Source organism: Solanum verrucosum, unplaced genomic scaffold (genome assembly GCF_900185275.1).
Source record: "Solanum verrucosum unplaced genomic scaffold, falcon-dt-bn FXZP01000229.1, whole genome shotgun sequence".
NCBI classification, from domain to species: Eukaryota; Viridiplantae; Streptophyta; class Magnoliopsida; order Solanales; family Solanaceae; genus Solanum; species Solanum verrucosum.
Window position 1 is genome coordinate 348,049 of NW_026020011.1, and position 72,089 is coordinate 420,137.

At 34.7% G+C, this 72,089-nt stretch overlaps 3 protein-coding genes and 3 pseudogenes across 3 annotated transcripts; 3 read left to right on the plus strand and 3 right to left on the minus strand.

Moving 5' to 3' along the window:
* The first annotated feature begins 938 nt into the window (after window positions 1-938).
* LOC125820292 (ABC transporter B family member 15-like) lies at window positions 939-7,925 on the plus strand (annotated as a pseudogene).
* On the plus strand, window positions 6,754-13,700 carry LOC125820239 (ABC transporter B family member 15-like; annotated as a pseudogene).
* Window positions 13,701-26,726: 13,026 nt separating this feature from the next.
* On the plus strand, window positions 26,727-33,115 carry LOC125820293 (ABC transporter B family member 15-like). Its single transcript, XM_049499736.1, has 7 exons — window positions 26,727-26,894; window positions 26,972-27,026; window positions 27,159-27,304; window positions 27,574-28,037; window positions 29,407-29,938; window positions 30,468-31,271; window positions 31,742-33,115. The coding sequence occupies exons 1-7, from the start codon at window positions 26,727-26,729 to the stop codon at window positions 33,113-33,115; spliced, it is 3,543 nt and encodes a 1,180-aa protein (XP_049355693.1).
* An 8,048-nt stretch (window positions 33,116-41,163) lies between these two features.
* Window positions 41,164-43,086, minus strand: LOC125820270 (uncharacterized). Its single transcript, XM_049499704.1, has 4 exons — window positions 43,040-43,086; window positions 41,973-42,286; window positions 41,622-41,851; window positions 41,164-41,442 (listed from the first exon to the last, which is right to left on the minus strand). The coding sequence occupies exons 2-4, from the start codon at window positions 42,274-42,276 to the stop codon at window positions 41,164-41,166; spliced, it is 813 nt and encodes a 270-aa protein (XP_049355661.1). The 5' UTR covers window positions 42,277-42,286; window positions 43,040-43,086.
* A 2,525-nt stretch (window positions 43,087-45,611) lies between these two features.
* LOC125820271 (uncharacterized) lies at window positions 45,612-47,238 on the minus strand. The gene is made up of 3 exons (XM_049499705.1): window positions 46,911-47,238; window positions 46,605-46,837; window positions 45,612-45,890 (listed from the first exon to the last, which is right to left on the minus strand). Exons 1-3 carry the CDS (start codon window positions 47,212-47,214, stop codon window positions 45,612-45,614), a joined length of 816 nt encoding a protein of 271 aa, XP_049355662.1. The 5' UTR covers window positions 47,215-47,238.
* A 21,940-nt stretch (window positions 47,239-69,178) lies between these two features.
* The window catches only part of LOC125820253 (protein PELPK1-like), a 4,317-nt pseudogene continuing 1,406 nt past the window's right edge, over window positions 69,179-72,089 (minus strand).

The window sequence follows — 72,089 nt, forward strand, 5'->3', positions numbered from 1 at the left end:
AAAACTAACCTTTGAACTCAATCACGATTCTTGATGACTTAGAAGAATGAAATCGACCCACAGATGCACGATTCAAATCGACCCACACATGCACAACTGAAATCGAACACTAAGTACTAAAATCCAACATAGAAAATCAATTATAAGTATGTAAATCGAATTTCTAAAATTAATTTTTTGAAGATAATGCTCTTTCCCTTGTTCCTTTCTTTTCCTTTTTGGTAGAGTTAACTTGAAAGTGATAGTTTTACTTTTGGGAAAGTTGAAAAAGTGATAGCTTTTTTGAATTTTTGGGAAGTGTAAAAGTTATTTAGAACTGATAGCTTATACTTTTTAGAAAGTTGAAAAAGTGGGCCCAGCGCGTGTTGAACAACTCTTTCAGCCTATCTGATTTATATTGCCACGTAGGTCAAAAAGTGGTAAAAAATTAATAAAAAAATAAGTTCGGGGGGGTAATAGGACCTTAATAAAGGTTAGGTGTGTCTCTGGGATTTCGGGAATAGGCTGGGGGGTACTTATGCATTTTCCCTTATGTATTTATAACTCACAATAATTTGGAGAGAACTTGTGAACAAAAAGGTGGCACGTGTGTACAGTTGTATGGAATTATTTACAAGTATATATCATTTTTAATTAAGTTTGACTAGCCCCATTTATTATCTAAATAGAAATATTGGTGCAAGTACCATGTAATAAAGTATATGTGTGACCTTATAATTTTTCCCAAATATTTTATGATCTTGGACGATGTCATTCATATACAATTTTCCCGATTTCAATTTATATGATCGTAGCTTAAATTAATATGAAATGTAAAAAATTAATGGTTACTATTTGTTTTTTTTTCTTCTCCAAGTTGGTCACATGACATTATACATATTAGTCTTTATAATAGCATATATAACAACAAATTAGAATCTTAGGGTCGTAAGTGAAAAATGATTACGACAATTTTCATGCATGCTGATCATGGAGTCAATATCTTGTTGATGACTCTAGGTTTTCTTTGAGCGGTTGGCGATGGAGCTTCCTTTCCGGTCATGCTAATAGCCATCGCCAAGCTCATGAACATTATTGGTGGTTTGAATACTTCAAATGTCTTTAACTTTAGGCACAACATTAACAACAACAACAACAACAACAACATACCCAGTGAAATCCCACTAGGTGGGGTCTGGGGAGGGTAGAGTGTACGCAGACCTTGCCACTACCTCGTGCAAGGTAGAGAGGCTGTTTCCGAAAGACCCTCAGCTCAGGTACATCAAATCCAAGTAAAAGGCGAGGAAAACAGTGTATATACATACCATCCAATACGAAAGATAGTATACAATCAACAAAGGAAGACAGTAACATCAATAAACAATGATAGAAGTGAAACGCATTAAACAACATAAGGCTATCGATATCACAGACAAGAACTGCAAGTGCACGACTAGGACTACTACACACGCTAACAACCCCTACCCTTGCAAGGAGAGATAACACGCTAGCCCTACTAACCTTCAACCTTAATACGCGACCTCCACTCCTTCCTATCTAGAGTCATGTCTTCGGTAATGTGAAGCTGAGCCAAGTCTTGTCTAATCACCTCTCTCCAATACTTCTTAGGCCTACCTCTACCCCTCCGCGTACCCTCTACAACCAGCCCCTCACACCTCCTCACTAGGGCGTCTGCGCACCGTCTCTTCACATGACCAAACCATCTCAGTCTCGCTTCCCTCAGCTTGTCCACCACAGAGGCCACTCCCACCTTCTCCCGGATAACTTCATTCCTAATCTTATCACTCCTAGTGTGCCCACACATCCATCTCAACATCCTCATCTCCGCAACCTGTATTTTCTGAACATGTGAGTTCTTGACTGGCCAACACTCCGCTCCATACAACAAGGCCGGTCTAACTACCACTCTGTAGAACTTACCTTTAAGTCTAGGTGGAATTTTCTTATCACACAAGACTCCAGAGGCAAGCCTCCATTTCATCCAAGCAACCCCAATGCGATGTGTGACATCATCATCGATGTCGCCACTTCCTTGTATTACAGACCCAAAATACTTAAAACTTTCTTTCTTAGGAATGCTCTGTGTGGCAAGTCTCACTTCTACATCTGCCTCATCCAACGTATCACTGAATTTGCACCCCAAATATTTTGTTTTGGTCCTACTCAACTTAAACCCTTTGGACTCAAGCGTTTGTCTCCACACCTCCAACCTCGCATTAACTCTGTCCCGCGTCTCATCAATCAATACTATGTCATCCGCAAATAACATACACCATGGGACCTCCTCCTGAATAGACCGCGTCAACTCATCCATCACCAAAGTAAATAGAAAAGGGCTAAGGACTGATCCTTGGTGCAACCCCATCTCAACTGGGAAATGTTTCGAGTCACCTCCAACCGTTCTAACCCGAGTCTTGGCTCCACCGTACATGTCCTTTATCGCCCTAATATAAATCATCGGGACACCTTTAGCCTCCAAGCACCTCCAGAGGACATTCCTCGGTACTTTGTCATAGGCTTTTTCAAGGTCAATGAACACCATATGTAGGTCTCTCTTCCTTTCTCTATATTTTTCTACCAGTCTTCGCGTAAGATGAATGGCTTCGGTCGTCGACCGTCCCGGCATGAATCCAAACTGATTCTCAGAAATGGACACCCCTCTTCTCACCCTCATCTCCACCACTCTCTCCCAAATCTTCATAGTATGGCTTAGCAATTTGATACCCCTGTAGTTGTTACAGTTCTGGATATCACCCTTGTTTTTATACAACGGAACCATTGTACTCCACCTCCATTCATCAGGCATCTTTGCTGTCTTAAAAATAACATTAAACAACCCAGTCAACCACTCTACACCTGCCTTGTCCGTGCTCTTCCAAAAATCCACCGGAATCTCATCGGGTCCGGTCGCTCTTCCCCTGCTCATCCTACTAATAGCACGTATAACCTCCTCGCTCCTAAAACACCTGCAGTACCCAAAGTCCCGAAGTCTTTCCGAGTGTGCCAAATCACCCAACACAATGTCTCCGCCCCTTTCTTCATTTAGAAGTTTGTGAAAGTATCTTCGCCATCTTTGCTTAATGGAGGTCTCATCCACCAATACCTTGCCTTCCTCATCCTTGATACACTTTACTTGGTCCAAGTCGCGCGCCTTCCTCTCTCTTGCTTTTGCGAGCCTATACAATTTCTAATCCCCACCTTTGTCCCCCAGCTCGACATACAAGCGCTCGAAAGCTGCCGTCTTAGCCTTCGTAACTGCTAACTTAGCTTCTGTCTTCGTTGTCTTATAGACTTTCTTAATCGACCGGTTCTCTTCCTCGTCTATACATTCCACCAACTTTGTGTATGCAGCCTTCTTCGCTTCCACTTTGCCTTGGACTTCCCCATTCCACCACCAATCTCCTTTACGACCTCCAAATTTACCCCTTGATACCCCTAACACCTTTGAAGTAACTTCCCTAATGCAACTAGCTGCTTTATTCCACATGGTGTCCGCATCCCCGCTACCACTCCAAGCCCCCATCCCACTCAACTTCTCACCCATCTCCCGAGAAAGGTCAGGGGTCAAGCCACCCCATTTAATCCTCGGTCGATCAGATACAATCTTCTTCCTCTTATCCCTCTTAATTTCCAGGTCCATCACCAAAAGTTTGTGTTGGGTAGTAACATTTTCACTTGGGATAACCTTGCAGTCCTTAACGAGGCCTCTATCACCCTTCCTAAGGAGTAGGTAGTCTATCTGAGTCTTAGCTACCGAGCTACGAAAGGTAACCATGTGGTTCTCCTTCTTCGGAAAGCATGAGTTAGCAATCACCAACTCAAAAGCCTTAGCAAAATCCAGAAGCGCAGTTCCACCCCCATTTCTCTCCCCAAAACCAAAGCCTCCATGAACATCATCAAAGCCATTAGAAGTTGCCCCGATATGGCCATTAAAATCTCCACCAATGAAAATTTTCTCGGTTATAGGTATACCTCTAACTACCTCATCCAAATCCTCATAAAAGAGCTTTTTGGCCTCCTCGCCCAATCCCACTTGAGGTGCGTAAGCACTAATAACACTCAAAGTACATCCTCCAATGACTAGCTTAATCAACATCAACCTATCACTGATCCTCCTAACCTCCACCACTTGCTCCCTCAAATCCCCGTCTACTAAAATACCCACTCCATTTCTATCCCTAGAGCCTCCTGAGTACCACAACTTAAACCCGTTGACATCCCGAGCCTTGGAACCTACCCATCTAGTCTCTTGGACACAAGCTATATTAATCTTTCTCCTCTTGAGAATTTTCACTAACTCTAAGGACTTCCCCGTTAGCGAACCTATGTTCCAAGATCCTACCCTCAATTTATGGGAACCCGTAACCCACTTACCACTATTCTCCCTCGTCCTCGGCCTCAACCGAAGACATGACTCAAAACCACCATCAGGTACCAAATCCACTTGAAAACTACTGAATCTAATGTAAAATCTACACAGGAATACACTTCAAACAGAAAAAAAATTCTGCAACAGGTGTATACTCTAAAAGACCAGATAGCAACAACTAAACTAAAAGATCAAGTATAGTGTATTCTCCAAAAGACACGATAGCACAACTATATTATACGCTGAAGCACTGATCGGAACTATAAAAGAAACAAGCAAGAACTGATCTGAAATATATGAGATGGAGCCCTGATATGAGCTAAAATGCTAATCAGAACCAGCCACAAAAGTTTAAACAATCCAAATAATCAGAAGTATTGCACAATGCACAATCAGGTACCTTAAAAATCTACTCCTATGCTCTTCAAATTATTGAAAGTAGGGTGTGATTACCTACCAAGCAAGACTAAATTACTTAACAAGAGGGTTTCAATGAAGAAAACAATGTAGATAGAACCTGGTCGGTGGAGATGGAGGGCTTCGGTGGTCTTAGGGCTTTTTCCGGCCAGATCTGGTTGGTCTCACCTGTGAATGCCTTGCCTGCACCGGAGTTGGCTGTTCGCAGCAGCGAGTAGCTGGAGGTCCTGTTTGTTGATTTCGTACTCACTGGAACAACGAAGAACAGAGAAAGAAGCTCGCCGGTCGGAGCTGGTCCTCGCGATGCTTCTGGCCGGCGCAGCCTTCGCTTATTGGCGCGAAGAACGTATCGGCGGCGGCGCCCGGTTTCCAACTGGTTTTCGCGGCTGCTCGCTGACCGTCGTTGGTCGGCGCTTCGCATGAGGGATCGTTGAAGAAGAAGAGGAACGTTGGTGCAGTAGAAAGAGAGAGAGAGAGAGAAGATTTGATTGAGTGTAAAATTTATCGAAAGCTTCTAGGCACAACATTAACGAGGTAAGTAAACAGTGAGACTTGAACGCACACCTATGGTGGTGCAAATTACTTTTGAAGTATATGGAGCGATTAATCCTCAGAGTTTTTGTTATTTGCAGAATGTTATGTTATTGATTTACCTTGCTTGTGCAAAATGGATCGCGTGTTTCTTAGGTTTGTCTAATCAATCTATCTCTTCCTAGTATAAATTCGATGTTAATTTTAATTTGTACGTTCTATCGTAAGGATATCTATTATTTTTTTTTATATTATGAATTTGTGATTATTATTTTGTTAGAGGGTTTTTGTTGGACAAGAACAGCAGAGAGACAAGCTTCAAGGCTAAGGATAAGATACTTGAAAGCAGTTTTAAGACAAGATGTGGGCTACTTTGATTTACATGTTGCAAACACAGCAAATGTCATTGCTAGTGTTTCTGGTGACAGTTTAGTCATTCAAGATTGCATTAGTGAAAAGGTTAGTTTAATTTTGTTTTGTTTTTCATTTATTTGTCGTCGTATATTCTTAGATTTTTGTAGTTAGCACAAAGTTTCACTCAGACACTTTAACTAAAGACATATACTACAATTTAGACACGGGTTCGATTGTGTGATTTTGATACTTTTTGTTCATGACTTGACAAGTTTACGTGGTTAACATACCAAATAGGTGTATGAAAAACCCAAAGATTACAAAAAAAAAGTGTGTTTTGTTTTAAATTCTTTTTAATCTTGGATAGTGGTGAGATTCGATCTTAGGACCTCTGTCTGCTCTAATATCATATTGAAGTGTGTGATCATCTTATCTAAAAGCTTAAGCTGTTAGAGAGATCGCACTTTTATTATTTAATTATATTTTCAACATGTCTTTCTTATTTTTTGGCCAGATTTAAAATTGTGGTTGTAGTGGTGACATCCCCTAGCTGGAGATTGTTTTGAAGGGGAGGGAGAGATTGGGGTTAAGAAAATAAAATAAAAAATAATAAAAAAAAATATATATATATATACACTTCTTAGAACTTTTTTGCTTTTAACTATTATTTCGGAATCTAAATGTCACGTGTCTTCATTTAATTTATACTTTGACATGTCATTGGCGAGTGTTTTACACATTCTTTACATATTTGATTGAGCCTGCGGAAATTGTTGAAATGACACAATCAAACCCTACTACAATTGTTTAAACTATACAAATCTTAGTTAAGGTGTCTAAGTTAAACTCCGTGCCAACTTTAGGTGTCTGGATACAACCTTACCCTTGTGAAAGTTTTGGTCTCCTATTGAACAATATTCACCTCAACAATCTTTATGAATCTAAATATATCATTTTGCTAATTTTTCTTACTAATGGGATTCAACTGAACCCCTTGCGTCCACCTAACTTTTGTCCCCAAAGTCTCATATTAATATATGACAATGTTTTATAATATTGGAAATAGGTACCACTTTTCTAATGCTCATAACTTCATATGTCAATTGCCTCAGGGTTATTACACCAAGGTATGTTAGGACAACGCCTCTTCTTTTTTTTCTTTTACCCTAAGTATTTAGACACATGGGGTGTGTTTGGTATGAAGGATAATGTTTTTTTATATAGAAAATTAGGCAACGTGCCATTTAACTTGACTTCAGTTGTCATCTATTCATCCAACTTTGAGTGTGTACAAGTAAACATTTAAACTTTTATAAAGTTGATCAAGTAAATACTCACGTCCTACAAATCAGTTCGAGTGTATCTCATGCGAAATGCCATGTAGGACGCGTGTATCCACTTGTTCAACTTTATACAAGTTTAAGTGTCTACTAGTGTGCACACCCAAAGTTGGAAAGCACCAGTTGAGTCAAGTTAAATGACATGTTTATGTATTATGCCTTTTTTAAAAAGTAAATATTGTTGAATATGTTGGGGGTAAATTAAAAATCCTTTAGTCGACTTCCTGGATTGAGCAGTCGACTCACCTGCAAGTTAGTATCACAGTATAAAATAAAGATAATGACGGGAAGTAAATTGACACGGGATATTTTATACTGGTTCGGAACACCGGTGTGGTGCCTACGTCCAGTCCCCTTGGGTTTCAAGGGTTTCCTTAAGAGCAGTTGTGAACTTGAGAAGTTACAAAGAGTTCCAACTAAGTTCCCTGCCTGATATGCAAATCAGATCTTCTATTTGACACAACCTCTACCTGTATAATCTACACTCAAATCTTTTTTTTTCTTTTCTTTTTTAGTTGTATACTCTCGAGAATACAATGTTTTTATGAAAGATAACAGAAGACAATCATACAAGTTCAAGTGAAGTGCGTGTTTCACACCTAAGTCTCAGGAGGTTTATATATGCGTAGACTTGTGCTCTTGTAAGGAAAAACCCAAGGGTGTTTGTCTCAATCAAGGATATTGAGGGATTCCTTGATTGAGGTGATTTGCTGATCCATGTCCATATTAGATATGTGCATGGTAAATCGTTTTTCTTCCTTCTTGGCTTGACTAGCTTGATTCTATTCTTGGCTGGATAGCTGATCTCGAATCTTGGCTTGATTTGACTTTCTTCCTTCTCTTGGTAGCTTGATTCTATTCTTGGTTTGATTGCTGATCTCTTGATTTTGTCCTGTCAATCAAGATATGCTTGATTGAGCTGCTGCTAGATTGGAGCCATCTGGTATTGATTCTGAATCCCTTTGATTAAGTCTTTCCTTTCTATCATTGCTGTAGAGATCAGAACATATCTCTTTCCATCTTGGTGTTGTCTGCTTGGATCATTTCCTTTTTGATTCCTTTGCAATTAATCTGCTTGGATCATTTGCTTTGATTTCGTTGCCTGCGAGAATTGTGAGTAATGTGTTAAGTGTCGTTTATCAAAATCAACTAACTCTAAGGAGTTAACAATCCTTCCTAGGACATCACTAAATTAATACTTAAATTAGTTTATGCACTATCGGCGTAAAAAAAAATATTTATATGATCAAGCCACTTTTGGAAAAAATAATAATTTGGAAGAACATGTATGCAGGTGGGGGAGAGAGGTATACAAATGTCTGGGGGGCAGAAACAGAGAATAGCCATAGCAAGAGCTATTATCAAGTCACCAAGAATACTCCTCCTAGATGAGGCAACCAGTGCACTTGACACTGCATCAGAAAGAGTGGTGCAAGAAGCTCTAGACAATGCCTCCATTGGCCGCACCACAATCATCGTAGCACACCACCTTTCCACTATCCGTAACGCTGACCTTATCACCTTGGTTCAAAATGGTCAGGTCAAGGAAATTGGCTCACACAATGAGCTAATTAAAAATCAAGAAAACAGACTATACGCTTCCTTAGTCTGTCTACAACAAACTGAAAAACCTGCTGGAGCGACTATTGTTTCTGCACAACAATCTGCAAATCGTGATGATTCAAAACATACAAGTATCCTTAGCTTCTTGATTGAAGCAAAATCGACCGTGAAAAATGCTGCAGTTCCGAGTACTTCAGGGGAAGGATCATTTAAAAGGCTTTTGGCTATGAATTTGCCAGAATGGAAGCAAGCAACTTTAGGATGTATTGGAGCAATGTTAGTTGGTGGAGTTCAACCAGTATATTCTTTTGTAATGGGGGCAATGATATCAGTGTATTTCTCGCCTAGTCATGACGAGATTAAGAAAAAGACTAAGATATATACTCTGGCTTTCCTGGGGATGACATTTATTACCCTTGTTCTCAATGTACTTCAGCTTTATAACTTCGCGGTCATGGGAGAGCGATTGACTAAAAGGGTCAGAGAGAGGATGTTATCCAAGATTCTTACTTTCGAAGTTGGATGGTATGACAAGGAACAGAATTCCACTGCTGCGATATGCTCTAAACTTGCCGATGAAGCCAGTGTGGTATGATTTCTACTCTTTTAGATTCATTTTAAACGATGGTGTTTGGCTAATCAGATTGTTTCAGAACGAGAGACATTTATCTCGGACTTGTGGTCTTAGACTTTCATGACATTTATGTGACTCTAAGATCATTTCATTGACTATTAATGAAAAAACAAAGGGAAAAGAGCCTCATATACTCTTCAAATTTGCGATTTAGAGTTGATATATATCCTCGTTATAAAAGTGGTCCACATATACCTTTACTATTGCACAAATGGGTATATGTGAGCCACTTTTATAATGAGGGATATATCATCACTAAATCAAAAAGTTGAGGGTTATATCAGACCCTTTTCCCAAACAAAAATTGAAGTTGATAGAGTTACCACCTATATAAAGTGTCGTTCTTTTTTACGAAACTAAGTGTGAAATAAGTAATGACAACATGTTTTGTTTTTATAATTGGCAGGTGAGGTCTTTGGTTGGGGATAGGATGTCATTATTCATTCAGACAATTGCGGGGATGACCATAGCTTGCATGGTTGGCCTAGTAATCGCGTGGAGAATGTCATTGGTTTTGTTCACGGTTCAACCTGTCATCATTCTATGCCTCTATTGCAAGCGGGTGTTATTGAAAAGCATGTCGGAAAAATCCATCAAGGCTCAAGAAGAAAGCAGCAAGTTAGCAGCTGAAGCAGTTACTAATCTACGAACTGTAACTGCCTTCTCCTCCCAAGCCCGAATTCTTCAAATGCTAAAGGAAGCCCAAGAAGGTCCTCTACGTGAAAGTATACGACAGTCATGGTTCGCAGGAATCGTACTTGGCACTACCAACAGTCTCCAGTCATGTACATGGGCTCTATTTTTCTGGTATGGTGGCTATCTCATGGCAGAAGGCAATATTGGAGCTCAGGCCCTATTCCAAACCTTTGTGCTTTTAAGTAGCAATGGGCTTGTCATCGCGGATTTAGGAACAATGACTAAGGATCTCGCCAGAGGTACGGATGCTGTTAGCTCAGTCTTTGCAACATTGGATCGATATTCCTTAATCGAGCCAGAGGATTCAGATGGTTACAAGCCAAAGAAAATAACAGGCCATATCGAGATGTGTGAGGTGGATTTCGCGTACCCTGCCAGGCCTAATGTGATCATCTTCAAGGGGTTCTCAATAACAATCGATGCAGGAAAATCAACAGCATTGGTAGGACAAAGTGGTTCGGGGAAGTCCACGATAATTGGTTTAATAGAAAGATTCTACGACCCGTTAAGTGGTGTAATAAATATAGACGGACGTGACATAAGATCATACCACTTGAAGTCATTGAGGAAGCACATAGCACTTGTAAGCCAAGAACCAACATTATTTTCTGGAACCATAAGGGAAAACATAGCATATGGAGTACTAGCATCAGAAGAAGTGGATGAATCAGAGATAATTGAAGCCGCGAAGGCAGCAAATGTCCATAGTTTCGTCTCAGCATTAAAAGACGGATATGACACATGGTGTGGGGATAGGGGACTGCAGTGATCAGGAGGCCAAAAACAGAGAACCACAATAGCTCGTGCAATATTAAAAAATCCAGGGGTATTATTATTAGACGAGGCAACGAGTGCATTGGACAGTCAATCGGAGAAATTAGTACAAGATGCACTTGAACGAAATGATGGTTAGGCGGACGAGCGTGGTTGTGGCACATAGGCTATGCACTATACAAAATTGTGATGCAATTGTTGTGTTAGACAAAGGCAAAGTTGTGGAGAAGGGGACTCACTCTTCTTTGTTAGATAATAGGCCTTGTGGAGTTTACTACTCTCTGGTTAGATCAGTTAATCATCATCCTTAATTACACTACTAGAAACAAATATTCTTCCAACTGCGAATCAGTGGGAAATTTATGCTATAGAATATGATTTTTTCATTCATTTCCCACCAAATTAGCTCATTAGGAAATGAATTCTCACTGAAATAGTGGGAAACTTCCTAATTTTTCTGTATGAAAACATTATTATTTTTTTCTCACTAACTCAATCAACATATCTGTCGAAATAGTCATTGAACATTTTTTCAGGAGAAAATAGTGATTTTTTAGCCATGTTAGTTCTTCACTATATATGACTAAAACTTGGGGAGTTTCTCAAACTGATAACCATCACTATGAGACTCATGATGGTACAACGTCTTGCCCATGTTGCCAAAGTCATCCAATACTTTGTCAGGGTAAAGGACGAACTTAACTTATCAGCCTCCACGAAGATCGTCCTGAGTAGGATCTGCATCAAGAAGATAACAGAAGTAGGGGTGAGTACACCACATGTACCCAGTAGGTTAAACTGACTGAGTATAAGCAACTAATCAGACTTAAGAAATAAACTATGAAACACTTCCACCTGCATATATAAAACACTTTCGCCTATTTATTTAGTAATGTTGTGAACAAGGTAAACACATAAGGTTATAGTTAATATTCATATCAATAGATAAGCAAGTTACACAACACAACAAAATTGGTCAATGCAAAGCAATGAGATGATGAAATGATGTCGTGGAATTAAGGTCGTCGCACAACCTGTTGTATACTTGCCGAGGTTTAGCTTCTAGACAGAGACCCATGGGGGACTCGCAGTCCATATACCAATCTCAATATCTCATCAACTTGCCACCTAGCTCGTGGTCAAGGATAAATGTAAGGTGTCTCATTTTCTTTCTCAAAAATAGTATTTCTCTAATTTCTCATATTCCCGTGAACAGTTATATGTTGAATGAGAATGAATGCATCACAACATATACCACCCTAAGGCATTGTATTTGTAACACCCCCAAAAAAAATTTGAGCTAAGACTTGAACCATCCTTCGTAGTGAGTAAGTTTTTACCAAGGAATTTAAAATTTTCGTAAGTGTTAAGGTCACTAGATGTAGCACATTGTGTTCCAAAAAAAACTAGAGAGAATTCATTCAAGTCATTCCTGGGTTCCTTTAAGTTTTGGGTCAACTTCAAACGACCATAACGTTTAGCACATGATGAGTTAGGAGACCCATAAGATATCAAATGAAAGATCTATAAGTCCTCTTTCCAACGCCACCGAGTTTGCTAAATTGCAAGCTCGTATGAGGGAGATATACTCGTTTGAAATCAGGCTGCCCAGTTAAGAAAAGTTAGCCGAAAATATGAGAGGTATATTGGTCTTTTCCTTACCCAATCAGATTTAATTCTTTACGCTTAGGGTTTTAGAAGAGAGTTCAAGAAGAGAAAAGAGGGAAGGTTCAAGGTGTTCGTCGAGATTCTTGAGTTTTCTTGCGGAGTTTCGTCAAAGGGTTGATCCCTAAGAGGTATGTAAGTTCTCATAGTGTTGGGTTCATTCACCCACACGCCAATCATGTTATTTTCAGCGAAGTTTCGTTCTTGAAATTGAAGAGTTTGAGTTCTTGATAAGTATTCTTGAAGTTTCATTATAATCTTATTTTGTTGGGATTTTGATGAATTCTTGAGATGAAAGTTAGTGATTTGAGGGTTTTTTATTTGGTAGATTAGTGTGTACTTAGTTTAGGTATTCAAATCTAAGTGATTGGAGAAGAAACCGTTCGATTCTAGGAGAGTTAAGATCGGAAAACGAGAAAGAAAAGTCGTCGAGGTTTTTGGGTTGGGACCTGGCGCCCTGCGCCAGCCAGTGCACCCCAACCACACCTCTGTAGGTAGATGGCTGGCGCCCTACGCCACTCAGTGCGCCAGGGTCGCTTGTCCCCACCCCTTCTCCGTCATTTTTCCTGTGTGAGGTCTTTAAAAGGGTTCCTTCAATCCCTATTGATTCTAAACACTCTAAACTACTTCTAAACATGTAGAAATCATTCATAACATGAATCAAAACTTTTAACTCATAATTCAAATTCTAGAGTTAAGAGTTAAGTCTTGAAAGTTCTTTCAAACATTTTGAGAAAGTCCCTTTGAGTCTTTTTAAGGAGTCTTCTACAACTTCTAATAACTTGTTTCAAGACTCGAGCAAGTGAGTGTGAGAATGAGGAGAATATATTCATGAGCCTACATTATCATCACGAGATCTTTCATATCATGAACCATAACTCTTGAATTCATAATTCAAATTCAAGATAGAGTTAAGATTGGAGTCCAAGAAAATATTTGAGTTCAATTGTGAATCCTTTGAGATCAACTATCGATTTGAGCTAAGCTTTGAGCAAGTAAGTATGAGAATGAGAAGAGTCATATACACGTGTTCCATATTGTTAAGTAGACTCTCGAGTCGAGTCGTTCATGCCCATAATTCCGCATGAACTTCATAATTTGAGCATCTTTGAGACGAGTAGTATCTTCAAGTTCTAAGTCTTGAGTATTGAGTTCCTAACCCTTTTGATATTATATTCCTAATCATGGAACTATTACACGTTACCCATGAAGTCTTTGAGTTGAGTTGTTCATTCCTATAATTCCGCATGAACCCTCTGAGTCGAGCATTTTGAGATGAGTAGTATCATTAAGTCCTTGTGTTCTTAAACTGAGATTTGAGAAAGTAAAGATGAGTTTGGAGAAAAGAGTTTTCTAAAACATGATTAGTATGTCAATTGAGTAGGTCATCAATGTATGAGCAGTATGGTATCTAGATATATCATTAATATTTATGCAATATGACTTCCTGAGTCATCATGAATGATCATATTAAAATATGATTTTTGATATATTTTTGGGAAAGAGTTTTCAAGCATGAGTTGAGTAAGAGTAAAGCTGAGTTCATTTTCTTTAAAATGTTATATGGGAACTAAGTATTCCCAAAGAGTAAATGTTTTCACATTTAAGATGTGAGGAAACACCGATTTCCAAAAGAGTTTTCATGAACAGTTTTAGTACCATCTCTTTTAAGAGAAAGATCTTTTGAGTAATAATCTCAAACCACATAACAAGTTATGTTTTTAAACATATGAGCTAGTTACATTTTGGGAGTAGTATTGAGCACCAATATGGGGACGAGTTTAGATAACTCAAGTCTCCATATACCATGTAGTCAACGTGGGTAGAAAGGGTCATACTTTTTAGATGATTCCTTAATGGTTTTTAGCATAGACTAGTGGATCCACTTAGTAGTAGGTTCTATACCCCGGCAAAGTATAAGACGGCTCTGGCAGCGTGGGTTAGACGTTGTATCATCAGATAGCTCATAGTGATGGTTGTCGGTTAGAGAAACTCCCACAAAGTTATATTGTATTTTTATATACAAACTGAGTTATTATTGTATTCTTCAATATATTGAGTTGCTATCTATTGTTTTAAAAGCTTTCCATATATCACATCTTTTATTGTTGTTTTATCTTGAGTTGAGTGTTATGCCGTAATTTTACTAACCTTTAGAAAAATCACTCTTTGAAATGTTCTAAGTATAAAACAATTTAAGAAAAATACTTAGAAAAGAGTCGCCACTTAATTTTTTAAAGAAATTAAGAAAACTTATAATTTTCAAAGATTTAAACAGAAAAAATCATTTGAAAATACCAAAGAGGGTTCGGGGTTCAATTTACACTTCGAGAAGGGTTTAAGCATTCGAAGTGCCCGCTAACATACGGTTGACCTGCGACATGACTAAAATATGTTTTGACTAATTTTTTAGGAATATGATTTAACATAAAATATATAATAATTTACAATATTCGATTAACTTTGAGAAAATAATTAAATAAATGAACCATTTTATTCTATCTTTTTAGAGGAAGAGACCTAAAATGAAACATTTGAATTAAGGTGCGAGTGGATAGAATTTTAACAAAGCTAGATTAATTAGAAATTATTTGACTCATTTTTTAAAATAATAGTTTAAACCAAATTAGTTAATTTAAACATGAAAACCATTTTTAATTAATTGGAGAATAAAAGTTTTGACTAACCTTTTTAAAGTTTATTTGAGAAAAATACTTTAACTTAAAACAATTTTTTTTAAAAAAAGAATATGATTAAGTGAAAAATCACCAAAGGACATTTTCCCTTTTTTTTTTTAACAAAATAAAATCAACTTACTTAAAGTGATAAAATTTGACCAACTACTTGCTTGATGAAATAAATCGACACAAAAAGAAATGTTTTGAAAATGAACCAACACAAAGAAAATAACTCATCCTTTGGGGAATCTAATTAAGTTAGTTAACCATTTTAAAGTTAGAGTTAAACAACAAACAATAAATAATCACAATTAAATAATTAAATAATAAGGGAGAAAATGAATTTGGGCCTCCTTTTGGGCCAATTTTGCTGAAATTTTTGGGGTTTAATCCTAAACCCATTTTTGTATACATTTGATGTATATCAATGTATACCGAATGTATATGTACTCGTTTTTCTTGTATATCAGACTGTTTACCAAATGTATACAACCTAATTCAGCTTCCAAACACCTGTTTCAATTTTTGGCCTTATATTTCTGCATTTATACCTGTACATCATGTATACGGAATGTATACAGGCTGTATATCAGCCCTTTGCAGCTTTCCAAGACTTGTTTCAGTTTTCCAGCCTTGTACAGCCCTATTCGGATCACCCGGCTGACTCAAAATAACTCAACGATATGCAAAGGAGATGGATTTGAGTCCAAAATGGACTCCACGACAAGATCACATGAGACATAAACAAAGAATAAAGTTAATACTCATAGTAGTGAGTCAAAATAAAACAAGCTATAGAAGCCACAACAAACAATAATCAGACATATTCAACAAAGGAGAAGGAAAACAAAGTTCTCTAAATTTTGGACAAAACTAAAACAAATATTTTCTCCACAGTGAAAGAAAATAAGAACAGGTGGCGCCTGGATTTCCGTTTTTCATTCAGCTTAAGATACACGGAGAGTACTTAGAAGTTCTAAACATATGATCTACATGCATCTTGTAAACTATTAAAAGATTGCTTGTCATCAAGTATTATTTAAACAATCATAAAAGAAAATAAAGCAATCTACTGGGAACTAGCAAACATCCAAACAAGAAAACATAAAAGATAATGTTGCCATTGACACTAACCCAAAACTACATTCCATTAAGTCTAAAATTAGCCCCAAGACAGCTAGCTTAAATGATCAATTTATCTACTCAATCTTAACTTAATTTAAACTATGACAAACTCGAAATAAATCAACTCAACGTGCAAGGAAACAAATACTATACAACTAACACTATTACGAATAATATTTTAGAGCTGCAAACAACTAACATATGAACTATGTTACTTAGTCGAATATAGATGGAGCAAACACTATGAAAAAGAGATGAGGCAGCTCATACAGTTTTACTAGCTAGAATAATGAGAAGAAGAAATAGCTCATACATCAGATTATGAAAACCAAAATCACCTATAGAGAAATGGTCTCTGAACAACCATTTTCAACAGCCAACCAAACAAGATTAACAGTGAACTAAGAGGACCTTGACCAAGGAGAAACAAACTCGAGACCGAACGGAATCATTAAGACTTCAAGGAAACAAAGATCAAGCAAACAACATGAATATCAAACAAGTCATACCACCGACTTGTCGTCAACACGCTCAGAATTCTAACATCTGAATGATTTCCAATGATCAAGAAATGAACAATCGTCACATCAGTTGAGCAACAAGATCACAACATCAAGCCATGAACTAAGAGATTCTTGGCCCATGACAAAGAAATCTAAAATCGGAAAAGGGATGTTACCTTCTTCGGAGCAGCGAGACTAGGACAACGAGCTTAACCACCAAGAACTTCCACCAATGTAAGCAGATTTCGATGAGCTCCGGAAAATAAAACAACTTCGAATTCGAATAGAAGAGACTCAAACACTCTGTTTTTTTTTTACTTTCTTTCAGGCTGTTCTCTCTGTATTTTTTGTATCTGTAAACTATATCCTCTCCATTTTTTAATATTTTTTTCAATGAAAACTCAGGAGACCATTTATAGAGGGGTGAAAGGGCAGATTTAAAGGGGGGAAACGGATTGAAAAGATTGGATGATTTCCAAATTCGAAATTCAAAAATCTCTTCTCAAGAGATAAGGTTGCCAGATTTCCACGATTTGGTGGGATTTTCGTGTGAAGAAGACGATATAGGGGTCGTAGGGTATGGCTGCTTTTCCGGATTGGCTGGGATTCACTATGCTAGAGTACTGTTGTTCGTTCTGGGTTTCTTCGCGTTTCAAGGGGAAGAAGACGCGGGTGGGGTCGGGTTTTGGTATTGTATGCGTACTGTTGTACGCTGTTGTTGTACTGTTGTTTGTGTATTGATTGAATTAGGTTTCTTGGGCTGGGTTATTGGCGGAAAAGGAAATGGGCCGAAAATAGGGAGTGTTGGGCTGGCTGATGCTGGAAAAAAAAAGGCCCAAAGTTGGCTTGAAATATTTAAAGTAAATGGTAAGGAAATTAATAAAAAGGCTAAAGGATTGCAAACTTAGCCTACTTAAATTGAGAAGTTAGTCAAATTGAATTTAATTAGCAAATTCGACATAAAACTTAAATAAGATGAATATTTTAATTAATTAACGAGCTTCTTAATCTTAACAAAATAAAATAATCAACTTAATAAAAAAAACTAATTATTTCAATATATATATATATATATATATATATATATATATATATATATGTGTGTGTGTGTGTGTGTGTGTGAACTATTATATAACTAAATAATTAACCAAATATTTAAAATATAAAATCTTTTTGAGACGATTTTCGAATATTCATAAAATATACTAATTATATACATAATTATGTGAAAGATATATATTATCTAAAAATTATAAAAAAGTGACAAGACTATTTAAAATAACTTGCGAACTATATTATTATTGTTATTATTTATTTATTTTAAATTTTATAAAACTAATTATTTAAAATCGTTTGAAATTGAAGAAGCTCGATGATTAATCTATAATGTGGAGGTCCAAAATTGGGTGTCAACATTGAGTATCTTGAGTTGAGTACCTTTGAGTCGAGTATCATATCTTTGAGTTGAGTATCTAATCTTTGAGTTGAGTATCTTATTCTTGAGTTGAGTTTAGTTTAGTGAGTTGAGAAGAGGTAAGTATGTGAGAAGAGGTAAGTATGTTTCCTTTTTATCTAGTTCAAGCTTATATTTATGCTTTAGAATTTCCATTACATGCTCGTACATTCCATGTACTGAGCCATTTGGCCTGCATCGTTTCATTATACAAATACATATATTTAAGATCATCAACAGGCATTTCGTTGAGGTCATGGGATATTTCATTCAGTTTCGGTGAGCCTTCTTATATTTTGGAGGACTTTCCCTTTATCTTATAGTTAGAAATTTTGAGATGTCGTGCGTCTTGTCCTGATATCTTTCTATAATAGTAGTGGCTTCATAGATGGACAGAGTTGAATAGTTTTCTGTATTTTACTTTCTTTTTAGTATTGTTCAGACTTTCTTAAAGTTCACTATTGGAGTTCAATGACTTTAATTCAGTTTTAAGCTTGTGTATGATTGAGTTAGTCTTCCGCTTGTAGCCAGCCAGGATGAGGGTTCGCATGGGGACCAACAATGGTTCTTGAGTATCGGCCACGTCCAGAGTGTATGCTCAGGTCGTGACAAACATAGTTAATTCACCAAGAATTTGAATATCATAAAGTTCTCAAACTCAATAAGTCATGAAACACTAAGAGGAAAGCAAACCCAAAATATGAAGGAGGTGGAGGGATAGTATTGTGTTGGATTGATCATTGATATCATTGTCTATAGGTCAAATATGAACTCTACACTAATAGTAAATTTTAACACAAATAAAGCAATTGACCTTATAATTTTTCCCAAATACTTTTTTGATTTTCGACCATGTATTTCATTCTTATATATTTTCTCCATTTAAAAAAGAATGGCCTAGTTTAACTTGACACAACATTTAAAAAAATAAAGAACATTTCTCAATCTTGTGGTCTTAAATTAAAGTTATGACAAATGTATCAAAATGTTCTTTAATCTTGTGGTCTTAAACATGTCACGTGGAAAATTGAAATTACAATGTTGCCAAAAAAAAAGGAAATAGGTCATTCTTTTTCAAACAGATAAAAAAAGAAAGCAGTCATTCTTTTTTTAAATGAAGGGAGTACAATTTTCTCAATTTCAATTTATATGACATAATTTGAATTAATATGGAATGTAAATAATAAATTATGATCTAAAATATGACATAATATCTATGTGATTATAACCTTTTTTCATTAAGAACAAAATGAAAAATATTAAGCTAAATATTTACTAAGAAATATGTTATTCTATTTTAGAACGAACTGAAAAGATTAATGGTTCTAATTAGAGGTATCAAATGGGAGGGTCGAGTTGAAATTAGAGATATTAAATTGGGTTGAAACAAAAATTGAGTTGGGTTATGACCAGCTCAATTTCACCCGCTTAATCTCAATTATTTATTATATTGCTATTTAACTTTTTATAACCACAATTTAAATTTTAACTCAAGAAAATAAAATAAAAAATTACAAATAGATAGAAAAATCCTAGAAGATATAAAAATATATCGTAATTCATACCTTCAATATAGGAACATACATTAAATCAATGCAAATAAAGAGTCTTAAACAAGTTGAAATTAGAGATTAAATTGATCTCAATTGAGGATTCTTTTTAAATGGGTTAAAACTTGAAAGAGTTGAGATTGAACTAAATTCAAATTAGGGAAAATTACACCAGGTGACAACCCATAACATTTGTTTACCACTTTTCTGGCCCAATGTTGCTCCCAATTGCACATGCAAGTGTACGTGGTCGCGCAAGTAATATAGTTCCTTTTAGAAACGAGTTATCGTACCCAAGGACTTACGATCAATTTATATTCACTATCTTAATTCCACAACTCACAAAAGTATCTTTAAAAAAGTTTAGAGATTATTTATTACTACTATGACTAAAATAAGAAATATAGTAACTAATGCGAACGACTTCAGATTGATGTTAAGCAAGTAAGAGACAATTCCAAGGCTGCAACATGCATTGGATTTCATGTATCGTATCTCACGTAATGAACTAATTTAGGTTATGAAGTTACTGGTTTACAGGGTTGATGATATGATCATGGTCTCCTGACCTCTAATCGCCTACTCCAATTAGTTGTCTAACTACATAGAGCAGGGATAGACAGTCTTAATTAGCGAGCATTTATATTTCATCCTATTTCATAACCAAGCTAGGTGTTCGTCCGAAAGTCACTCCTAAACACAAATCAACTCAATTTAATGGATCAAGATCAAGCTTTATATATTCTTTGGTCTATCTACCTTAGCGTCTCCCGAGTTTAAGAGTAGACAAGAAATTTATTTCTATGGTGATCAAGCATGAAATATCAAAACAAGAACACAGAAGTAATTTAAAAGCGATAACCATGAATTAATTCAAAACCATTGACACTCAACAATCATTCGTAGCTACAGCCCGAAAACAAGGTCGTTTAGCCACTCATAATCTTTAAAAACCGCAAAAGACTATTGTTCATGCGATTTTCAAAATAAAGAAAGAGTTAGAGAATTGAAATCTAATACAAAACTTTAATCCTTGCTCTTGCACAAAAAAAAAAGTCGAACCCCTAACAAAATAACCCTAGGGTCCTATTTATAGAGTTTAGGAAAAGTATTTCCAAATCTGATCTAAAAAGGAGTCCTGATTAGATAAACTTTTACTGGACACGTCAGACACAGGTTGGGGCACAACGCCAAACAGTGCGCCATCTACAACCTTCAGTAGTTCATGCGTTGGCAGGCTGCGCCAGACAGTGCACCTGAGAAGCGCTACAGAAGTTTTCACCATGGCGCCTCACGCCATGCAGTGCGCCTCAGGAGGTCGCAGTAGTTGTGGCCTTGGTATCTCGCGCCAGGCAATGCGCCACACTGCACTTCCTCGATCCATCTTCATGCTCCTTTTACTCCTCCTTTGCTTATTGACTTCATTGACCGTGAAAGTTCCTGCACCACCTTATCACATGTTTTAGTGCACAATCATAGCAAGTTAGACAAAACAGAGTCCATAGTCTTAAGATTATTCTTAATTTCAAACCTATGCATGCATTTATCGAAAATTTCAGCATATAAATAAGCCTAAGATCACCATCCCACACTTGAACCTTTGTTCTTCCTCGAACAATCCTTTAACCATCAACTCATTTTCGCTTCCTATGGACTTATCAACCCGCCTTAAAATCAATCAAACACATTTAATCATGCTTTTGTAGCTCACATTGTATGCAACACTTAACATTTTAAATTTCCATCATAGTATGCCAATCATCAACACATAAGCTCAAAGAATGACTCGTTTACCATATTCTTGGGATAATGAAACCATATGCAAACACACCAAGTACGACATACCCAAACATATGTCATGAATGCTCTCACCAGTTTGTATTTGGTATAGTCTTTCACTCCTACAATCAACACGATTGCACGTTGTAGTTTAGAACAAGGCCTATTTTTCAAACATTTCACTCACTCTCAAAAATGAAGTTCTCACCCATCATCACATGCCATACGCTTGTCCTTGGTGTATTTTCATTTTCACAAAGTATTTCTCATGGAATTAAGAGGACTTCTATTTGGTTGTAATGTCGGCTTAAGGTAGGGAAGGAAATATTTAGGATATAGTTGGTGACTACACCTCCCTAATGCACCTGTTATTGTTTTCCAAACATACATCTTTACTAGCCTTTCTTTTCCTCTAGTACACACTTCATGAATATTTTCCCTTTTTTATTTCAAGCTTTGGCCTTTCTTCTGCTTTTTTTTATTTGTCTTTACACTAGCCACCCTCAACTTACGTTTGTAGGCTCAGTTGAGGTGCACAATGTCCACTAGGGACTAGGGCCAATGTTTAAGCACTTTCTGACATAGCCACCCTCAACTTAGTCTCTTAGTCAGTTCAATGGGACTATCCTCAGGAAAAGTACCCAAAGCAAAAGTCGAGGAACTCAAATAGAAAAGACTCAATGAAGCAGTAAAATATATACAAATAGAATCATCTCTTACCCCATATTTAAAGATAACATTGTCCTCAGTGCGCACAACACAAAGTACAGATTTAGAGATACTCTTTTAGGCCTCTAAGCCTAGTCGTCATCATCACGACCATCCGTCACATCAATGGCACAATCGAATGCCATCAAAGAAGTATCATTCTCCTCAACATCAGCATTGTCGTCCTCCTCATCCATCGCCTTTTCGGCGGTAGCCTAATCATCATCAATCAGCTCCTGAAATGTCGGATCCATCCTGCACATATAAGTTGCACTATATGTTAACGAGAAGCGCTCGGCTTAACTCTTTATCTCTTCATCAGTAACAGGGCGACCCCTGATCCAAAGCTGCAACTCTGCCAAGCCAAACATTCTAGCCATCCAACTGTCATCCCGCACTTTCCTCTTCAGTGCTGATAAGACAAGTCCATGTGACATATCTTGAGCCTTTGTGCGCATCACATCCAACAGATTGCATACGAGGTACGGGGCCCTAGCTATAGTCATATCAAAACTCTCTTCCTCGATTCCCTCCACCCGGAGAAATCGGATCATCAAACTACCATATCAAAACCTCCACCGCTTATTGTTACGAAACTTCATCATATTCTACCGCAGCACAGCCCCCCACATTTATTGGAATACCTTTCATAAGCATGTACACCAGAACCACCCACTCGTTAGTAACATCTGAGGTGTGCATACCCGATAAGAGGACACTATATACAATTTTCAACCATACGCTGGCCACTTGGTTTAGGTTAGTATAGTGGAGAGTGGCATGTCTACCGGTATCTTTGTTGCGATCCCTAGCTGTAGAATCAATCCCACACAAAGTATGTATAATGTCTCTATAAGGAGGGGTTTCTTTGAACCTATTATAATCATCAGCATCACATTGGGGTGTGCCCAAAAACACATTCAACACTTTAGAGGTAAAGTGAACCGTATTATCGCGAATTGGGACCGACTTATTGTAGCGTGTCTCAGTGATCCAATTATCATAGAATTCCCTTACCAAGGTGAGATTACAATCCCCTTGATTTTCAAAAACATAGTGCAACCCCAAATTACACACAATTTCATGAATTATTGGAAATTCAACTTGTAAGCGTACCTCATTTACATACTCGTCCCCAAGATATTTTGCTTCTTTTTGGCATTCAAACCATTCCTTGCCATATTGTTCAACGGCCTGCTTTCCAAACTTTTGAGACAGAGTTTGGCTACTTGAAGAACCAAAAACATCACCCTTCCTTGACCGCTTAGAACCCGCTCCACCATCCACATTTTTACCCTTAGGGGCCATGAGAACTATCAAGAGGGAGAAAAGAGAGAAAGAAGAAAAGGGGGTCGGGTTGGGCAGTATGGGTATGGAGTGAATTGGTTTTAGATTTTCTTAGTTGTTAGGGATTAGTGTGGGTTGGGGATGAAGAAAAATAGAAAGGAAGAAACTTTGGTGGAAGATTAATGGAGGATTTGGGGTCGTGTGGGAAGGAATTTAAAGGGAGAAGAAGAAATTGAAGAGTTGAGAGAATATGGAGAGTGGGGGTCGGTTTGGGGGTTTTAGAGAGAAGAAGAGAGGTGGAATTTTAATGGGTGGGAATTTAAAAGGGTGGACTGGGAAGGGTCGGGTCTAGATCCATTTTAGGTTGACCCAGCTGCAAGTCTACGCGATACGGGCGCCTCACGCCATCATTGCGCCATGACAGGCGCTCTCTAGTTTTGGTCCTAGCGTGGCGCGCCACTCAGTGTGCCAGGACACTTGCTCTGTAGTTTCCGACCTAGCACGTCGCGCCAGCCAGTACACCAGCCTATATATATATATAATTATTATTATTATTATTTTCCTATCTATTACAAAATAAGTTGCAAATAATTGAAATCCTAACTATCTAATACTAAAAATAACAAAACTTCACTAGATCCTATGAATTGAAACTAAGTTAAGAAAATTTCAAAATCCAACAACTAACTACCTAGTACATATCGTTCATGGGTTGCCTCCCATGCAGTGCCTGATTTAACGCTGCGGCTCGACTCAGTTTGGATCATTCATCATTCAACTTAAGAGCCTCTCGATCATGATCCGAATCTTCACGAAGTAGTGATTGACCCTTTTCCCATTTACCAAGAATGACGGGACATTTTTGCCTTTAAGTTCTATGGCACCATGTTGCGTCATCCTCACCACTTCAAAAGGACCACTCCATTTCGACCTTAGTTTTTCGAGAAATAACTTAAGTCTTGAGTTAAAAAGTAGTACCTTTTCGCCCGGAGTGAAAGTGCGAGGAGTTATGTGCTTGTCATGCCACCTTTTGGTCTTCTCTTTGTATAGTTTAGCATTCTCATAAGCATGGAGCCTAAACTCCTAAGTCCATAGTCCAACAATTATGATTCAGTGTGTATGCAATGATTTTCATTCTAATTGTTATATTTTTTGTGTGTAAAATCGTTAGTAGTTTAACTCTAGATATCAATTTATAATATATTATTGTTTAGAAAGTGTACAATAATTAATATAAATTAATCAGTTTAATTTAGTATGTATAAACATTTTATTGTATGAAATAGGCATGAAATTTGATACTCTAACAAATTTGTGGATTATTATACTTTTTATAGATGTTTAGGAAGTGTATAAAAGTTGGTATCAATTAGTAAAGTTTAATTTAGTATGTATAAAAATTTTACTGTATGCAATTTGGTACCCAACAAATTTGTGGACTTTTATACTTTTTATTGATGTTTAGAAAGTGTATAAAAATTGATATCAATTAGTAAGTTTAGTTTTGCATGTATAAATATTTTACTGTACGAAATAGATATGAAATTTGATACCCCAACAAATTTGTGAATTATTATATCTTTTATTAGTGTTTTAAAAATGTATAAAAAATGGTATAAATTAGTAAGCTTAGTTTAGTATGTATAAATATTTTACTATATAAAATAGGTATGAAATTTGACACCCCCAACAAATTTGTGAATTATTATATATTTTATTAGTATTTAAAAGTGTATAAAATTGGTATCAATTAGTAAGTTTAGTTTAGTATGTACAAATATTTTACTATATCTACTAGGTATGAAATTTGATACTCCAACAAATTTGTGAATTATTATATTTTTATTAATATTTAAAAGTGTGTAGAAATTGAAATCCATTAGTAAGTTTAATCTAGTGTGTATAAATATTTTATTGGTATGTAAACTATAAGCTGAAATTCATAATTATCGGTTAGAATACAAAAAAAAATAAAAATTTAGTGAATAAAATGTCTATACAAACTGTTCTAAAGTTGATTCAAAATATCAAATAAAAATTGAATTCTATACTATTTACATATTTTAAAAATATCTATTAACAAGATTCACAACCGCCAGTAAAGAGCAGGATACTTAATTTAGTCCAAGTTAGCAAATTTAGTAAGTATTATTTTCATAGGATACCTAATTGTATACCATTTTCATAGTAAACGAATTGGTTTAATAAGATAATTTTTTTCGTACAAGCTTTAATATCAATTACATACACTAAATGATCACTTTATATAGACACTTTAATGACCTGTCTTCTAAATTGAAGTTAATCTAATATCAAAATTGACATCAAATAAAAACTACATGCATTAAGGTACCAAAAAATATTGTTATTTAATGTATAAAATGGGTATATAAATTGATTTCAATTATACTGTTATAATGTGTAAATTTGGTATATAAATTGATTTCAATAATATTAGTTAAAGTTAACTAAAAATTAAATTACTTTCATTTTATATACAATAAATGATTTTTTTTTTGAATTTATCGTGTGAAATAATATGTAACAAGGTATACTCATTCCATTCAATATGAAGATTATATACAAACGGGTAAACTTGATTTATTTTAGCGATTTAGTTTTTAGATTTAGATTTATGAAATTCTTGTATATAAAATGCTAATTATAAATGATGCAGTATTTTCAAACCGAAATCCGTTGTTCACTTCATGCACATTCATTTAAACAAAAATTATGCATCTAAATAAAATTACAAAAAAAATCCATATTCCAAAAAAAAAAAGATTCTAGAAATAAAAATGCTTATTTTAATTTATTTTTTGAAAAAAAGTAATTTTCAAATAAAAAACACCAAAATAATGATATCAACAAAAATAATTTTCAAAGCAGTAAAAATTACACGTAGAATCTGAATAAACACTATTACCTGACGTTTTTTTCCATAAATAGTGGCAACTACAAACAAGGATGAAGGAAGAACAGATTGATACTATTAATTAGAAGATTGATAACAACTAAAACACTGACTAAGTAATTGAGAGAAAATTAGGATATTGATATCCTACGGTTATAAAAACACTATAATTAAGGAAAATATATTGTTGATTAAAAATTATTTTAATTTATATTCCATTTTTTAATTAATTCATTATTTGTTAGATATTGTTAAAAAAAAATCTAATGTTATATATTGAAAATTAGAAAGTCATGTTAAAACTAATAATATTCACTCTTAAATATAGACATTAGTGTTTAACAGCATATACAGTAACTCATTAGGGTAAGTGAAAAATGATTTTCATGTATGCCAATGGAGTTGATATCTTGTTGATAACTCTAGGTTTTCTTGGGGCGGTTGGAGATGGTGCTTGCTTTTCGATCGCGCTAATAGTCACCGCCAAACTCATGAACATTATTGGTGGTGCAGACACTTCAAATGCCCTTAACTTTATGCACAATATTAACGAGGTAAGTAAACAATAAGACTTGAACGCACACCTATCGTTATGGGAGTGATTAATCATTAGAGTTTTGGTTATTTGCAGAATGTTAGGTTGTTGATTTACATTGCTGGTGCAAAATGGATCGCGTGTTTCTTAGGTTTGTTTAATCAGCTCTTTTCAATATAAATAAATTCGATGTTGATTACTTTAATTTGTACGTTCTTTCGTAAAAATTTTATTTTTTTATTTGTTTTATATTATGAATTTATGATTATTAGTATTTTGTTAGAGGGTTTTTGTTGGACAAGAACAGCAAAGAGAAAAGTTTCAAGGCTAAGGATTAGATACTTGAAAGCAGTTTTAAGACAAGATGTTGGCTTCAAGGCCAGTGTTTCTGATGACTGTCTAGTAATTCAAGATTGGATTGGTAAAAAGGTAAGCACTTTTTTACTTTTAACTATTATTTCGAATCCAGATGTCATGTGTCTTCATTTAATTTGCACTTTGACATATCATCGGTGATTGTGTATTAGAATCATCTCTTATGCATCTCATGAAGATTCGATAATTTCTATAAATATAAGAAGTTCATATTTGCTAATTTTTCATACTGATAAGATTCAACTGAACCCTTGCGTCCACCTAACTTTTGCCACCAAATTCTCATATTAATACGTGACTATGTTTTATAATATTGGAAATAGGTTCCATTTTTCTTGAGGGACATGTCAAATTTTATTGGAGCATACGTGGTAGGATTCTTGATGATTTGGAGGCTGGTATTAGTAGTATTTTCAATATTATTTTTGTTGATGATACCAAGTATCATTTATGGAAGGGCTCTTAAGAGAATATCAAGAAAAGTGAGGGATGAATCTAATAAAGCTGGAAACATTTTGGAACAATGGATTTCTTCAATTAGAATAGTGTATTCTTTTGTTGGAGAAAGAAAAAGTATAGAAGATTATTGTGTCGCACTTGAAGGATGTGTTGAATTGGGAGTAAAGCAAAGTTTAGTTAAAGGATTGTTCTTTGGAAGTTGTGGCTTTGTCACTGCCTTTGCAATTACAGCTCTCCTGTCTTATTATGGTAGCATATTGGTTATGTACAATGGAGTTCATGGTGGCAATGTCTGTATGGTCACCCTTGCAATTTTTTGGGGTGGAAAGTAATTATCTCTACCCTTTCTTTTTTATATTTTATCAGTATTATTGCATAACATGTGAAAGCATATTAGTTATTACACCTTTTATTATAATTAGAATTTGTTGCTAAATAGCTCCTAGATAATTGAATTTTTGGACTTTGCTAAATAGCTCCTAGATAATTGAATTTTTGTATCGTCCATCACTAAATGAGATTAGCATGTGATATTTGTTGTTTAACTAGGAAAGATTGTCCTTTGTTAATTTTTATTTTCTTGTAGTGATTTTTACTGAAATTTCTGTATACTCTCTTCGTTCAAATTTATTTGAGTAGTTAACCTGACATGGAATTTAAGAAAGAAAAAAGGACTCTTGAAACTTTGTTTCCCGTTAAAAACAAACGACCATATATTTTGAGATGGAAAGAATAGTCTACTTGTATGACATATATTGTACTCTATTAAAATGGAAAGGAACCACCATTTTATATGTATGCCCTCTAATTTTGAGTGTGCACAAGTAGACATTTAAATTTGTATAAACTTGAACAAATAACATACACGCCCTACGTGGTATCCTACATGACAATTTGTGTCCTATGTGGTGTCGTATGTGTATTATGCTACATAAAACTCATGCGTCTATTTGTTCAACTTTTATATAAGTTTAAGTGTTTACTTGTGCACATTCAAAGTTGAAGGACATAAATATGAAATGAGATCAAGTTAAAGGACACATTTATATATTATACCAGTAAAAATCATTACATGATCTATGCATATAACCAAAATACACTATTTTAATTAATTTATACATTTAAACATTGGATATGTATAAATAAATATTTAAATTTGTATAAAGTTGAATAAGTAAACACACACATTTTACATGACGTCTTGCATATCAATTCGTGTGAGATGCTACATAGGATGCCACATGGAACATGTGTGTTTATTTCTTCAACTTTATAAGTTTAAGTATCTAGTTTTGCATTGGAGGGCATAGGTGTCAATCAAGGCCAAGTTAAATGTCATGTTTTATGTAACTTGGCCTCTGTTTAAATTTATGTCCTCCAACTTTGAGTGTACACATGTAAGCACTTAACCTTATATAAGGTTGGACAAGCAAGTCGACACACGCATCCTACGTGGCATCCTACATGACAATTTTCATCCTACGTGTTGTCCTATGCGTATCATGCCACGTAAGACTCATGTGTCTACTTGTTCAACTTTATACAAGTTAAAGTGCTTACTTATGCACACCACACGAAGTTGGAGGACATAAATGTGAAATGATGTCAAGTTAAAAGAAAAACACATTTATATATTATGCCTTTTATGTGTTACACCTACATGGCATCTTACATGTTTTTTTTGTCCCTCCAAACAGTAGATTGGGTTCAGGTTTGTTAAACATAAAGGATTTTGCAGAAGCAGTAGCAGCTAATAAACGTGTAATGGAAGTAATGAAAACGGTGCCCAAGATTGATTCAGAAAACATGGAAGGCCAAGCATTGGATAACATGACAGGGGAAATAGAATTCAAACGCGTTAAATTCGCGTACCCATCAGGGCCCGAAAGCATAGGACTAAAAGATTTTAGCCTAAAAATTTTGAGAGGGAAAACAGTGGCGTTAGTAGGAGGAAGTGGATCCGCTGTAATAGCACTGCTGCAGAGATTTTATAATCCGATGGCTGGAGAGATTCTTCTCGATGGAGTCGTCATTAATAAGCTGCAGCCTAAGTGGCTGAGGAATCAGATGAGTCTGGTGAGCAAGGAGCCTGCACTTTTTGCAACCACAATTAAAGAAAATATACTTTTTGGCAAGGAGGATGCATCTATGGAACAAGTTATTGAGGCTGCAAAGGCTTCCAATGCTCATGACTTCATATGTAAATTGCCTCAGGGTTATTACACCAAGGTATGAGTAAAATGTCTTATATATATTCTCAAAGTATTTAGACACATGGGGTGTGTTTGGTAGGAAAATGTTTTTCATGGAAAATATTTTTCAGGTAACGTGCCCTTAACTTGGCTTCAACTGTTATCTATGCCCTATAGCTTTTGATGTACATAAGTATACACTTAAACTTGTAAAAAGTTGAACAAATAGACATATGCATCCTCCGTGACGTCATAGTAATCAGTTCGAGTGTATCTCATACGAAATGCCACGTAGGACGTCATATAGGATGTGTGTGCCCACTTGTTCAACTTTATACAAGTTTAAGTCTCTACTTGTGTGCGCACCCAAAGTTGGAAGGCATAGATGTCAGCTGAATAAAGTTAAATGAGACATTTATGTAAATACTATTGAATATGTAGCAATTTATATGCACTAAATTTTTACAGTACTTAATTAGTTATATGCACTATTGGTGTAAAACAAAAATATTTATACGATCAGGTCACTTTCGAAAAAATAATAGTTTGGAAGAACATACATGCAGGTGGGGGAGAAAGGTATACAAATGTCTGAGGGACAGAAACAGAGAATAGCCATAGCAAGAGCCATTATTAAGTCACCAAGAATACTCCTGCTAGATGAGGCAACCAGTGCACTTGACACTGCATCAGAAATAGTGGTGCAAGAAGCTCTAGACAATGCCTCCATTGGCCGCACCACAATCATCGTAGCACACCGCCTTTCCACTACCCGTAACGCTGACCTTATCGCCTTTGTCCAAAATGGACAGGTCAAGGAAATTGGCTCACACAATGAGCTAATTAAAAATCAAGGACTATACGCTTCCTTAGTCCGTCTACAACAAACTGAAAAACCTACTGGAGTGACTATTGCCTCTTCACAACAATCTTCTTCAATTGCAAATCAAGATGATACTTCAGTTCCGAGTACTTCAGGGCAAGGATCATTTAAAAGGCTTTTGGCTATGAATTTGCCGGAATGGAAGCAAGCAACTTTAGGTAGTATAGGAGCAATATTAGTTGGTGGAGTTCTACCGATATATGCTTTTCTGATGGGGGCATTGATATCAGTGTCTTACTCGCCTAGTCATGACGAGATTAAGAAAAAGACTAAGATATATACTCTGGCTTTCCTGGGGATGGCATTTATTACCCTTGTTCTCAATGTACTTCAGCATTATAACTTCGCAGTCATGGGAGAGCGATTGACTAAAAGGGTCAGAGAGAGGATGTTATCCAAGATGCTTACTTTCGAAGTTGGATGGTATGACAAGGAACAGAATTCCACTGCTGCAATATGCTCTAGACTTACCGATGATGCCAGTGTGGTACGATGTCTACTCTTTCATATTCATTTTATATGACGGTCTTTGACTAATCATATACTGTTTCAGAATGATACACATTTAGCTCGAACTTGTGGTCTTAGACCTTCATGACATTTCTGTGACTCTAAGATCATTTCATTGACTACAGATGAAAAAAGAAAGGGAAAAGAGTTTGAATATACTCCTCAACTTTGCAATTTAGAACTGATATATTCCTCGTTCTAAAAGTGGCTCACATATACCCTTACTGTAATACAAATGGGTATATGTGAGCCACTTTTAGAACGATGGGTGTATCATCTTTAAATGACAAAGTTGAGAATTATATCAGGCCCATTTTCAGAACAAAAATTGAAGTTGATAGAGTTACCAACTATATAAAAGTCTCGTTCTTTTTTATCAGACTAAAAAGGAAATAATGTTGCGTGAAATAAGTAATGACAACATGTTCTGTTTTTATAATTGTGCAGGTGAGGTCTTTCGTTGGGGACAGGATGTCATTATTCATTCAAACAATTGCAGGGATGACCATAGCTTGCGCGGTTGGCCTAGTTATCGCATGGAGAATGGGATTGGTTATGATCGCGGTTCAAGCTTTCATCATTTTCTCCATCTATTGCAGGCGGGTTTTATTGAAAAGCATGTTGGAAAAATCCATCAAGGCTCAAGAAGAAAGCAGCAAGTTAGCAGCTGAAGCAGTTACTAATCTACAAACTGTAACAGCCTTCAACTCCCAAAATCGAATTCTTCAAATGCTAAAAGAAGCCCAAGAAGGCCCTCTACGCGAAAATATACAACAGTCATGGTTGTCGGGAATCGTACTTGGCACTACCATTAGTCTCCAGTTATGTACATGGGCTCTCTTTTTCTGGTTTGGTGGATATTTCATGGTAGAAGGCTATATTGGAGCTCAAGCCCTGTTCCAAATCTTGGTGCTTTTAATTAGCAATTGGCGTGTCATTGCGGATTTAGCAACAATGTCTAAGGATCTCGACAGAGGTACGGATGCTGTTGGATCAGTCTTCACAACATTGGATCGATTTTCCTTAATCGAGCCAGAGGATTCAGATGGTTACAAGCCAAAGAAAATAACAGGCCATATCGAGATGTATGAGGTGGATTTCGCGTACCCTGCCAGGCCTAATGTGATCATCTTCAAGGGGTTCTCGATAACAATCGATGCAGGAAAATCAACAGCATTTGTAGGACAAAGTGGTTCGGGGAAGTCCACGATAATTGGTCTAATAGAAAGATTCTACGATCCTTTAAGTGGTGTAATAAAAATAGACGGGCGTGACATAAGATCATACCACTTGAAGTCATTGAGGAACCAGATAGCACTTGTAAGCCAAGAACCAACATTATTTTCCGGAACCATAAGGGAAAACATAGCGTATGGAGTGCTAGCATCAGAAGAAGTGGATGAATCGGAGATAATTGAAGCCGCAAAGGCAGCAAATGTCCATAGTTTCATCTCAGCATTAAAAGACGGATATGACACATGGTGTGGGGACAAGGGACTGCAGTTATCAAGAGGCCAAAAACAGAGAATCGCGATAGCTCGTGCACTATTAAAAAATCCAGGGGTGGTATTATTAGACAAGGCAACCAGTGCACTGGACAGTCAATCGGAGAAATTAGTGCAAGAGGCACTTGAACGAGTGATGGTTGGGCGGACAAGCGTGGTTGTGGCACATAGGTTAAGTACTATACAAAATTGTGATACAATTGTTGTGTTAGACAAAGGCAAAGTTGTGGAGAAGGGAACTCACTCTTCTTTGTTAGCTAAAAGGCCTTGTGGAGTTTACTACTCTCTGGTTAGTTCAGCAAATCATCATCCTTAATTACACTACTAGAAACGAAGGTTTTTCCACCGTGAATTAGTGGGAAATTTGTGCTTCAGAACATGATTTCTTCACTCATTTTCCATTGAATAAGCTCACTACGAAAATGCATGGTAGGTAATGGATTTTTACTGAAATAGTGGGGAACTTTCTAATTTTTCTGTATGAAAATATTACTAGTTTTTTCTCATTGATTCAATCAAAATATCTATAGAAATAAGCCACCGAACATTTTCTCCGTGTGAAAACAGAGAATTTCTAGTAGTATTAGTTCTTCACTATATATGACTAAAACTTGATTATGAGTTCTACCATCATGGATCTATCTTCAATTTCACCACTCCATATAGGTCGATATTTCCAAATAATGTCAAAATTCTGCAGCCCCTTTTGCATTCTTTCAATGAAAGATTGTGGACACAATATGCATGACTACAAATTGGAACATAACTGCATGTCACTATGTTGCTTGGACTCTTCAAAAATGGCGTGATGAGTGTGTGTTGGTCCTCCAAAAACAGTGCATTTTGTGAGGATCATCAACGCAATACCTTATGGACTTAAAATTACTACCTATTCTTTGAGAAATGTTGTCTACTAAACACACATTTGCACAAACATAAATAGATTAATTTGACGATTGTAATTTCAGGAAAATTGATCTCAACGACTCGGTACTCAAATATAATTTGTATAAATGTTTAGAATTTAGATGTTTGTGTTTGTATAAATTCATTATTTCGAGTTTTATCATATTTGTATAATTCTAGAATTTGTATTACTCAGAAAAACAGATCCAATTTTAAATCTACAGTTGTACCCATATTTGTATAAATCTGTCATTGTATATAGTTATTCTAGTAGTATATTTCTATATTTTACTTATACAAAATAGATAAGTACAAAATTCTACCAACATATATAATTATATATTTACAAATACAGACGAAAATAACTCAATTATACAGCTACACGTGAATTATACAAACGTATCCGTGAATAATAATCCCGATGTAATTTTTAAAAATCATCTCACTACCCAGAAAACCCACCGGTGGTCCTTCTGACCATCGGAATTCCATCTCTCTCTTTCTTTCTTCTTCCAAATTGCCTCCATCACAACCTCCTTCACCCTATTGCGACCCTACCCCAAAAATACCCATCCCCAAAAAAACATCTCACGCGCTCCCACGCGCCTCCTTTCTCCATCAGAATCCGACGCCACGCGTCTCACGCGCCGTCGCGAGGGAACCCAATCGTTTTCACAGGTCATCAGAATCTTCTTTTCCGGCAATAACCTTTTCATATTTTGGGTATTACCAGGCACGCTACTCCAAATATTTTCTCTTCCTAACGAAGGAGGGCAGAACCCCCTCCGGCGACCTTCTGTCACCGGAATCCTCATTCCTTTATTTCTTTCTCTTCCCTTTTCTCCCACTCCCAACCTTTCCTTTCCCTCGTACTTCTTGAAATGGAGGAAGATATGATCTTTTTCGCAATGGGTTTCAAATCTTTTGATGTAGCAAGAGATGTATCTCGAGCAGAGACATGGTATGACTGGACTGAGAGAGGAAGAAGAATGATGAGCAGAGCAAGCTTTAGTCAAAAAACGATGGAATGGATTTGTTCGATTCTCAAGGAAGCGTCAAAGGTGAAAGGAAACGTAGTCAGAAGATGGAAAAGGCAGGAGCATGTGTCAAATGTATTTTGTGCAAGGAACTTTAACAACAAAGGGAGATATATAAGCATTATCAACATACAAGGAAAGAACAGAGCTATAATAATAATTCCTGAAATCACATTCAATGCTGGTTGGTGGGACTTGGCCACCAAAATTGAAAAATTCATTAATGACAAAGCTTTTAAGACACCTAGTAAGAATTACAAGATGTTTGATAAAGAGTTATCATATGCAGAAACTATCAGGAGGAGCAAATGGTCTTCTAGAGAGATCGAGACAGCCATCATAGAGGAGGAAGGAAACACCATCATTATTGACGGAGAACCCGACCAAAACCAAAATGAACTCTTAGGGAGAAGTCTCGTTGGCAGATTTCCAGAAAATGGAACTGAGAACCCAACCCTGTCGGAAGTTCGTAGATGGGTGAGCAAAAACTGGACCCAAACTCATGGCATCAACATCTACGAGATGGGACACAATCACTTTCTTTTTGAATTCTCTTCCATCACTGTTGCTGAGCATATTCTCAGAGGAAGATGGCTATGGATGAACCAGAGCATACGGCTACAAGGGTGGACGCCGACGGTGGGTGCAACTCAATCAAGAACTAAAATCAATCATTCTTGGATCAGATTGGTGGGCCTCCCTCTACATTTGTGGTCACAAAATGTGTTCAAAGCAGTAGGAGATTTTTGTGGGGGTTGGGTGAAAACAGAGGAGGAGACGGAACTACGCAACCACCTCAAATGGGCAAGAATTCTTGTCAAAAACAACGAAAAGCCCATTCCGAAGGAGGTGAAGGTAGCTTTCGGGGGACATGGTTTTATCTTACAAATATGGGATGAGACACCGACGAGGTTCTTCGTCGAAGAAGAAGACCTCGAGGTCGTAGGTGACAGGAGGGCCAAAGTCTCGATCCAGCAGGTAATACCCAAGGGAGGGGCAGCGAAATCCACGCCCTTGACAGCTGGGGGCAGGAATAATCACGTGGGGTCTTCAAAAGTTTTTGAATTCTTTAAAGGGGCACGTGCCCTGGAGGAACATAAAGGAAAAGGAAAAGAAATCAAAATGTTGGGCCCAGACCCACTGGCCCAACATGCTGCTCAGTTAAATCAAAAGAAGGCCAATAGCAGTGAAAGGATTTCTGAGCCATTAAACGATGAAATAGAAGCAAATCGCAGATTCCTTATGGAACAGAACAGAGAAGGCGTCCAAATTCCACTTGAATTGGCAGATGAGGGCGGGATTTTCGAATTTGGTGCAATCCTGAGAGATGATGATGATATGTCCATCATTCAAACAGAAGAAAGAATAGATCAGGAGATCCAAATGTTAAGTGACATGCAACTGGATCAGAAGGCAGAGGGGGAAGGCACAATTGAAGACATTCTACCACTAAACTCTAACGAGCTTGGAACTGATACATCAGCAGAGAATGAAATTTCATCATGGGTCCAACAAAATATAATCAGACTTAGCAAAGAATTTGGGGTACATTTCATTGGATGCGAAGAAGTGGCCTTGAACCTCTTCATGGCGATCGACAATAAGAGACAAACTATTGAGAAGGGCGTGGGAGCCATAGTTCCTATAACTCCAGTAGGAAAGGTCCCGAACGAACTCAAGAATTTGGAACCAAAGAGTAATTTTGTGAGCTATGGAACAAGGAGTAGGGGGGGTTGCTTTATAGACGATTTAAATGAAAGTTAACATAGTTTCATGGAATGTGAGGGGCCTCAATGATCCAAGTAAGAGGCTGCAAATCAAAAACTTGATGAATAAATGGAGGGCAGATGTATATTGTTTCCAGGAGTCAAAAATCAAGGGAGATATAAGCAGGATTGTAAAAGATTTATGGGCAAATAGGAAAGTGAAATATGCACAACTAGAGGCACGAGGGACAAGAGGTGGCATCATTATCTTGTGGGATAGTAATATATGGGAGGGGGAAGTATGTGAAGTAGGGGCTTACAGCATCACTTGTAAGTTCACAGGGAAGACACAAGACTTAGGATGGCATTTTTCTGGTGTTTATGCTCCAAATAATAGAGAAGAAAAAGAAGAAGTATGGGGAGAGTTGGGGGCAGTGAGGGGTCTATTTAATGGACCTTGGGTGGTGGCTGGGGATTTTAATGTAGTGAGGTTCCCATCTGAGAAGAAAAACTGCAACAAATTCAATAGAGAGATGGAAGAATTTTCTGAATTTATGGAGGACATGGAATTACAAGATTTACCACTTGTAGGTGGCAGATTCACATGGAGGAGAGGGGATGGATATGATATTGCAGCAAGATTAGATAGATTTCTGATATCTGAAGAGTGGGAAGTAGCCTTTAGAAAGATTAAACAATCAATCTTACCTAGAGTAACTTCTGACCATAACCCACTATTGTTGGAGTGTGGCAACTGGGAGAGATCAAATTCCTTTTTTAAATTTGAGAATTGGTGGCTGCAGACTAAAGACTTTAATGAAAGAGTTAAAGAATGGTGGAATTCTGTAATTTATGTGGGAAGGCCGGATTATATCTTGGCCTGCAAGTTGAGATTACTGAAAGATAAGTTGAAAGAGTGGAGCAAAACAGTACATGGCAACCTAGGTATGCAAAAACAGAGCATCCTTAACCAGCTAGCTGAGCTGGACTTGATACAAGACCAGAGAATTCTATCTGATGATGAGTCCTATTTAAGAGCAGTGTTGACAGTGGAGTTTGAAGAAAATGCCAAGAGAGAAGAAGTGGCCTGGAGGCAAAGATCTAGGGCCCTATGGCTCAAAGAAGGGGACAGGAACTCAAAGTTCTTCCATAGAACTGCTAACTGCCATAAGAGATATAACAATATTGACAAATTGATCATCAATGGCACCAGTGTGATTGAACCAGCTGAGATCAGAGATGAAGTTATTACTTTCTACCAAAAACTATACACTGAGACAGAAGTGTGGAGACCCAAGCTCAATCCTAGAGTTCAATCTAGGATCAGTGAAGTAGACAATGCAGCTCTGCAAGGCCAATTTGAAGAACAGGAGATTAAAAATTGTGTGTTTTCATGTGCAGGGGATAAGGCACCAGGCCCTGATGGTTTCACAATGGCTTTCTTCAAACAATGTTGGGAAGAGGTAAAACAGGAAGTGGTGGCTGCCATTCAGAATTTTCATGATCAGAGCTACTTCGAAAAAAGTTTCAATGCCACTTTCATAGCCTTGATTCCCAAAAAGGTGGGTGCAACTGAATTGAAAGATTTCAGGCCAATCAGCTTGATTGGAAGTATCTACAAAATCATTTCAAAGGTTTTAACAGAGAGACTCAAGAAAGTTATGCCAAAGCTAGTAGATGAGCAACAAATGGCATTCATAAAGGGCAGGCAAATCATGGATGCAATCTTGGTGGCTAATGAATGTGTGGACATGAGATACAGATCCAAAGTTCCCGGAATTCTATGCAAGCTAGATATAGAAAAAGCTTATGATCACTTAAATTGGGAACATATGTGGACAACATTAAGGATGATGGGTTTTGGCAACACCTGGATAAAATGGATGAGATTCTGTATGACTACAGTGAAGTTCTCAGTTTTGATCAACGGCTCCCCAACTGGTTTCTTTCCTTCCGAGAGAGGATTGAGACAAGGAGACCCCCTATCTCCTTTTCTCTTCATCTTGGCCATGGAAGGTTTAAGTGATATGTTGAAGAGTGCTCAGGTGAACAATAGAATAAGGGGTTTCATTGTGAATGAAGAAAACTCTCTGGGAAGTTCTATATCCCATTTACAATATGCTGATGATACTTTGGTATTTTGTGATGCAGAGAAGGAACAACTAAAGCATCTAAGGGTTATCTTCATATTGTTTGAAGCAGTTTCTGGACTTCATATAAATTGGGGAAAGAGTTTTATCTACCCTGTGAATGAAGTCCCAGAGATTAGTACTTTGGCAGATATTTTAGGTGGTAAGACAGGGGAACTTCCCACCACCTATCTCGGAATGCCTCTGGGAGCTAAGAGTAAGTCCATGAACATATGGAACTCTGTGGTGGAAAAGTGTGAAAAAAAGCTAGTTAACTGGAGAAGTCAATATTTATCTTTGGGTGGCAGAGTCACCCTTATCAATAGTGTTCTTGATGCCATGCCAACTTACATGATGTCCCTTTTTCCAATTCATGGAAAGATCATCAAAAAGTTGGATGCTATCAGAAGAAACTTTCTTTGGCAAGGTAATGGTGAAGGGGGGAAGAAGCATCACTTGATCAAGTGGGAGATTGCTATAACCAACAAAAAAGAAGGAGGTCTAGGAATAAAGAACTTGAAAGCACAAAACAAGAGTCTTCTGTTAAAATGGCTATGGAGACTGGCAGCAGATGAGCAGGGCCTGTGGAAGGACATCATCATTGCAAGATATGGTAGGGAAGGACCATGGACTACTCAGGAAGTTAAAATTCCTTATGAAATGGGACTATGGAGAACTATCAGAAATCAATGGCCAAAAATGTGGGGTAATACTGTGATCAAAGTGGGCAATGGCAGAAAGACCTTGTTCTGGAATGATGTATGGGTGGGGCAAACACCTTTAAGGCAACAGTTTCCGGACATTTATAATCTTAATCAACAGAAGCTAGCTACAATCTCACAGATCAAAAATGCACAAGGCTGGAATCTGTCCTTCAGAAGATTCCTCAATGACTGGGAAGTGGAGAGAATGATCCAATTCTACAATACTTTGGAACAAGCTAAGAGCCTTAATTTTGAGGAAGATAGATTGTTGTGGAAGATGGATAAAGATGGCAAGTTCAAGGTGAAATCAGCATACAAGCTACTGGATATCTCAACTGAAACTAAGGAAGGTTGGCCATGGAAGATGATCTGGAAGGGGAAGATACCTCATAAGGTGGCTTGTTTCACCTGGCTAGTTGCACATCAAGCAGTTCTGACTCAGGACAACCTTATGAAAAGGGGAAGGCAGTTATGCTCCAGATGTTTTTTTTGTGAAGCTGAAACAGAGACAGTAAACCATCTTTTTTTACACTGTAAAGTGACTGAAAAATTATGGAAATGGTTCATTAATCTCAGGGGTATTAGATGGGCCATGCCAAGACATACTGTAGAAGCTCTAGCATGTTGGAATAGGGATGGAAATCAATCAAGACACAAGGAGAGATGGAAGATTGTCCCTGCATGCATCTGGTGGACAATTTGGAAGGAGAGAAATCAGAGATGTTTTGAGAACAAGAGCATTTCCTTCCAAAGTATGAAGATGAACTGTCTAGCAACATTCTACTTTTGGTGTATTCAATCTGTACCTAAGGATATAGGGGACATCACTCTGTTTTTAGATAGTCTATAATGGATATAGGTGATAGATTTGTTTTGGATGTTCCTTCATATTTTTGATGTAACTACTTAGGAGCACACTATTGGTGTACTTCCTTCTGTTTATAATACCAGTTAACTTTCTCAAAAAAAATAATGCAACGAGGTGTGAATTATACAAACGAGTAAGTTATAGCTACAACACGTAAATATGCAAATTATAGCTAAGGAGCCTAATTAAGTTTATTATAATGATAATTTGAGAAATTTCCCCTAAAATAGGGATAAGACACAACTACCCCCTATATTATGACCGAAATCTTAGAGACACACCTTAACTAAACTAAGGTCCTATTACCCCCTTGAACTTATTTTTTTTGTTATTTTGTACACCGTTTGTCTTACATGGCACACTCTGTGACTCCACGCAATTGAGGCGCGTGCGAGATATTTGGATGCGACGTAAGTCAAAAAGGTGCATAAATTTTTTTAGAAAAAAGGTTAGGGGGTAATAGGACCTTAGTTTAGTTAAGGTGTGTCTTTGGGATTTCGGTCATAGTCTAGGGGGTACTCGTACCTTTTCCCCCTAAAATATATACATGTAAGCATGCTATATACCCCTATATATATATATATATATAGAGAGAGAGAGAGAGAGAGAGAGAGAGAGAGAGAGAGAGAGAGCTTGAGGTTCTGGTGCCCTATGTCTTGTATCATTTTTTTTAAAATTTAAATATTTTTGAGAAAATTTCAAGCATAATATTTGTAATCCAATTTGTTCGAAGTTCTGAATAACCATAGAGACCACAACAATACGCTACATAGGTTGAAAATTAAACTTTTACAAAGATCATAACCAAAACAAAATATGTAAAACTTTATACAAGCATGAATTTATTTAAACTGCATCAAGATATACTTCACTTGGACACAATTGAACAGTGAGACAAAACCAACATCATTTTTCCTCTAAAAACATTTGGCTATGAACTCATTCAGCATTATATATTAAATTTAATTCGTTGTAAGAAGTCATAAACTTCAAAGGTAGGATCCATCTCTATGACTAGAGTGATGAGAAAATGGGGACACCTGGTAAGGTAGTTCCAGAATCGACGATGAAGACATTGCCTGAAATATATTCGGAAGAATCATGGATTAAATACTTCACCACTGATGTTAAAGCCGGATTAATCGTTCCCGATGTTCTTAGAGGAATAGTTCTCCTAGTAACATTATTGAACCATTTATTTTGCATAAGCCCCTCTGTTATCTCTGATTTGAAATATCCTGGTGCTATTGAGTTCACTCTGATCTTGTCTACTCCCAATTCCATCGCCATATTCTGCCATTCATTAAATATATTTGAATACTTAATGCAAATATAATTTTTCTTACCTATAACACTTTTTATGTAAGTTTGAATGCATATATAGTCAAAAAAAAATAAAAATCAAATAAGATGGAGAGAGTAATGACTATCTAGTCACTTAAAATTCTGAATCCTTCTCTGTAAGTACGTACCTTAGTAACCATGTCAAGAGCCATCTTTGAAGAAGCGTAACCAAAAGTCCCTATGTATACTACCCTATTCAAACCAGCCATGGAAGATATATTAATAACAGACCCTCCGCCCTGTTTAGCATCGCGCATACGTCTACATACATATTTGGACACCAACCATGCCCCTTTTAGGTTCGTGTTAAACATATTGTCCCACTCCTCCTCTGACAATTCCAATGAAGAGTGCTTACCTATACAATAATAATCAAATTAAGCAACTAATTTTACATACTCAAAAATTAAAATTTCTTGAACGTACCACAACATGTAACAATGTATACTCAATTAGATACTAATAATAATAATAATAACCTGTAACTCCGGCATTGTTAACCAAGACATCGATACGTCCAAAGGTGTCCCAAGCTATTTGTACCGCGGACTCAATAGTAGCACCATCAGCAGTAACATCAAGTTGGACCACGATTGCACTTTGGGGTCCCTCTGAATTACTATTAATTTGGTCACATAGAGATTTCAGTCTCTCAACACGACGAGCAGCAGCAATGATTTTGCAACCGGATTTGGCCAAGTCGAGACAGAACTCTAGCCCGATTCCTGACGATGCACCGGTCACCATCACTACTTTTCCGCTAAGGTCTTTCCATGGCTCCATTTTTAATATACTTTGGTGTATATGCAACCAATAATGTAATAATGCACAGATCGAGACATCGAGTACTTATAACGTAATTTTGAGATTTAAATACTCAAGAAAATAGCTAGTGGGATAGATTTTTATTGCACACACATGACACACCTCATGGATATATAATAAATAGAAAATAAAATGTCAATATTATTGTATCAGCATTTGAATATAATAAATTCAATATTTTAGAAAATTAAATGACTTTATATAAGTTAATAATAATGGCTAATTAATAACTAAATGATAAGTTATCTCTTCATTTTTCAATTTAAACAAGTAAAAATGAATATCTATTTTTAATACCGTGAACAAATAAAAATAAAGGGATGAAATACTTAAAAACACCCTTTACTTGATTAACTGAACCAAAATACACTTTCGATCTTGTAATATTAGTGAAATACACTTAAAATTCTCGTCAAATTTAGAAGTTTTTCCAATTCTTTGTTAAAGAAAATGATTTTTTAAAACTTTGTAGGCAATAATGTCTAAGAAGAGGATAATATATTAGAGGGGGCTAATAATTCACGCAATATATTAAATAAAGAAAAACAGGTCATCATCACGTTTGCTTATATATAAGTTAAATATCACGTTTGTGTGTATAATACATAACACAAAGTTTATGTATCAAGTACATTTATATTGAACATGATAAACATTAATCGAAGATTCAACAATAGTAGAGTTATGTATCAATATCTTAAATATGAATATGATACATTGCATAAAACAAATGTTATTATAGCAGTGATGTATCAGATCAATGATAACACTAACAAAGACTAATTTAAGGCTCAAAATAAATGAGATACATTAAAAATATGTATCTTTAATAGTGATTGCCGTGCAATGGCAGATCCAACTTTTTTCTTCTTTTTTTTTTTGGACGTTTTTCAACAGTAGATACATTAAAAGAAAATAAATATTTTTCAAGAAAAATTTTCAACGACGATATGATTAACTAAAATTGCAAAGGTTCAATAAGATTTCAATGGGGCAAGGGGCAGAGGTAATTTTATTTTTATTTTTTAAGATGATTTTTTTTAAAAAAATAAATTGGAAATTGAAGTGATGGAAAGAAATCTACCTCTTGAATAATTTGAAATCATTAATTGAAAATAGAAAAGATTTGAAATTCAAAAATAGATTAATTGATGTAATTATGGAGAGATTTGTGGCGTGAAAAAAGGAAGGAAAATATGGGTATGAGATTTCAAATTAATGTATCCGAAAAAGGGGATGATGGGAGGAAAAGAAGGAATTTTTGATATTTTTCGAAATGATAGGGAAAATAAAAAAAATATGATAATAAATTGTGTGTAGTTAATAATTTTTCCTATAATAATTGGTATTGGCCTTTTGATATAGTCAGAGCCTTTAGATCCAAGAAATAATTAAGTTATGTTTGATTATAATTCTTGCCAAGATAGGTGGAATAATGTTCATGTTGAACTGTACTTAAACAGGATTTCTAAAAATGAAAAATGAGTTGAAAAGTAGATTATAAGTTGTTCAACCAATTTCAAATTATATTTGAAGTTAGAATTTTAGATTTTCATAACTAAACATAGATTCTTAAATAAAGTGAAAAAAATCTACAAAGATATGGAGAGAGAAAGAGCTTTACAAAAGTAATATTATAAACACTTAACTTTTACAATTTCTAAACTTTACTTTGGACAGAACAATTTCTTGTGAAATGTGTTTGTCACGTGAATCTGTTTTTTTTTTTTAACTATAGTAATATAATATTATGTGAAGTAGAATAATTGCCCTTTACACAAATAACAAATCTGTTTGTATTGGTTATCACCGTTAGTAGAAGGACTAAAATAATTGATTATAATTAATTAAAGGTTAAACCTGGGAAGTAAGATATCACAGGAATCAAAACCAAAATAAGGCAATAACACAGGGACTAAAATAATTATTTTCCCTATAATATATGTACCATCGAAATTATTTTGATATATGGCTCTTTTTACTAGGCTTGTCTTGAAATCATTTTTGTGATGTAACTAAATTTTAAACACGAATAAGTTTGTCCAATATTATTTTTGCTTGTGCTGCATATTACGAAGCATGGAAGAAAGCATAGTTAGGATGGTAAAGTGATTGAGGAGTTTGTTCCAAGACATCTATCAATGCGACTGGCGAAACAGAATCATATGACAATGTCAACAACTATCCAATAAAACCAAGAAGTGAAGAACTATCAAGTGTTATTGGACAGATTTGAAGAAGAAGACAAGAGAAACATACTTCAAGTTTCTTTAGATGGTCAATCTATCTCTTTTAGTTCATACATTTGTAAAAGGAAGTTTGAGGTTGATAACTCAACTTTCTCATTGGCTTTTATGATTTTTTATTACTTAAGAATCCTCACTTGTAATATCATCATAGAGTATATTATAAACTTTATGATGATCATAAAATATCTAGTTCTCTTTAGCTCGTATTTTCTTCATGATTGTTAATTAGTAGAGGATAGGTATCACAATAGGATTGATAAAATAAGGCCTAGCCTTCCTTACTTATACTTAGTCCTATTGAGAATTTTTTTTTCTGTTTATTATTAATAAAAAAAGCCACTAGACCACTGTCTGGTGGTATAAATTTGCTCAAAAAAAAAGAAAAGGAAGACGAAATGACCTAAGAAAAGTTCTCCATCTTTTGTGGCTATTTTCAATCTATTTTAGAAAAAATCCAAAATAGACTTATTGCCAAAAAAATATTTGACTAATAGATAATATTTATTCTTTCTTTGTAAAATCAATTGCTTGATAAGTGAAAATTATTGGATTTTGAACTGATTGCCCTTTCAATTTTTTGTTCTTCCATTTTTAGCTCCTAAAAAAATTAACTCCTTCCTAAAACAAATTCAATTTTTGTTTTGGATTTTGAAGTGATTGCAAATTTTATGTGACACAAACTGCAACATCAACGTGATTGAGAGTTACTTTACGTTAAAGTGGTTTAAAAAGTTGAGTTTCATCAAATTTGAGTGCTCATTAGATAAAATCGTAAGTAGAAAAGTCTAAATTATAATTCAAGTCAAATATAAAAATCTCCCAAATTAATCCGCATATTAGATATACTTTGCAATAATACAATAACTTCTCAGTGGGCTTATCACATCAAAGGCAAAATAAACCCTTATTGACATTTATCTCCAACATAGTAGATACACCATTATATATGTGTGTATATTTTTTATGAACTAAATCAATATTTTATATTAACCTGAGATCGTTATGAGAATCTATAAACTTCAAATGAAGAATCCACCTTTATGATTAGAGTGATGAGAAAATGGGGACACCTGGTAAGGAAGTTCCAGCATCAACGATGAAGACATTACCCGAAACATATTCAGAAGAATCGTGAATTAAGTACCTCACCATTGATGTTAAAGCTGGATCTATCGTTCCCAATGTTCTTAGAGGAACGGTTCTCCTAGTATAATTATCGAACCATTTCTTTTCCATAAGGCTCCCTGTTATCTCTGATTTGAAATATCCTGGGGCTATTGAATTCACTCTGATCTTGTCTACTCCCAATTCAACCGCCATAATCTGTCATTCATTAATATATATTGAGGTAAGTGTCAAAAACACATCTAAACTATTTTTTTTTTTAATTTCATACATAAACTATTGAGAGTGTGAATTTCATACCTAAACTATTGAGAGTGTGAATTTCATACCTAAACTATCACTTTTTAGTTTGAGAAACACACATAAATGGTGTGTGTAATGCACTCTCTCTTTTATTTGAAAAAACTTTGACACACCACATTCCACATAAAAAAAATATTCCACCTTAATAAAAATTAAATAATAAACTATTAATATTAAATATTTAAAAATAAAATTTAAATTATTTTTCTTACCCCACTCTACCACCTCCCTCCTCCCCCCCCCCCCAAAAAAAATAAAAATCCCTCCAATCCTAATTTTTATTTTTTTTATATTTTTCTCATTTTGTGTTAGATATGTACATACATATATTTTTAGAAAAAAAAATTCTACTAGTGCATCGAATATAACATAAATAAATAAATTAATTAAAAAAGTCTTGCCGCGGCAAGTAAAAAATATTTTCAATATGTATATATCTAACACAAAATGAGAAAAAATGGAAGCGGAAGGTTAGGTGAGAAGGGTAGAATTATTTTTAAAAAAAGATAAAATAATATCTAAATTAGTATTTGAGGGGGAAAAATGAAATAAGAAAAATGAAATACTTTTATAAAAGAAATTTTGAATTCTTTTTTGTAAAGTAGGTACCTTAGTGAGCATGTCAAGAGCCATTTTTGAAGAAGCGTAAGCAAGCAGCCCTATGAATACTTCCCGATTCAAACCAGCCATTGAAGAGATATTAATAACAGAACCTCCATCCTGTTTAGCATCGCGCATACGTCTACATACATATTTAGACACCAACCATGCCCCTTTTAGGTTCGTGTTAAAGACATTGTCCCACTCCTTCTCTGGCAATTCTAGTGAAGAGTGCACATTACCTATACACATTACATACTTTAAAATTAAAATTTCTTATCGTATACCTCAAATGTTTACTCAATTATAGATTACCTGTAATGCCGGCATTGTTAACCAAGGCATCAATACGTCCAAATGCATCCCAAGCTATTTGTACAGCGGACTCAATTGTAGCACCGTCAGCTGTAACATCAAGTTGGATCGCGATTGCACGTGGAGGTCCCTTTGAATTACTATTAATTTGGTTGCATAGAAATTTTAGTCTGTCAACACGACGAGCAGCAGCAATGATGTTGCAACCGGCTTTGGCCAAGTCGAGACAGAACTCTAACCCGATTCCTGACGATGCACCCGTCACCATCACTACTTTTCCGCTAAGGTCCTTCCAGTGCTCCATTTTTATTAATATACTTCGGTGTATATGCAGCCAATAATGTAATAATTCATTGGCTATTTCTAAGAGATATCATATTATAATTAATCTCAACAATCACATATGAGAGAACTACAATTGGTTGGGCCCCCCTTGTAACATCATGGGAAATTGATGGATTAGAGATTGCCAAGTTGCATTAATTGCTACACATGGGATTTTGATACCCAATGAGATCAAAGATATAGATATCACTAGATAAGGACTCTTTCCCTCTTTCTTACTCTCTATACAAATAGCGGCGGAACCAAGAATTTCACAAAGGGTGTCCAAAAATAGCACAACAAAAACTCTTTTAAAAAAGTATAAGTAATGAGATTCAAACACACGAGCACTTCCTCATTCTAAGGACATGAAACCACTGGGCTATATCAATTAACAACTTGTTATGTTAAGGGAGTTCAAAATATGTTATTTAATCATTTCGTGTTTCATTTTACTTGTATATACAAATAGTAATAATGCAATTGATACCAAATATAAATATAGTTGATAATGAATATATATATATATATATATATATATATATATATATGTGTGTGTGTGTGTGTTTGACGTATTATGTGAAGCATTGTTTGAACTAGAATACAAATTGTTATAACACAATTGATACAAATATAAATATAATTGATATAAAATATAAAGATAGTTAATATTGAATTCAGTGGCAGAACAAGAATTTTGACTAAGTGTCACACCCCAAATCCGGATGTGATGGCACGTGTCCATTTCCCACCGGACACGTCAGCCTAACCCAACCACAACGATAGAGAAGTAGAAATACGAGAATAAAAGATAATAAATAAGCGAAAGACTTTAATTAAGACTCAACACTACCTAGAATTTGGTTGTCACATGTACAAACCTCTAAATACAGAATTCGAATAAAAATATACAAGTCTCAGAGTATAGTTCTCGAATAGAACAAAACTGAAAGTAAAGATAACTCAAGGGCACGTCTGGAATGAACCGCTACCTCTCGAGTATGTCCCGAAGCTCAATCTGCTAAAGAAAATACTAAGCCGAATCTGAGAGAGAGCTGTCAACCTACACAATTGTGTAGAAGCAAGGGTGAGTACCGAAAACCACAGGTACTCGCAAGTAACTCTAAACTAAGCAAAACTAGCAGCTACAAACAACTCCTTTCAATCCCAACCGAACCACCGAAACTTCAATCTAGCAGCAAACCAACCAACCTATACTAAACAGATCATATTCAACAGTCAGAACCAACAGTATATCCTCATCAACCTCCGATCAACAAATAAGAGCAAGTAGATCAAATTCCACATAAGAAGGGTAAACCAATACAATCCACACATCACAGACAAAGATAAGGCAAATGCGATGCAAAATGCAATAATGATGTCATGTAGTCGTGATGCATGTCTGTCCTACGATACACATCTGTTGACGTAATCAGTCCGCGCTGAATACTCAAATCATAACCCATGGGGGCCACACATGGACCATGTATCACCGCTGGAACGAGATCCCATCGGCATCCAAATCGCTAGCCGGAGCTAGTCCATCTCATATATCTCTAGCCAGAGCTAGTGTCAACTGTATCTCATATCCATCCATCCTCATATCAGTGTCTCAGAACTCATGCAACAGATAGTTCACACATGAGATGAATAATGAATATGCATATGTCATCAATCACAATCATATCACGATCACATCATAGTATTACACATCATATGTCTCAATCACAACCATATCACGACCACATCATAGCATTACACATCACCTGTCTCAATCAAAACCAATTCACGGCCACATCATAGTATTACACATCACCTGTCTCAATCACAACCATATCACGACCACATCATAGTATTACACATCATCTGTCTCAATATCAATGTCTGTATCAATCATAGCCTACTCATGCTCTTCTATCCCCTCAATATCAGTTATCACATGACTTATTCAACAAATTCAAGTCACATATAACACATTTAGCTCGTTTTATTCTCCATCTTTCATTTACAACAATTTCAATCAACAAATAAAACCCATCCTCAATCCTCATTACTCCCCAACACAATTAGGAAAGTAGTCATGCGTAGTCTAAGAGTTTTACAAAGTTTGGAAGCCACTTGCCTTAAAACGAACTCCAAAAGTTACTTGACTTGAGTCTTTCCTTTTCGAGTATAATCCGGATCACGATAATCTATTCAAACAATTATTCACAATCACAATTCGAGTCCAATGACACCAAAATCAAGAAATTTAGGGAAAAAGGGCAAAACGGTCCAAAAGTCTCATACCGGAAAATGATACCCAAATCTGGAAATTTTTGATGTAAAATGATCCTTAAAGTATTTGGAAGCTAATGGTGAAAACCAATTTGAAAACGGAGTTGAAATCAATTCACAAACTCAATTTGAAGGAAAATTCATGTTCTTGAAGAAGCCTAAAATATTCGAATCCGAAACCCCGACTCGAAAATGAAATATCTCTTGAAAAACATCTTACCCATGCTTAGATAAGTTCAAATATGATATTTCATAAAAAACAGAGTTAAGATCGACCTTGAAATTCTCAATTTATCAAACTTTAACTTTACTGGGAAAGTCCAAATTGTACGCGGTTAATATGATGAAAATAATCGATGAATCAATAATTTTATGTTAAAATCAGTTTACCCATAACATAAGGATCGTAAATATACCTTTTTCATCAAAAAGGGAGTCCAAATCGATAAAACCCCAATTTTTCCCAAGAGATTTACGGAGAGGAAAAAAACCCAGATAAATAAATTATGAGAAAATGTCGAATTGAAGATTGAATACTAACCCTCATATTAATTCAAGAAGAAACCCGTAAGAATCACTCCATTCCGATCTCTAGAACTCCCGATATGCTCAAAATACCAAATGAACACAATCTGAGATTTTTATAACAGTACATGACTGTTATGCACCAGAAAAACAGCAGTTAATCTTTCACTAAAAAGGCCGTAATTTCCTCATACGATAGTGAAATGACCCGATTATTTTTTGTAAATGTCTTAAATAATGATACGGACCTGCTCGTTCAATCGGAGCTCAATTTCATGCTCGTTTGCCCAGTCAAATATCATTTCTACTTGGTAAACAATTATTTCTTATTTGCGATAAAAGTCCAATCTCGGGTTAGCGAAAATGTACCAAAATTTGCAGATAAGTCCTATAATTCATGCTCAAAGTTTCAGAACTTTCGAAATAATTTTTCGACCTTTAAAACTAATAATGAACCCTTTAGTTGCCATAATTTGCTGAAATAGTGTCAAAGCATCCAAGAAGCTTAAAAGCTCACCCAAAACTCATTTGGCACTTCCCGAACACAAACCAAATATGCTACTAGCTTGAAAATGACATTTCAGACTCAATGAAATCGTTGGAATTTGAATTCGAGGTCTCCTTGACCCGGTATCCGATAAGGCGTCAAGAAACTAACTTTAGGCTCAAAAACTCGAAACGCACTTGGGGCCTCTAAAAATTCAACCAAGACTCATTCTAGACTTAAAATCACCCCCTGAATCCAACGGTGCCCTCGGAATTCCATTTCGAGCACCGAAACCTCGTTTGTTGACCAAAGTCAACTCTTGATCAAAATTTCACAATTTTAGCAACTTAGGACCTCAAATCTTCGTTTTAACTCCAAATTCGACTCTGTAAATTCTCATAGACCCGTTTCGACATTCTAAAACTGCTGGAATCGACGGAAATCCGATTCGAGTCTCGAAACTCCAAATGACTCGAAATAACACTTTTAACCAAACTTTAACTCTTAAAAACTCAACTTTCCAAAAACTCAACTTTTCATCAATTTTCCTTCAAACCAACTTCGAAAATACAACAATTAGGACTCGGGGCAACTATCGGGAGGGGTAAAACGGTCATTTTATGAAAATTTCCAAAAATGACCTTTAGGGTCATTACACTAAGGAGTGTCAAAATATAAAGAAGTAAAATTGCTAGAAGCCAGTCAATATGGGATATATATACACATAAAAAATATCTTTATCTGGCTACACAATATAATTTTCAGATGAAGGGGAGGACACCCCTCATCAAGTGTATGTGGCTCCGCCACTAATTTAATACATGTTTGTTATTGTAATGTTCCATTTCTTGTGAATTTGCTTTTAATTGTGAAATAACCATTTTGACCTTCCCCGTAGTTTTTTCATGCTTAGTTTGTTTTTCTGGAATGGTTGGTGCAATCCCCGATGCGATCGTGTGTGCTTTTGGTGATTTGACCCCTCTTGAGTTGAGAATTCTTGATAGGGTTGACTTTGGTCAACACTTTGAGTTTTGAGCGTTGGATGGGAATTCTGTCAGTTCCACCACGTCCGTAACAGCGAGTTTGAGCTAGTCCGGCGGTTGGTAAGGTTCCGAGGCCTTGGGTTGAGTTTTGAGTGTTTGGGTCAGAAGTTGAATTTTAGCCTTAAGAGTGTTCCGGGAGGGAATTTCATAATTTGACCTCTTTTCGGAAATATGATGATTCCATTGAGTCTGGAATGCCGATTCTAATGGGGTAGCATGTCCAATTTATATTTATTAGATTCATATCAGAGACTTGAACTTAGCCTTTTTTTGTTTTCTGGTGCAAGAGTCCCACGTTTGTGAGTTTCCTACGGTGTTCAGGGAAGGAGGGTACCTGAGGCACTGTGTTCGTAAGAGGATTTGTCCGCGTTTGCAAGTGCACTATGCTCCGCGATCGCGGAGATATTCCCGCGTTCACGAGCCTCAACAGTCTAGTAGGCCGCGTTTGCGACACTTGGCCCACATTTTCGGACCCCAATTTTCAGACTTAGAAGTGTATATTCGGGAATTCATCCCATTTTTCACATTCCACCATTTTTCACTCGGTTGGGAGCTTAGGAGACGATATTTTTTAGGGGTGTCTTGAGGAGATTCATTTGGGTAAGTGTATTTATCAATTATTTACCAATTCCTTCTGTTTTTATCTTTCGAAAAATTTTAAATTCTTGAATTCAAAGTGGATTATTGGGGTTTTTTCTCCCAAAGTTGAAAAATTAGTAAAACCTTGATTTGGAACACGTTCCTTGATCATTTTAGTGGGTTTTTCAACCATAAATCTCTTTTGGTTAGTAGAACTTGATTTTTATCAATATATATATATATATATATATATATATATATATATATGATAAATCCTTTCACTTTTTGAAGTGATTTTTTGACCATTTTACCACCAGTTTCAAACCCTATCAATATGGGCGCTATTGGACTCCTTTTTATGAACTTTTTCCATTCTTGATAGTTGAGGATCGTTCCCGTTAACATGTGATTAGGATTTTCTCCTATAGAGTTGTTTGGGTGAAGTTTTGGCCTTGAGGTTGGTTTTTCTATCCCTCTTTTAGACTTAGATGAGTAACTAACATGTTCGTAGGAAGTCAACAGTGAACTGAGTGGCAGAATGTGTTTTAGAATTTGGTAAGTGTTGATCTCGATGTTTTACATCGTATGCCTTATTGTGATGTTTAGCCTGTGTGGAAGCTTGTGTAGTAGTGTTAAATGTTGTGGAAAATCTGCGATATTTGAGTAATTGCCCAAGCGAGGGGATCTGTGACTTATCTTATTTTTGACATTGAGATGCTCGAGTTAGGGGGTTGAGTTAATTTCTGAACATCATAAAATGAAAGAAATGATTTCTAAAGTGCTAAAGACTGATTTCAAATGGATTCCTCCAGCTCTATCATTTGAGAAAATATGTCATGACTTGTTAAATTTGGGAACTTTGTACAATTGAAACCCAATGATGGATTGATTATGACTTGTGTTGCATGTGTTGTGATGCATTCATCCTCATGCATCATATCGTTGTTCATGAAAATATGAGAAAGTGGAAACTAAGAAAGAAAATGTGACACTTTACTAATATCATTGACCACGCTGAGATGGCAAATTGATGAGATATTGAGATTGGTATATGAATTGTGAGTCTTACATGAGTCCTAGTCTAAAATTTAGAGGATCGGCAAGGTGTATACGACGGGTTGTGCGACGACCTTGCTACCACCACAACATCCAATCATTGCATCACATTGGTCAGTCAAGTTGTGTAGTGTGACTTGTTTATATGTTGATTTGATTATTATATGTAATCTTATGTGTTTAATTTACTCGCGCTATTTTATATAAATTGGTGGCATCGATGCCGAAATGGGACTTTTTTGTGTGCAGGTAGAAGCGTTCATAGTTTAGTTATTAAGTATGTTTAATTGCTTATACTCAGTCGGTCTAAGCTACTGAGTACTTGTGGATTATACTCACCCCCTACTTATGTTATCCCTTTTATGCAGATCCTAGTCAAGGTGAGCCTCATAGCGGTTGATTGAATTCCAACGGAGTTCCCTCTTTCAGAGTTGTGGTGAGATCCTGCTTTGCACAACGCCATTAGTCTTCGTCCATCGTTTAAAGTTTTTAACTTTCTTTTCGAAGATTTGAGATGTATTTCAGATTCAAGAAAAATGTATTTGATCCTTTTTATAATTATGATACCACATTTCGGAAGTCTCATATGTGTATTTCTTTTGGCTTACACACCTTTTGGGGGTTCTCGGGTGTGTGCTATCATCATCTCGGTGTTTAGGTTGTGACAACCAATTATGTGAAATGTTGTTTGGGCGATAGAGAAGAGGCAGAGTGGGAGGAGATAGAAGTTTGTCATAAAACTCTAACTATAGCTATGGCCAATTATTTATTTTACCGGTATCAAGTTTCACCTGATCCTTACCAAGTTTATAAAGCTACTCTTTCATGGTTACATAAATATTTTAGCTTACTTAAGATCATTACTTCTTCCGTTTTAATTTATATAGCATTATTTGATTTTACATAAAATAAAAGAGAGAAAAAAAGTCTTTTGAATTTTGTGGTCTAAAACATTCATGCACCTTATGCGACTATAAATTATATTATTAAAGGTAAAAGAGAAATTTTATAATTAAATTATCTTTCAATTGAAAAAAAATAAGGAAACTCCACCTAGCTAGCGTGCTCCTCACCTTTGCCTTTTTACCCTTCATTTTTCTAAAGTGAGATAAGGTTTATTGTGCTATTATTGCATTGTATCATTGTATGTGACTTGTCTTTTTTGTAAGAAGCTTGATTGGTATGGACCTACAAGATCATTTGTAATGGGCTTCGGCCTATTTGCGACTATTTTGGTAATGATTTTGTAGGTTGTGTTACATAGGCTTATGAGCCTGAAGTCTCTAAGTGTATTTACTCCTTTTACTTTGGGAATTAAACATACATGGGTCTTATTTAAGTCCTTAGGTATATATTCGTCTATGAAGGCTTTAGTGCATAGATTGTTAATGGAATCCCCAACTATGTCCCAATATTTTTGGTAGAAGTTGGGATGTAGACCATCGGGGTCTGGCGCTTTACAACCCTGGAAGGAGAACATAGCCCTTTTGATCTCTATGGTCGTGGGTAGAATACCTAAATCTAATGGGATCAGTGGGTTAGGGTCTTTACTTGGCATGGCTTCCCTAGTGTAACACACTTTCTGACGTACATAATAGGCTTTTAAAGAAGGTATGGGTTAGAGCTAAGATGCTTGGTAGATTATACATCCATCTCCGACATCATTCACTAGTACCATAATCCTATTTCTTCTTCTCCTATTTAGGGTCGTAGTGTGGAAGAACCTAGTATTTGAGTCCCTATCATTTAGCCAATTTACTCTTGATTTTAATTTCCAGAATTCATCTTCCATTCTTAAAACATTGTTATATTCTTGTGTTAGCTCCACTTCTAGGTTCTGGAGGTAAAGATTAGACGCATAACTGGGTGAATTTTGAATGCCTACAATGCATTTTAATAATGTTCTTTTTCATGGAAAATATTCCCAAAGGTATGTTTGTTCCAAGAAGTAACTCTACACTGAAACTCATGGATGGCGTCTACTATGTTGTTCTGCCCAACCCAACACCTTTTAACAATGTCAATGAGTTCAGGATGGGTGGTCCACATAGTTTCAAAGTGGAATATATTATGTCGGCATACCAACCTATTCTAAAACAAGGAAAGTAATAGTGGACAATGATCAGAGTCAATGAGTTCAGGATGGGTGGTCCACATAGTTTCAAAGTGGAATATATTATGTCGGCATACCAACCTATTCTAAAACAAGGAAAGTAATAGTGGACAATGATCAGAGTGAGTGCGCGGTAAGTGGTGTACTTGCGCGTTTGGGAATTTTTTAAGCCATTCATTATTAGCAAAATAGCGGTCAAGTCTTTCTTGTATAAGTTTTGTTTTTTCCTTTTAAGCGCTTATTTAGCCATGTGTAATCCCCCTCCCCCCTTAAAGCCCATATCAATCAATTCACAATAGTTAACCATATCCCAAAATTCAATAATACGAGAGTCTATTTACCAGCCTACCTCCACCTTTTTCAGAGCTACACATTAGTTCGTTAAAATCACCTCCTATTAGTGTAACACCTCACAACTTTATTCTTAGAATCTGAATCGTTCGTTGTAAGTATATAAGCTTGAACTAGGTGATTTCCTACTTGATAATGTGTTTTAAGGTTCTTTACCAAATGTATGTAGGGTATCGGAAATGACTTAGGATCATAAGGGACCTCTAACACCAAGCCAAATTCAAAGCAGGATCATAAAGGACCTCTAACACCAAGCCAAATTCAAAGCATTTCTATTGGCTAAGTTTTCACATGAGTCCATATAAGGGTCCACTTCAAACAACCATATATCTTAGAATATGAAGATTTAGGTAATCCATAACCTATCAAATTAAATATCTATGAGTCCTCTTTTCAACGCCGCCAAGTTTGCATTAATCCAAGTTTTGAATAAAAAGTTATGATTGATTTACTAAAGATGCTCTAGCCTGGCAGCAGCTCCGCGATGGCTCCGCGTTACGGAGTGAATATAGACTTCATTGTCCGCTGGAATAAAATTCCAACTTCCAGCTCTTTTTATTTATTTTTTAAGGAGATTTTTGTCCTAAAAACCATTAGGGAGTCATCTAAATAGCCCTAAATGCGTAGAAAATCAGTTTTTTTAATAATTTAATCCTCTCTTTCACTCCTAGAATTCTAATCTCAAGAACTTCAAGAACATCAAGACTAGGGTTCATCTTTCAAGATTCTCCATCAAACTTCCCTACTAAGGTATGTAAGGCTTCAATGAGAGTATTTATTTCACTCTTATGCTTAAAGTATTTTGATTCTCAATAATTTCACAAGATTATTAGAAGTAGGGCTAGGGCTTTTATGAAATTATGATCTTTCTTTAATAAGCTATGTTTTTCATCATTTCAATTTGATTTTGAAACCTTATGGTACTTATTTAGCATGATTTTTATGGTCATTCAAACCCTTATGAATTTTAAGTATGAAAATAAGCCTGATATGAATTACAACCTAAATACATGTTATCTTAAGATAAATTTTGAGCTTAGCCTCATATATGATTCAAGATAATAAGTGGTTTTCATACCTATGAGCATTATATGAATATATGTTATTTTTGGAGGACTATTTAGTACCGAGAGGATGCGGGTTTAGAAAACCCAAGTCCCATAACTACGCCCCAACGTAGGATTATGTTTCACCACTTTGTCTATTGACCTTCTGGACCTGAAAGACTCAAATTAGTGGATCAACATAGATATGATATGGTCTTATACTCTGGTAAAGTATATGGAAGCCCTCTCAACTGGTTAGCTGTTGGACATCATGAGCTCATATGGTGTATGTCGGTTATAAGAAACTCCCTAGTTATGCAAATTTCATGACATGTTTTAGGTCTATATGGTTCATTTTAAGTATGTTATTTTATGTATATGATTATTCAAGACTATTAGATAGACTCAACTTTATGTATATGTACCTTTGAAAATAGATTTTTGTGATACTTAGTCATGAACTCCAACTATTTTCTCTTTAGTTCTTTCACTATGCATATGATTTTGGCAACCTTATTTGACTATCCTCGTTATGAAATTTTACGATTATGTTAGTATCATTTACTTACTCAGTATATTGCACGTACTGACGCATATATTTCCCTGCGCTGCATCTTTTTATGATTTAAATTCTGACATTCGTACTTAGATTCTTGGCTAGTGAGGTTGTAGCACTCCCAAATAGCTCTTGGTGAGCCCTCCTCATTTGGGGACACCATTGTTTTAGACTGTCAACTCATTTCCTTATGTTGTCTTTATTTTGAGGTAGTTGGGGGCCATGTCCTGATAAACTTGTTCCATTAGGTTTAAATGTTAGAGGCTTAATTCAGACATTAGTTGTTCACTCATCATGGATTTGTTGATTTCCTTATTAAGACTTATTAAGCATATGTTTCAGCTTCTGCATTAGTTTCATATGATATACTTTGATATGTCATGCCAAGGGTTAGCTTGGGGCCACTCGTGGTTCCGAGTACCGTGTCTCGGCTGGAGCGTAGATCCGGGTCGTGACAGTTTGCCAGCTTGCCGTTATATTTTTTTTATTTTTTTGAGAATGCTCCAAAGTGTTATTCTTTTATTTCTAATAGTGCAAGCATGTATACAACTAAATAACCAAAAAACATTAGTAGAGCGTACCTTAATCATAACATGAGTTTATGTCCCGAAGTTGTAATATTATCCACATCTAGGAGGTTGTAATCCCACAGGATCACTAGTCCTCCGAAGTTTCCCACAGATGGAACTTCTATCCTTTTTGTGAATGGGAACTCTACTATTAGAGTCTAGTGGTCTTGTATTTTTGTTTATACTAAAGCTTTCATGACTATCCCAATCAATTAGAGATCTAAAATTCCTCCCCAAGTCCGGTACATTACAGCCCCTACAATTCCAAACTATGAAGTTCATTGATCGATTTAGGTTTGGTGGAACTATCATTGGTAGTTTGGTACCATAGTTGCATCTGAGGCGGTCCAAATCCTCAGGGTTGGATCCATAATAACTATGAAATTTCCTATTTCTTGGGAGCGAGGAGCACGGATGTCCAGGAAGACTTTCCTTATGTTTGGTGGACATATTAAAATGCATTTTTTCTTATAAGTTTCTTTGAATAGCATTATTTTTACTTCTTTTAACACCCAGATTTTTGTACGGGTTGCTCTCATCATTTCCATTGCCTCTTCTAGTTCCCGAATACTCCAATTTGGTTTTACATTTGGATCTACGACTATCGGGGGCGAGGGGAACTAGTTTGATGTGGTACCTGGGAGAATGGCATTACATTGTTGGGAATATTCATGTTCAGGCCCTCCGCTCCTCTGTTGGAGGTTCTTTCCATCACTATGTTAGTTGGATTCATTTCTTGTCCCTTCATCTGGATGGTCCATGGGCTAGAGCTCCTTCCTAAGATTGATGCGGGAAGAAGGACGGTGGTGGTAGGAAAGGATCTTGAACCTGCATTTGACTCAAAGGGTTGAATTGTGGTTTCTCCCAAGTTGGAAAGAGATAAAAAGGTATTTGGTGGGTCCAGAAAGACAGAGAAGGGTGTAGGACCGATGTCATCCAGACATGGTGGTTGTAAGCTTCCCCTGCCAACCTCATTCCCTCAGAGACTACCTAAGCTAGAAAGGTGGGGTTCTAGGCTACTATCACTACCTCCTAACAGTCTTCAATGGCCGAGAAAGGTAGAGCATGGTCCTGAAGTCATATTTCCAAGTCATATACAGCAGTATACAATATGTATACAGTGAATTATAGGTAAAAAATGCGAAAATACAGGACTGAGGCGAGATACAGGTGTTCGGAATCAAGTGATACATAAAAAGGGTTGATATGCACGCTAATATACACCAGGTGTATACAAAAACGGGTTTAGCATTAACCCCAAAAAATTTCAACAAAATTGGCCCAAAAGGGGGCCCAAATTCATTTCTCCTTTACCTTTAAATTATTTAATTGTCTTTATTTATTGTTTGTTTTTCTTATCATTAACTCTAACTTTAGAATTGTTAATTAGCTTAATTAAATTCCCCAAAAGACGAGTCATTTTCTTTGTGTTGGTTTATTTTAATATATTTCACTTGTTGTTTTCATTTATATTAATCAAGTATATTGGTCAAATTTTATATATTCAATTAAGTTAAAACTTTTGGTTCTGAAAAAGAGATGTTCTTTAATACTTTTTCACTTAATCACATTTTATTCACCTTAAAATTGTTTTTAAGTAAAAGTATTTAGGTTAGTCAATTAAGAAATGATTTTCATGTTTTAATTTATTAAATTGGTTTAAAGTGAATTAAATAAATTCTAATTAATCTAATTTTATTAATATTCCAATCACTTGTATTTCGAGTCAAATGTTTCATTTTGGATCCCTTTCTCTAAAAATGAAATAATATAAAATGTATCATTTATTTAATTATTTTCTCGAAGTTATCCAAATATTGTACAATATTATTCTTATGTTAAATCATTTTTCTAAAAATAGTCAAAATATATTTTAGTCAAATCGCAGGTCAACCGTATGTTAGCGGTCACTTCGAATGCTTAAACTCTTCTCGAAGTGTAAATTGAACCACGAACCCTCTTTGGTATTTTCAAATGATTTTTTCTATTTAAATCTTTGAAAATTATAAGTTTTCTTAATTTCTTTTAAAAATTAAGTGGCGACTCTTTTCTAAGTATTTTTCTCAAATTGTTTTATACTTAGAACATTTCAAAAATGTGATTTTTCTAAGGATAGGAATATTACGGCACAACAGATGTTATATCAGATAGATGTCTACAATGCATTTCTCCAAGGAGACCTATATGAAGAAGTGTATATGACTATACCAGAAGTTTTTCCAAACAGAGAAAAGGTGATGGTCAAGTGTGCAGACTTCTAAAATTCGTGTATAGACTCAAGCAAGCATCCAGCCAATGGAATATTAAGCATAGCCCTGACTTCAGCTGGTTTACAAAGAGGAAGAGATAAGATAGCCATAGTCTTGGTATATGTAGATGATTTGTTGTTGATTGAAAATGATCACTCTATGATACAACACACCAAAGAAGTCCTACATACAACCTTCAGAATCAAAGACTTGGGAGAGCTAAAGTACTTTCTTGGCATTGAATTTGCTAGAAGCAAAGCTGGCATCTTAATGCATCAAAGAAAATATGTTTTGGAATTAGTGGTAGTTATGGAACTTGCAGATGCTAAACCTGTTCCAATTCCAATGGATCAGAACCAGAGGCTTACTACATCTGAATTTGATTAGCATATACCTTTGTCACATGAACATCCAGGACTGGAAGACCCCATTGGTTATCAGAAACTTATTGGGAGGTTACTATACCTCACAACCACCAGACCAGACATTGCATTTGTTGTGCAATGTCTGAGTCAATTTATGCATTCTCCAAAGAAATCTCATATGGAAGCAGCTATGAGGTTGGTTAAATATGTGAAATATGAATCAGGAACTAGGATATTTATGTCATTTGATAGTGATGAACTATTAAAGATATATTGTAATGCTGACTGGGGAGCTTGTATTAATAGTAAGAGATCAATTACTGGTTACTTGATGCAATATGGGAAATCTCCTATATCTTGGAAGTCTAAGAAACGAGCTAATGTTTCCAGGAGTTTGATTTCACATATCAAGGCACTTCATCCAATACTAAGTGCCAACGATCGTAAAGTAGTAATATAACCCAACTAGTGAGTTGGGGTCGAGTCCCAAGGGGGTGGTTTGTAATTGAGAATCAATAGGTAAGTAAGGATATGATCAAGTCAATCATAGCTAAAAATATTTACGAATGAAAGCATGGTTCAAGTTATGGGTGACACAAGTGTCAAATATCAGGGGGATTTGTTTCAACTATCAGCTACAACAACAAATAATACGAAAATAACAAGTATAGGGACGGGTTCTTGGGATGTGATTGGATTATGGGCTAAGGTAGGCAACCGGGTAAATGCAATTAATAGTGAATAGTTGTAAATTAGTGAATAAACTAGACTTTAATGGGGTAAACTTTCTCTCGAATAATTTACCCCGAATCAAATTGGTTTCTCTCGAACACCAATAAGCAGCAATTAAGAACAACCTTCGCTTTAGTCCATTCACTCTCTCGAGCTGAATGTGTGGAAAAGGGTTTAGGGTTCACTCTCTCGAGCTGAACCCATAACAACCCAATATCCATAGACCATCGATTCAGAAATTTTGGTTTTAAAACCTCTCTCTCGAGCAAGTCAAAAACACGAAGTTAGGATTGTATTTGCAACTACAACTCATTAATTTCAACCACAATTAATGAACGAAATCACTTTTAAACAACATTTACACTATCAATTAACAATATCCATCAGCTAAATCATCCCATAATCACATAATTACACCCCAAGAATTGGGGTTTTAGCTAGACATCATAAAAAGGTAAAAATCGTTACCAAGTTGCGTTTCCATCAAGTGGATAGGATTGATATAGTCTTTACAAAGGTCTAAGATGAAGAATCTTCAACACCCACTTTCAATTTCTCAGAAATGGAAATCTTCAAATCTTCAAAGCTAAGGAAATATTGTCTCTAAACTCAGTTCTCAGCTCTCAAACTTGAAAACTGAATAAAAATGAAAACTATTGAATGTTTGATACTAAACTAAAGATTTAAAAATGTATTTATAGTCGCCCAAAAATGTGCTGCGAAGGACTATTCGGCGCAATAAGTCGGGATCGATGATTGAATCGACGATCCTCCCTTTGGTCAATTCCATTGCCTTTTTGCTTTGGCCTTCAACAACTTCAAGCTTTGTAACTTTGGGCGATATGGCACTGCATCGCGAAACCGTTCGGCGACTCGCCGATTGCTCCTTTCTATCGCCTACTTGATTTTCTCCTTCAGGGCTTGGCACATTGGAGCATTAGGGAGACATCAGCCATTCGGCGATTCACCCAATGGATTAGGCGATCCTCAGGCCTTTTTTTCTTTGTCCTTTCAGCTGTCATGTTTATTTTTGCTCATTAGTGTCCATGCTTTGTTCCTCAATCCAAATACCTGAAATTTAAGGATTTACATTAGCTATTGGCACAAAATATGCATTTGAGGGCACTAAATCTATTAAAAAGAAGCCCTAAATGAGTCCAAATCATGGACTCATCAGAGTTCAGTTGAAGCTGAATACATGGTCATGGCTTCTTCAGTTGCAGAAGTGGTGTGGATGACTAGCTTGTTTAAAGAGCTTGGAATAGATATTAAGGTTCCTGTTGCATTGTTCTCTGACAATACTCCAAATAGCTGCCAATCCTTTCTTCCACAAAAGGACCAAACACATTGACATAGACTGTCATTTTATTAGAGAAAAGGTTCAAGAAGGTCTGATTATGCCTGTCTATTTGCCTACTGCAGAACAGCCTGCTGACCTGTTCACAAAAGGACTTGATCGACACCTACACTCATATTTGATGTCCAAGCTAGGGATGAAGAACATTTTCATAGCCTCTAGCTTGAGGGGAGTGTGAAAGAAATCAATAAATGTGTAGATGTACACTGATTAGTTGAAGTAGTTAACAGTAGTTGGTTGTTAAATCTAATCACTTGATAAGTGAGCTTAATTAATGATGAGTAGAGTTGGTTAGAATAAGTCAGATAGAACGTTTGTTAGAAGTGTCAGTACTGTATATAATGTAGTACAATACATTCATTCAGTGATATGAGAGATTTTTCTCCTCTTCTCTCCCAAGTAACCTTCTTCTTCCTTGCATTACTTACATCAGTTGATCACGGATTCTAGATAATTTGACATCCTCTTCGGACAATTGAATCGAAAAGCCCTTATCTGTTGTTCCGTCTTGGCTAAGTGTACACTTGAACAGTTATGAGGGAATTAGATTAATGCTCTAACGTTCACTTTCTACCCAATAGAAATCTCAATGTTATAAATCTCAATGATATATATCATTAATGTACCTGCATTACTTATATACTACTAGTAGATGATTTAGTCTATAAAACTTTTAACTTAAATCAGCCAGAAGATGATTAAATCACCAATTCTTACATATATATACTAGATTTTCAACACATGCATTGCACATGATTATCAATTCAGAAAATTTAAGTGCAGACTTGAATAATAAGCTTCGCACAAAATAATATTGCAGATTCTTTTGTGAATGTTCAATGTGGATCGTTATATATATCTCTTAGTCACACGAACCTATGAAGATGGTCAATGAAAAAATCTATTAGTTAAATGCAATAATGTATATATATATAACATTTTATTGTGAGTAGTAAAACATTATATATATAACATTTTATTGTGAGTAGTAAAACATTTTTAACATTTATCTCCTGGTTTCTTTTTATCTGATAAAAATGATCCATGGCTGGAAGTTTTGTAACTTTAATTTAACACAAAATGAGCCCAAATAAAGGACATTTTTAGAAATTATTACCGGTTGATTTCTCATATGGTCACTAAATTAATAGTTATTAACCGAGAAAGTCATTTTTTTTCTTGATTCCAACTTCCTTCAACAAAAAAAGTGATTTTTTAAACTAATAACTAGTAGTTGAGTAACCACAATTTCATAATTGGATAAAGTAATTACTCAATGGCACTTATAAAATAATATTGCTTGTACCGTTCGTCCAACTTTTTTATTTTCTCTATTTTTGTTTGTTGTTTTGGTTACTTGGAATACGTATTTGAAGTTTCTTATGGTTTCCATGTTATGTTCCAGTGTTTTGCTACTCTATTTATGTGAAGAAATTGGCAATTGCTGGAAAATAGATGAATCAATATACTCCTTTATATGGTTGGTTTCCCATATTGCACTGTATAGTATCTGTCTTAGAGTCTGACTAATCCAGATGAATCTATATACCTATATAAACTTTCAATAAAAAGAACTTGTATTCAAATGAAATAAATTTCTCGAAACATTCAAAATATCTATCTATATATAAAAGGAGAAGAAAAAATGACACATGTCAACACCACAAATTTTCAGAATTTTAAATAATTAATAATCAATAATTAAATAAATAAATATAGACACATGTCAATAATTAGAATGACACGTGTCTAAACCAGAAAAAAACAGCATTTTTAATTCTTAAAATTAATTAAAATTAAAAGAAAAGAAAAGGAACGGAAAACTGTACATAATAGAAACATTTTCCATTCATCCAAATAGTAATACATATTTAGATTAATTAATAAATAGTTATTAGTTATCATTTAATATTCACAATTTTTTATTTTTAAAAAAATCAATATTAATAATTGTTTTTTTTTAATTTCAAATGAAAATTTAAGATAGGTGGGTTGTGCAAAAAGAGAAATATGGGGAGTTGTTATAAACTAAATTATATTTTAAATAATTAGTTAAAAAATAATATATATATATATATATATATATATATATATATATAATATTTTTAAAAAATCTAATAGTAAGCCAAAATAAAAGAAACTACATTATTAGGTTTTAAAAAATAATACAAAATAATTGTCAAATAAAATTGCCAAAACATGTGGATTCAGTTTTTTCCAAAACATGTGTATTCCGTTTTCAGATTTTTTAAAATCATAAACTTATTAATAAAAAAAACTAACTTTAACTTCAGTACTGCAACACGTAGCCCATTTTCCTCTCCCCACGTCAATTAATTTGCAGACTTTTTACTGTTCAAATTTATCAATAAAACAACAAAAATTAATCAAACTTTTAAATTCAAAAATTGATTTTTTTTTTTAAATAAGGTGGTTGCAACTTACTTTGTCAATCTCAACATTAAATATATATATATATATATATTCTCACCGTCTGACATTTGTGGAGAACTGATGAGAGAACAAGAGAGAAAATAACAAAAAATGAAGTGCAATCCAAGAGTATTTTTATCCGGCGTTAAGAGAAGAAACTTATTTCATGGTACTATCAAACGAGCGACATATATTGATTAAATAGCTTGAGTTAGGTTTAAATACTAAGAGCTTCAGGTTATTTGTGAGACTTATAAAGGTTGTGATAAAAAATTAATCCGAGCATACCGTAAAAAATGAATGATTATACTAATAGTCACTTGAATTTTGTACTTTCACTCCTTCTGTTTGGTATTTGCTATTATAGCAAAAGATAATTGGATTTTTTCTGAAATTTTTGTTTTTGCTTAAAATAATGGCTACTCTTTTTCTTTGTTCTTTGAATAAGTGATAAATAATTTATGATGATTTCACAATGAATTGACTCTATTTGATGAAACTTAATATCTGATTGATTTGTTTTTCATGTTTTTGCAGGGATAAATTCATTGGATAATTTATATTGGCATGGCACAGATTACATCCCATCTTAAAATCATACAAATAAATTAAGAAAAAAATCAATCTTTTGAAAGATATTCTAAAGGTGCTAAATTTTATTTGTCCATCTTGCAATTTTCCCCAACCAGATATTTAAGCTATATACATTTTTTATGTTTTATTTAATTTTAGTATTATAATAATAATAATAATAATAATAATAATAATAATAATAATAATAATAATAATAATAATAATAATTATTATTATTATTATTATTATTATTATTTTCTTTACATTAATCCAACGTCACATATGTAAAGGAGGAATACGAAGCTTTATAGATGCAATAAATATGAATTTCTCCTAAATACGGAATGAATATTTGAAATATAAATAAAATTATCATATAACTTAAGTAAGGAATGACCATGAATATACAAGTGTTTTTATTTGATATTATTTACTATTTGTGTAAATAAAATATTGTGTTGTGTCATATATGTTATTTTATTTTTGTTTTTTAAATTTTTTAATTTTTTGGTATATTAACTAATATTTGGCTAATTGGCTATTATCGTTTTCTTTTGTTGGCAGAAAAATGTATTCATTATTTTGAAATATGCATGCATATCAAATTAATAAATAAATAACAAAAATATGATAAGATACCATTGAAATATATGTGATATGACAATACTTAAATTTCTTTCTGCATTTATTTTTAAATTTATAACAATGTCAAGTAATTTTATTTTTCTCCACTTGAAATAAATAGTTTTTAATATATATAAAATAGTGATTTTTAATTTAAAAGTATTCCTGAATGATAGTTCAAGTAATGTTTCTATTTTACAAACTAAAATTTGCATATTCTCCCTACAAATATTCATTATTTTGAAATATGCATGTAGATCAAATTAATAAATAAATAACGAAAAGATGATTAGATACCATTAAAATATATGTGATATGACAATACTTAAATTTTTTTCTACATCTACTTTCAAATTTATAACAATGTCAAGTAATTTTATTTTTCTCCACTTAAAAGAAATATTTTTTAATATATATAAAATAGTAAATTTTTAATTAAAAAAAATCTTCCTGATTGATAGTTCAAGTAATGTTTCTATTTTAAAAACTAAAATTTGCATATTCTCCCTACAAACATAATGTTAATTTATTCAAAAAGGTACTTTGTTAGTATTAGAGAAAAGAATAGTTTTCGTGTAATAATATTTTTCTAAAAAAGTATTTTACTATACACAAAAGCTAAACCAAATTGTTAGTATTAGAGAAAGGGATATTTTGTTTTTAATAATATTTTTCTAACAAAATATTTTAATATACACAAAAGCTAAACCAAATAAGTCATAATTTATAGGCAGTATAATTTAAAAATCGTATCATAATATGTAATATAAAAAATAGACAAAAATGAAATAAAAGTAGAAGAAATATCAAATAATAATATTTATTTTAATTAATCTTAAAAATATTGCTAGAAGATGTACAAAATAATAATTAAAAAAAATATTGTTTACACTTCATATGAACTCAATTCACAAATTTTAGTCTGATATTTTAAGTTATAAATGACACAATAAAAATGAAAAGCTAATTACAGTATCACAAAGGAAAATAAAATACATGCAAAAGATGACAAAAATTTTATACAAAAAAATTATTAAAATATTTATCGAATTTTCAGTTTGGATATTTGTTTAAAAAATTATCTTCAAAATAATATAATTTTAATTTGATAAATAACTATATCAAAACTGTCACATAAAACTGCCAAAACCAAAAATTGATAGTTATATATTATTAATATTTGCAGATTTTCAAAAAAAAAAATAATTTATTAATTACAAAAATACTAAGAAATTACAAACACGTGTAGTCCTTATTAACTTTCCTTTTCGTTTTTTTTAACTATCCTTATTAATCTCTACAACATTCTTTATAGTGATAACATAATTTGCAACTATTCTTATTAATCTTAACATCAAAATAATGTATATTGAATTTTTTATATATGGTTAATAATTTTGAAATTAAAATATTTTGATCTCAATTTGTGGTGTAGTTATTATAATAATTCTATAATGTAACAATAATGTGCGAAAAATCATTTTTCCGGTTGATAATATTCAAAAGTTATGCACATTACATTAAACAAAAATATTATTATAATTAGTAATGATGATTTCAAAAAATTATAAAATTGTTATTCTCTTCTAAGTGGCAATCTAATATCAAGTCACTTGATAGTTTTATAACAAAGTATAAATGGATAAAAAACTTATAAACAATAAAATTAACTATTTGATTAGATAATGAATTAAAAAATGTCATGATTAAAAAAAAAATCAAAACAATTACGAAAAAAGAAGAAAAAGAAAACTATAATAAAGGAATAGTTAAAAATATGTAGGTAAAATATTTTTTTTAAAATAAGTTAAACATAAAAAAAAAAAAAACTAACCTAAATCATCCATAAAATTCCTATATATATATATATATATATATATATATATATGTATGTATTAATCTTCTACTTATACAATAGAAAAGACAAAAGAAATGTTTCAAATCAGTATTTTGTAAATAAGAAAAACATGTCTTCAACAAAAATGTTTTCAAATTATCATTTCTTAAAAAGAATAAATTGAAAATATTATAAATCTGTATTTTACAAAATATGTCACATGTCATCATTAAATAATTATCAAATTTTTAGTATTTTTTTAAAAATTATCTCCAAGAAAATATTAATTTTAATTTGATAAATAATTATCTGTCACATAAAACCGCCAAAAACAAAAAACTAATAGTTATATATTATTAATAATTTTCAGACTTTTTAAAAATAATAATTTATTAATTAAAAAAAAACTAAAAAATTACAAATCAACTAAATGCACGTAGTCTACTCTCCCATTTCTCTCCCACTTCATCTAAACTTTATTTATTAATTAATTAATTTGTAGATTTTTAAATCTTTTAAACTTATCAATAAAAATAATAATTTTAACTTTTTTTTTTTGTTATATAAAGATAAGATTAGTGCTAAAAAGGTTGCAATATGCTTTGTATATTATATTTAGATTTTAGCTAAAAGTAGAGACAAAAATTTTAATACTAGATTTTAGATTGATCTATGAATTTATAAATTTAATTACTTAGGACAATTTTCAATTGAACACACACCAGACATGCTATATATTCATCTTCATTATACTAGAAGAAAGAGAAATTGTTAGAATAACGTTTATTGTCTTTAACGAACATACACTTATAGCACATAAATTAGTGTAAAATTTTGTTAGCATTAATTGTATATATACAATTAAAACGCTATTTTTTTTAATTATACATGCACTTTTGTTACTCAATAATAATTTGTTTAGTTATTTCTAAATTTTAAAAATATTACTATATTTTAAACATCCACGCAACGTGTGGGTACGTATACTAGTTGAATTTAAAAGACAACACAGTTACAAACCGAAGTAAGAAAAGGAAAAATAAATAAATAAAGAAATACAAATTTTGATACCATGCCTTCTAACTTATAATATGAGAACCCTATGGGTTATATATGTTGAGCTGGAGGACTTAAATGAGACATGCATGTTGAACATGAAATATGGGAATTTAATAATATGGAGGTGGTGGTGATGGAGAAGGTGACAAAGAAGGCACCTTGTATTCTTTTTTAGGCAATGAAGGTACCTTTGGAACAAATGACACCTTTTTGTAGTTATCTTTTGGAACTGATGTCTTCTTGTAGTAGTCATTTTTTGGCAAAGAAGGCACTTTGTAATCATATTTAGTCATTGAGGGCACCTTTGGAACAAATGGCACCTTTTGTAGTTATCTTCTGGAACTAATGGTTTCTTGTAGTAATCATTCTTTGGTAAAGAAGACAATTTGTATTCTTCTTTATGCACTGAGGGCACCTTGGGAATATATGACACCTTTTTGTAGCTATCTTATGAAACTAATGGCTTCTTAAAGTAGTCAAATTTTGGCAAAAATGACTCCTTATATTTAGGTTTAGCCATTGAGGGTACCTCTGGAACATATGATGCCTTCTTGTACTTGTCTTCTGGAACTGATGGCTTCTTATAGTAGTCATTCTTTGGCAAAGATGGTACCTTGTATTCCGCTTTAGGCTCTGTGGATACCTTTGGAACATATGACACCTTCTTGTAGTTATCTTCTGGAACTAACGGCTTCTTGAAGTAGTCAAATTTTGGAAAAAATGACTCCTTATATTCTGGTTTAGCCATCGAAGGTGCCTCTGGAACATATGACGCCTTCTTGTCGTTATCTTTCTGAACTGATGGCTTCTTGAAGTAGTCAAATTTTGGGGAAAATGGCTCCTTATATTCTTGTTTAGCCATCGAGGGTACCTCTCGAACATATGGCTCCTTCTTGTTGTTATCTTCCGAAAATGATGGGTTCTTGTAGTAGTCATTCTTTGGCAAGAATAATTCATGTTCGGGAACGAAAGGTACTTTCTTATAGTTATCTTCTAAAACTGATGGCTTCTTGTAGTAATCATTCTTTGGCCAAAATGACGACTTATATATTCCTTTTCCGACTCTGAGGGTACCTTGAAGTCTTCACTTTTGACTATTGTGGTTGGTACTGTTTTATTTAAAAAGGATATATACAAGGAAAATGACTGAGTTTTCGAAAAGTCGATTAAACTTATGGTTTAAGAGAAATCGAATTTCGAAAAAGAACAGAGTCGCCACTTAATTTTTAGTAAAAAAAATCAAGAAAAAATTAAAGGTTTTCAAAAGATTTAAACAGATAAAATCAATTGAAAATAAAAGGGTTCGAAGTTCAATGTACATTCCGAGAAGGTGTTAGGCCCTCGGAATGCCCGCTAACTTGCGGTTGACCGGCGATTTGACTAAAAGTGACTTTGACTAATTTTTGAAAGTTTAACCAAGTAAAAGGAAACTCATTTTTTATTATTATCATTTATTTTTATTTTCATTATTATGATTATTATCATTTTAATTATCTTAGGGAAAGTAGGACTAAAGGGGGGTTTTTCTAAGGGAAAAATAACCTAAGTGACAAGATAAATAATAAAATTAAAGCTAAGTGTATATATATATATATATATATATATATATATATATATATATAAAAAATAAGTGAAATGACTATCTTGGGGAATTTAATCAAATTAAACCATGAACCAAATAAAAGCGTTAGTCAAATACAAATAAAAAGCAAAGGAAGGAAATATTAAATTCGGGCCTTTGGCCCAAATTCCCAAATCTTGAACCTGTCCTATTCTAAATTTTACCCAAAAAATAAGGGACTTTGGCCCATTTTCGTGTCCAAAAACAGCGTATACACTGATTGTATATCAGTGCATTCAGCTCGTATATCAACCCCGTTTCCTGTATCTTAGGATGTATATCTAGTGTATACAGCCCGCGTCAACTCCCAGCACCTGTATTTCGAATTTATGCCTAGTATTTCTACATTTGACCTGTATATCCTTGTATATTCTGCATATATTTTGCATATTCCTCTATATATAACGTGTATACAGACTGCTTTTGGACTTTCCGAAATCCATGTTAAACTTCCAACTCAAAAATTCACACACTTTGCTCCTAATTCGATGGAGTAGACCCGAATAGATAGGGACTTGGGCCTTCAAGGCCCATTAAGGAATGCCGAATAGAATCCGATTGACTCATGGGAGATTCGTATGCAACAAAAGAAAAGAACATAATAAGGATCACATTAATTAATTCAAATAAATAATGACATTTCTTAAATTATGACAAAAGTCTAAAGGAAAATAATTCAACAGTGCTAACACATTTTAGTCCCTAAGGCCCTTCTTAGGATGAATATATCTTCCAACACATTTAATCAAAGATAAGTGGACATCAATATGACCAAATAACCTGGCAAGAAAATTAGAAACAAACACAATCTTGCTACGAGAAACTATATTGGGCAGTGCTATTAATTTTTGATCATTAAGACTTACCAAGGGTGTATTGAAATATATATATATATATATATATATATATATATATATATATATATATATATGTATGTATATATATATATATGTATGTATGTATATTTTAAACCGGCAAAGAACTAAACAAGCTATTCTTGGCTATACTAAGCATTAAAACTCTAGAGCTCAAGGCATTAGGTAACATTCAAGAACAATACATAGAAGCAAACAACCTAAAGCTCGACAAACTAATTAAGCTTGCACCAAACCACCACATATCTATAAGCTACGGAAAGAGGGGAAACTCTTGGTAAATTTAATAGGATACATCAACCTATCCCTTTTCAAAATAGCATGAGATTAAAGCACAATGACATGTAATACTTAAATTGATTTGTATCCTAGATGCTATACATTATACCATGAGGAAAAGGGAAAGAGACAGAAACTAGGGATACAATATTAAATTTATCCATTTTTAAACAATACATAACCATGTCTTTCATAAAGAAACAGATCATAGGAAACAACAAATCATCGAATCGAATCACAAAGCGA

What these genes read in the sequence shown, in the direction of transcription:
- LOC125820293 (XM_049499736.1), top strand. Translation starts at nt 26,727, where the DNA reads ATGTATGCCAATGGAGTTGATATCTTGTTGATAACTCTAGGTTTTCTT. An exon ending in ATGGATCGCGTGTTTCTTAG is followed by an intron (nt 27,027 to 27,158) that starts GTTTGTTTAATC and finishes GTATTTTGTTAG; the next exon opens with AGGGTTTTTGTTGGACAAGA. An exon ending in CTCAGGGTTATTACACCAAG is followed by an intron (nt 29,939 to 30,467) that starts GTATGAGTAAAA and finishes ACATACATGCAG; the next exon opens with GTGGGGGAGAAAGGTATACA.
- LOC125820270 (XM_049499704.1), bottom strand. Translation starts at nt 42,276, where the DNA reads ATGGAGCCATGGAAAGACCTTAGCGGAAAAGTAGTGATGGTGACCGGT. An exon ending in TAACAATGCCGGAGTTACAG is followed by an intron (nt 41,852 to 41,972) that starts GTTATTATTATT and finishes ATTATTGTATAG; the next exon opens with GTAAGCACTCTTCATTGGAA. An exon ending in CTCTTGACATGGTTACTAAG is followed by an intron (nt 41,443 to 41,621) that starts GTACGTACTTAC and finishes AATGAATGGCAG; the next exon opens with AATATGGCGATGGAATTGGG.
- LOC125820271 (XM_049499705.1), bottom strand. Translation starts at nt 47,214, where the DNA reads ATGGAGCACTGGAAGGACCTTAGCGGAAAAGTAGTGATGGTGACGGGT. An exon ending in TAACAATGCCGGCATTACAG is followed by an intron (nt 46,838 to 46,910) that starts GTAATCTATAAT and finishes TAATGTGTATAG; the next exon opens with GTAATGTGCACTCTTCACTA. An exon ending in CTCTTGACATGCTCACTAAG is followed by an intron (nt 45,891 to 46,604) that starts GTACCTACTTTA and finishes AATGAATGACAG; the next exon opens with ATTATGGCGGTTGAATTGGG.